The 72,089-nt window shown below is 33.1% G+C and overlaps 4 protein-coding genes and 2 long non-coding RNA genes across 6 annotated transcripts in view; 2 read left to right on the forward strand and 4 right to left on the reverse strand.

Annotated features, from left to right (window-relative positions):
• Positions 1 to 6,852: 6,852 nt before the first annotated feature.
• On the forward strand, positions 6,853 to 8,233 carry LOC127705402 (uncharacterized). The gene has a single exon (XM_052209710.1). It carries the CDS (start codon positions 6,958 to 6,960, stop codon positions 8,173 to 8,175), a length of 1,218 nt encoding a protein of 405 aa, XP_052065670.1. The 5' UTR covers positions 6,853 to 6,957; the 3' UTR covers positions 8,176 to 8,233.
• Positions 8,234 to 11,827: 3,594 nt separating this feature from the next.
• Positions 11,828 to 16,489, reverse strand: LOC127705408 (uncharacterized). Its single transcript, XR_007983867.1, has 2 exons — positions 13,540 to 16,489; positions 11,828 to 13,079 (listed from the first exon to the last, which is right to left on the reverse strand). It is a non-coding gene; the product is annotated as an uncharacterized LOC127705408 (long non-coding RNA).
• Positions 16,490 to 17,655: 1,166 nt separating this feature from the next.
• On the reverse strand, positions 17,656 to 34,466 carry LOC127705404 (oxidoreductase HTATIP2-like). Its single transcript, XM_052209712.1, has 6 exons — positions 34,312 to 34,466; positions 32,001 to 32,190; positions 28,664 to 28,771; positions 23,847 to 23,984; positions 21,842 to 21,903; positions 17,656 to 20,778 (listed from the first exon to the last, which is right to left on the reverse strand). The coding sequence occupies exons 1-6, from the start codon at positions 34,446 to 34,448 to the stop codon at positions 20,517 to 20,519; spliced, it is 897 nt and encodes a 298-aa protein (XP_052065672.1). The 5' UTR covers positions 34,449 to 34,466; the 3' UTR covers positions 17,656 to 20,516.
• Positions 34,467 to 36,914: 2,448 nt separating this feature from the next.
• LOC127705406 (oxidoreductase HTATIP2-like) lies at positions 36,915 to 44,047 on the reverse strand. Its single transcript, XM_052209715.1, has 6 exons — positions 43,889 to 44,047; positions 41,860 to 42,030; positions 40,338 to 40,445; positions 39,573 to 39,710; positions 38,386 to 38,447; positions 36,915 to 37,334 (listed from the first exon to the last, which is right to left on the reverse strand). The coding sequence occupies exons 2-6, from the start codon at positions 41,995 to 41,997 to the stop codon at positions 37,133 to 37,135; spliced, it is 648 nt and encodes a 215-aa protein (XP_052065675.1). The 5' UTR covers positions 41,998 to 42,030; positions 43,889 to 44,047; the 3' UTR covers positions 36,915 to 37,132.
• Positions 44,048 to 46,673: 2,626 nt separating this feature from the next.
• LOC127705405 (oxidoreductase HTATIP2-like) lies at positions 46,674 to 53,909 on the reverse strand. Its single transcript, XM_052209713.1, has 6 exons — positions 53,793 to 53,909; positions 52,662 to 52,839; positions 51,884 to 51,991; positions 51,177 to 51,314; positions 50,203 to 50,264; positions 46,674 to 47,510 (listed from the first exon to the last, which is right to left on the reverse strand). Exons 2-6 carry the CDS (start codon positions 52,830 to 52,832, stop codon positions 47,312 to 47,314), a joined length of 678 nt encoding a protein of 225 aa, XP_052065673.1. The 5' UTR covers positions 52,833 to 52,839; positions 53,793 to 53,909; the 3' UTR covers positions 46,674 to 47,311.
• Positions 53,910 to 70,860: 16,951 nt separating this feature from the next.
• Positions 70,861 to 72,089, forward strand: part of LOC127705407 (uncharacterized) — a 6,341-nt gene continuing 5,112 nt past the window's right edge. Inside the window, exons 1-2 of the long non-coding RNA XR_007983866.1 lie at positions 70,861 to 71,012; positions 71,863 to 72,089. The exon at positions 71,863 to 72,089 is cut by the window's right edge and continues 16 nt beyond it. This is a non-coding gene — a long non-coding RNA (uncharacterized LOC127705407). The remainder of the gene's footprint in view (positions 71,013 to 71,862) is intronic.

The following is a 72,089-nucleotide window of genomic DNA, read 5'->3' on the forward strand; positions in this document are numbered from 1 at the left end:
GGCGGCAATATTACTAGCATCTGAGTATATAACAGCAGACGATTTACTGTAGTGACTTAATTTACGACAGTTAATCAGAGTGACATTTTCTAACCAGAACTTTAACTCTGATAAAACTTCGACGGGTTTATACCCTGAAATGGAATTATTCCACCCGATTCTACTTTCAATTTCCATGTAACAGAACTTTGACATGATTCTAGCCACATTTCCGATTACGGGAGTCATAGAAATAATTCTGCCTACGACCTGAGCTAAAGATCTAGCTGTAATATAAGGAAAATTAGCCGAAATGACATTCAATGGGGAAATTAAATCGCCAACTCGACGTTGAGTAATAAACAATTTGTATTCTTTCGAGTTCCATACTATTCCCAACCATTCTAACTCAGTAACAGGTTTAAATACAGACATTTCCTCGTTTATAAGGAAACCAGCATCAACCAAAGACCTTTTCACGACGGACGACTGCTCATTACATGTATTTTCATCTGGACTCATGCCAAATCCATCATCTAATGAAATACAAAACAACTTTTATACCGTTTTCACGCCAAATTTTACTAGTGGCCTTAAACATTTGGTAAAAATGTACGGACCAGTAGTACATGTAGTAATTCCGAACAGTGTAACAATAAAATTGACCTTCCCACTGAAAACCTTAGAAAGTCTGTTGCTGTGGGCAGATGTCGATGTGAAAATAACCAGATTTAAGGTCAAATTTAAACAGATACATATTTTTGTCAAAATATTGTATAGCTATCTTCCAATCCTCGAATTTTATTTTTTCGCGCTTTATGTGTTTATTCAGTTGACTCATATCTAAAATAAAGTCGTTTCTTACCGGACTTTTGAGTAGCAACACTCAATGGATTTACCACATATGGTTGGAAAGGCACTTTTATTACGCAACCTATTTGAACTAAATCTTCAATTGACTTTGTGACAAATTCAGTATTCTGCGTTGCTGATCTATTATTTGTGTGATACATATTAAAAGGTGTATCTATAAATGGGATAACATAACCATTCTTGATTGTATCATGCACAAAAGGACAAGCGCCTATATTTTCACAATACTTTACATGACTAGCTAATCTACCTTTCACCCCTTTAAAGTTGTCGTATACTATAGTAATTGACAATTTTCAAAATATTGAACTTGTTCTAGAAAAGATTCTATATGACCGTTATCGTGAAAACATATTGAAAATTGGTCATTATCTCAATACTTATCATTCACGATGGCTGAAGAGTGAAGTGCAGGCCGTCTCGTCTACTTTACGACTTTTGGTAGGCAGGCGCGTAGCTGCCTTTACGCAAAAAAAAATATTCTGAAATTGACTTTACGGATAGTCTTTAGTCTACAGATTATCGTGTCGGGCGGTGTTTAAAGCCCAAATCTTTCGTATTACAATGCCAGTAACTAAATCAACTACTGAACGGTCATTTAGTGCATTAAGGCGACCGAAAACTTATCTCCGTTCAACCATGGTACAGGACAGACTATCTTCGTTGGCGCTCATACATGTTCACAAAGAAATGGATATTAATAACACCGAGAGAGTTCTGCGATCATTTGCCTTGGCAAAAAATAGATATATGGACTTTCGATATTAACTATACTTTAAGTCTTACATGCAGTATTAACATTTAATGATACATGCTCAATACAATCACCTTGAAAACATCTTAGATTTATATCCCTTACTTATAAGTCAAGACTTAAAAGTGGCCGTTAGATTTCGTATTCCCATTGTCCGTTCGTCCAAAAGACTGTTGATTCACCTGGGGTATCTGTGTCCCAAATGACCTTCTACCGTTGTCGTAGAAACCTCTCCTTTGATTTGAGAATGACCTTCGTGAGACACACTACGGGTGTCTTGCAAGAAGCAGGAACTGCTTACCCTTTTGGCCGGAGCACCGGAGGTCGCCACATTGTTTTCTGGGTCCGTGTTTTTCATCTGTATTTAGTTTTCAATGTTGAATGTTTTTGTTTCTCCTTTTGTGTCTTATCTGTTCACAGGTTTGTCAATTGTCCATTGATTAACGCTTCGGTTGTCGACTCTTCCTGATCTTCCCGTTTTATAATTTTTTTTTATATTTGAAAATAACCATGTTAATAATATAAGCAGCAAATTACGGAACTCACTAGACTTTTACTATCGTTTCATGAAAATATGGTATAGTAAGAAACAGATAGGGTATTTTTCATGTTCAAAGCAGTCACTGTAATTACTCATATGCCCGGAGCTTCATGGGGATTCGCTTCCCTAGACCACCGTCTACGGTGCTGCCCTGAATCCCCGACTAGGGTGCTATCCTTGACAAGCTGGGGACTTTGGGCGGTCCAAAGCCTCCTCCCTTGCCGAATCACTATAAAGTCCACAAGTATTCACAAAATAGGAGTTTGGGCGTGAATGTGATGTAAATTTCATAAGCATGGCATACCGGGAAAATGCCCGAAAAAAGTTATCATTTTCTGCATAAAATGGTCCAAAAAAAATTATGATTGCACTTTATTTAAGTCCAGCTACGCCCGTGGTAGGTTGTGGAGTTGCTGTTGTATGACCTGAAGCTGGCGAGAAGAGGACAGTTCTTTCTCCAGTGGCCTTGCTGCTTGCAGTAGTGGCACATGTCGAGTGAGCAATGCTCACGCCTTTCGAAGCTCCCACGAAAGGGCGGCTGTTGTGTACGTTGATAATGCTGAGCATAAGCAGGGTTACCATAAGATTCTGCAGGTTGTTGACGAGGCGGAATTTTAGGGTAAGGTTACTGGCGAGATTTAGACTTCTCCTTAGAGGTACGGATAGCTCTGGTCTCAGCTTGGCGTATCTTTCTCTCATCTTCAGAATCTGAAGCCACGGCATTGGCTTCATATTCCTTTACGGTTCCCCACCAAGCAGGGGAAGAATCAGCTATGCAAATTTTCTTCTTACGCCTCTAAGCTTATCTGTAAGATCAAGAACTAATCTATAGGCTTGCGTATTAGAGGAAGGGATGAATTTGGACAGTTTGTTTACAGTTTCTAATAATTCCTCGTTAAAAGTGTATTGGATTCTGTTACCTTCACCCTTGAACTTTAAAGTGACGTCTTCCTTAATCTTTCTCTTAAGGCTGACTTGCTCTTGGATGAGTTCTGACTTCAACTCATCTAATTTGCTGTCTAAGATAGTCTTGAAAAGCTCTACGGTATCAACCAAATCAGACGACTTATCAGCTGCTGTAGGAATCTTAGGTTGCGGTATATCTCCTGCAAGTAGTAGCTAGGTCTTCGTTCAATTCTAGACGGAGACGATTCGGACATTTTACCAGTTGACAATTTACGAAAACGATACTGTACTGTCGGATAGGAGAACCTCGAATGACAATTCTAGACTATAATACTATAATTTAGCGCTTAAATTCTAGCATGAAGTTATCATGATTAATGTTACCTAAACCGGTAATAACTTACTGTTTGTCCAATCAAATTAAACATAAACATGTTTTGATTTGAACACACGTGCTTAAAGTAAACAAATACACGTGTCCCCGAGTAACCTTTATAAATACATCTGCTTACTCCAATCGTAATATAGCACATGGGTGTTTATTTGTGCTAGAAGGATAGCTGCCTCATTCTTTATTTTGAAAGGGGGAGATTATTCCAAAGGGGTGGAATCAAAAACCAATTAAAGAGGATTGATCAAAGAAAAAAAATGAAAAGACATAAAATTGAGAATGGAAATGGGGAATGTGTAAAGAGACAATAACCCGACCAAAGTGCAGAAAACAGCCCAAGGCCACCAATGGGTCTTTAACACAGCGAGAAAATCCCGCAACCGGAGGCGGGCTTCAGCTGGCTGCTATACATGTATAGAACCGTAAACAGAAAATATAAAATTGAAAGAACGAACCCTACCAAAAAATGGGTTGAAATCAAGTACTCCAGAGGACTTTTGGTATGCAGTTCCTGTTTCGTGTGTGAAAGACGACAGAGGGAAACAAAAAAAAAAAAAAACGATAAGGAGTTTAAGCACACGAGTATGCACAATATATATTATCAGACAAATTTGAAAATGGTGTCTATATGCATACTGTAACTCGCAATCAAATTACCTTAATCCTGAAACATAATCAAATACTGCGTTCGTGGCAAATATTACCGAACCATGAACCAACCTAATGGCGGATTTAGGAGGCGTAGATGGTGTACGCCCTCGTCCCCTTTTGATTCAAACGTATATCATTTTTTCTCAAAAAAATCGTTCACAATTTTTTTGTCGACTCGCTACTCTCGTCTGTATATATTTCAGTTTTCTAAATTACGACCCTGATAAAAAAATCCTGGGTCCGCCCCTGAAAGCAATCATTTGAGCCTATATTTTGTGTAGTGCACATTTTGATGATTACTGTAAAGAAGTCACCTTGTGAGCACGAACTGTTCTTTTTGCTGTATAGTCATACGTGTCACTGCATGCTAAGGTGTCCTGACTAAGTTGAAACTTTATTCTTCGTTAAAGACTATTACCAAATGAGACTTATTGTCGGATCGTCGGATGTGTTCTGAGCACCAAAACGTGTTCCACAAGTGGTACCATTACGTTTATCAGGTGCAGATCCAGGATTTTTTTTAAAAAGGTGGCTGAAAAGACAACATTTGGAGTGGGACTTGTAAAAAATCAATGCATTAACCATGCATGGAGCTATGTAATAGGGCGAGCCCCAGCCTCCACCTAAATCCGCCTCTATTTACCCTTCGTGAACATTATTTAGATTTACTCCCTCCTTAATTTCCCACCAGGTTTTTTTGGGGTTGCCTAATTATGATATTATATGTCAGTCGTCTTTCCTTTTCGTCAGTCTAATTAAAATATAGAACTCTGATTTCGTTATACTCATATGGAGTATCAGAGTTCTATATTTTAATTAGACTGTCCTTTTCGTCTGACAAAGGTTTTGTGCACCCTTATCAATGTGTTATCCTCGAAGCTCCTTGTTGTCTTCTTACTTTTTTCTCATTAAGCCTGATATTTCTTGAAGTTAATATTTCGCTTAAAAAATAAACGATCTGAAAGTTACTACCATAACTAACACAGAGAGTGGGTAAGACCTCCGGAGATTCACTCTTGTCAAACATGTGTCAAATATAATAATATATGGTTTAGTGATGGGTATCTCTACTATTTTCAACATGTTTGAATGTACTCAAAATGGCAGGGGTGGGGACTCAAACTATGTGTTATTTAATTCATCTTGATATGACAGACAAGAACATGTATGGCTAAGAGGTTGGGATCTCAACCATTTGCAATGGCATTCTCGAAATGCAGAAAGTGTGGGTGACTCCTGGGAACTCATACTATAAATCTGTCGATGTGTCTAGACATGTCAAACAAGAATATATATGGTTGAGGATGGGGATCTCAACCATTTTCAAAATATTTGAACAATTGTCAAGTTGTAAGGAATGAGATTGACCCCTGGGGACTCACAATACATTGTATTTGATTTTGGTTGTCATGCAGGACATTCTCTAATCAGTATTAGATTCTCCATATTTTAAGTTTTTGTTTAATTTGAAAAAAAATAATTTTCAAATTTTAAGGTGAAGGTCATATTGACATCGACGTATGACCCCCAAGTAGGTCATATGGTCCCAAGCTCATTACGGAAGACCCCATGTCTCTATCACTTACTGTTCTCGTGTTATAACCATTAAAACATAATAATAAAAAAAGAATCCCAAAGGGTTCTATAATAACCATCGCCTTTTTTTAAACCTCAAAGTATCCATAGAAGACATGCACAAACGAAACTATGTACTAGTATTCACACCTATACATGTTACTCAATAGTCTTAACACATTGTATAATCTTTCGTGTACATCTGATTAGCGGGTTCTGGGAACTGCCACGTACAAGTTTCGGTTGTGAATAAAGAAGCAGCACGTCTTTTGATATACATATTTTATAACAAGAGAGCAACCAAACGATACTTACAACTATTTCCATCCAGAAGGCAACATACAGTCACATCAATGTTGAAAGGTGTCTATGCAACATGTCATCTCTTACTAAATCGATCAGAGTAGAATAATTGTGCGAAATAAGCTATATAGACAGAAATTATAAGAAGATAAAGATATTATATGTTATTCGGGATCTTCACGGGGAATATTGGCTCATATTCCCTGTCAGTGTTTTATATCCCCTGTGCCGTTAAGCTAGAAATCCGAGTACCAATTATATTATACTGGCCGGAGTATCCTGATTTCAACACTAATTACCATTCCGATCTTCGTTTTTGTTCACATGGTATTTAGGCTCATATACATTGGTATGGTAGCCAATTAATTTGCAGGTTCAGCCGGGATATTTCACTCTAGTATACTATATATAGATATGTCCCGACCGTATCACCAAATTTTCCCATTAATTAATTAATTAACAAAAACCAAAAAAAACCAAACAAACAAACTTTAATACATCAGACAACGTGATGTCCATGTCGCTATTTATACTTTGCTGCTTTTTAATCTTACCTTTTTTGCAGAATTGCTTGAATATCTACTTTAATAATCAGACATATGTATATAATAAAATGTCTCTGACAAAAATGTAGAGTGCATTTTAGTTTATATTTGATTTTTCATTAAATTTAGTGAATATCTGTCTATTCTGAGATTGAATTGTTGGTCTTTTATGTATTATGGTTTGCAGTTTATTGCATATTTTTTTTAAATTTCTAACATTGTATATATTTTTAATGTTGCTGTTTATCACGCGAACGTCTAAGAAACACCCTTGGAAAATTTTCGGATATACAAAGGTGTTGGTTTTTATATTAGTTATACCGGAAGTAGATGTCTTAGCGATAATATAAACAAATATTTTTTTCGCAAGTTGGCAATACCTTGATACAACAAAAATATGCATCATGTTTCGGTGAAATATCATTAGTTAAAGCTATATATGAATTTTAACACTGACAGAATGGGTGCGGCAAGTCAGAGACATTTGAATTCAAGTGGAATAATAAATGAAAAACAAAATTATGCATGCGTCCCAATTTTTGGTGGATCAAATAACAATTGCTCAGAAAAATGCTGTCTCTCTTATCGGCTTCAGTCACATTGCATTGATAATAGACATTTCCATGCATGGATTCAAAAATATGGACGTGCATCCTGTTTGCATATCGTAGATTTAACCCATAAAAAGACGACTAAAACCTGGATACAAGATGATTCAGAACTAGACTTTTTGCCAAGTAAAATAGTCGGTAATTCAGAATTGCAAATGTGCAATGTAGTTGGATTTCACAAAGACTTAGTAGTAACTCAAATCTTTTGCCAAGGGGCTGTAAAGTTCATTATAACTGGCCTGAAAGATAGTGAATGCAAAATAATTTACAATAAGCGATACCTTCAACAACAAAAACTCCAACTATATTCATGCTACATTAGCCCCGATGAAAATTATATGGTTCTCCATCAGAATGCTATATATGCAACAATGTATGCACATGAAACAGAGAATATTGAGGGTGTTATTTTAGTAAAACTTGACTGGAAAAATATGAATGCTGAGACAATTTCTTGTGATAATTTGAATTTGCATGTTTTGCCTTCAAATCATAAATTTGCAATTACTTTTGATCCCAGAACGGATAGTGACTTGACAGTGTTTACCTTCATTGCAGGTGCTGACAGGTGCAATATAAGTTTGTACAAAATAAAAAAGGATAATGTACTTTTTCAAATAGCATTGTTTAAAAATGAGTTATCCGATTTACCAGGAAACTTCCAGAACCTTCAGTTTTTTCGAGATGGCTCAGCTTTACTTTTGACAGTCTTGGGCAGTAACTGCTGCATGCCTACTATAATCAGAAACCATTTTGTTACTGCTCATTTTCTTGATCCAGTTTGTTACGACTTTTTAGGAGATTTTAAATACATGTCTCTTACAAGTGTTGAACACTTTACGCCTATGATTTCTGCCAGTGGTCGACACTGCTTCTGTGGAGGAAAACTTTATAATGTGCAAAAAATTAAACCAAAATCATATTCTCTCAGAACACTAAAACAATCATGTTTAGACGTAATTGCTGACTCAGTATTGATAGAAGATTTATGCCAATTACCTCTTCCAAAGTCATTAATTGCATGCCTTGAACAAGGCAAGATTTAGTATCATACAAACCTATGTTGTCATATGCAGACAACCTGATATAAAATATTGAAAAAGTTTTCTTTCCTTATTTATTTATTGATCCATACTTTTATTTTTCTTTTCTGAAAACAAGAATGTCTATCCTACATCATGTACAATTGTCCAGAACAAACCCATTGCCAGTAACTGTTGAAGAATCTAAACTGCCAATGAGGGTTGTATTCTGTTAGTCATTTATTGTTAAAAATTCATTCTCTAGAGCTACTTGTAGATGCTAATTTGCACTATCAGTACATATCTTGTTGCAGTATGTCCAGTGGAAAATTTTTCATGCTTATATATAAGAACATATACAGGATAAGAAAAAATTTCATGATTGAAAATTAATAATTTATCTGCTACTGCAAAATTCATCCTCTTTGATAAGTACATGTAGCCCTTGCTTCGTACATATATAAACATGCACAATTGGTGTCAAGTACAGATATTTTTTACAATGATCATATAAGTTAAGCATTCAGAGGATTGGCTGTTAGTTGGTGTTTTTTTTAATTAAAATTAAATACTGTAGCTATCGTCAAGAATTCAAAATCTAAAAGTTCTCTTGGTCAGTGGAAATTTTACCTAAAGAACTAGGAAAAATATCCATTAATGGTTCATTATAACCTAGTAACCTTTTTTTTTGAGAATAACAGAAAGATAGATACCATTTTTTTATGCCCCCACCGTAGCGGTGGGGGCATTAAGTTTTACCCTTGTCCCTCTGTACGTACGTCCGTCGGTACGTCCCAAAATTGGTTTCCGTTCTCTAACTTGAGTTTGCCTCAACCAAATGTTATGAAACTTAAACACAATGCTTATTACCACAAAACACAGATCAAGTTAGAATTTTGGTTGCGTCACTTAAACCGTTCTAGAGTTATGCCCCTTTATAAATGGAAAAATTGCAACATTTTAAGTTTCCGTTCTCCTACTTAAGTTTGCCTCAACCAAATGTTATGAAAGTTATACACAATGCTTATTACCATAAAATACAGATCAAGTTTGAATTTTGGTGGCGTCACTTTAACCGTTCTAGAGTTATGCCCCTTTATAAATGGAAAAATTGCAACATTTTTATTTTCTTCTAAATATCAAGTAATTTTTAAAATTGGAGTTATCTTCCTTTGTCCATGATTATATTTTTTGTTTTTTGTGTGTTTTAACGCCACTTTTAAGCTTCGCTTTTAGGCTATTTCGTGGCGGCCAGTTTTTATTGGTGGAGGAAGCCAGAGTGCCCGGAGAAAACCACAGACCTTCGATAGGAAAACTGACAATCCTAGTCAATTAAGATTGGAGTCGAGTGTACCCGCACGAGCGGGGTTCGAACTCACAACCTCAGTGTTGACTGGCTAGTGATTACAGTAGCAACTACTTAGACCACTCGGCCACCGAGGCCCCGTCCATGATTATAGTTGAATCAACTACAATCAATGCTTTATACAATGCAATGTTTAATTTTGACTTCCACTGATAAAACACAGATCAAGTTGAATTTGGGTAGTGTCACTTTAACTATTATTGAGTTATGCCCCTTTATAAATCGAAAGACTGCATAATTTTTAGTTTTTCCATTCTGTAACTTAAGTTTGCCCCAACCAAACATTATGAAACCTATACACAATATTCATTACCACAAAACTAAGATGAAGTACAAATTTTTTGTTTGTTTTCTAACTTTAGTTTGCCTCAACCAAATGTTATGAAACTTATACACAATGCTTATTACTACATAATACAGATTAAGTACAAAATTTGGTGTAGACACTTTTACATTTCTTGAGTTGTGTCCCTTTATAAACATAAAAATTGCTGAATTTTTCGTTTCCATTATCTAACTTTAGTTTGTCTCAACCAAATGTTATAAAACTTATACACAACCGTACTAGAGTTATGCTTGTTTACAAATAGAAAAATTGCTGAATTTTTAGTTTCTGTTCTCTACTTAAGTTAGCCTCAACCAAATGTTGAGACTTACACACAATGCTTATTACCACAAAACTCAGATCAAGTTCAAATTTGGGTAGCGTCACTTTTACCGTTCTTCAGTTATGTCCCTTTATAACTATATGATATGCAAGCGGGGGCATCATCTGTGTCCACATGTGGACACTATCCACATTTATTTTTATATACATCAGATGCTTTTCCTGATTGATCCTGTTTTCTGTTGTGAAGACCAGCACAACAGGTTTAAATGCTGAAGGCACATAGAGCTCAGATAATAAATGGACCAAATGATGCAGTTGTCTTGTTGAATGAAAAATGACCATTCCGTGTTTCCTCAACATTCAATTGAAACCTCTATATTAATATGATAATTTTTAGAACAACAACCATTCTTTCGGATTATATATATTCCCTAAAAAACAGATAATGATCTTGCATGCATGTTTTGTAAAAATTTAATTTTTGTGTCAACCAATGAAATTCCCCAAAATGTAAATCAGAATGTTGGCAAATCCTTGTAGGCAAAATATAGATCCTAATCAAACTGATATATACAAAATATCCTTGGGAAATCATGTTATATAAATAAAGATAGGTGCACAGACTTGCCAGGCCCTTAGAATGTACAGAAGAAACAAGTTATTACTTTACATCATGAAGTTATCAATGCTTATGCAGACTATACAATGTACCTTTAAAATTATTGCTAAATCCCATATGAAATTGATCTCTCTAGACATCCTCTAGATGGGTTGTAAGGATCCGTGTTTGTCACTCAAATATCACAGCATTTGGTATTACTTACTTACTGATCCTCAGTGGGACATAAGGCCACAACAAATTTGGTATTACAGGTAGTTACAATCCAAGATATTTGAAATACTGTGGATTCATTTATTTTCGTGGATACCAATTTTCGTGGATTGAAGAAAATTTGTATTTTCGTGGATATTTGATTTCGTGGTTTAGCAAAAGTCTGCATACAAGCCTGTAGATAGTTTGTGATTCGTTGATCATTTAAATTAGTGGTTTACCTATACCCACGAAATCCATGAAAATTGGTATCCAACGAATAATAATGAATCCACAGTATGCAAAATCAACAAAATTATTGTTATCTTATCATGCTACTTTTTACAGGAACCTTCCTGTACAAATGAGATTATTCTTGATGCAAGTTTAACATGTCCGTACCAAAACCTAGCAACATTGATCCTTCAGCTACTAAATGACAGAGAATTGGCAACTAACTGATTTTAACTGTCTGAACCAAACAAAAGGAAACACTCAAATTCTGACTCACACTTATTTTACAGAAGCCTGTCAAAATATCCAATGCGAATAATAGCTATTAAGTAATAGTACATGTATAAGCTTACATTTATTCAGGACTAAGTGACCCAGTAGTCTTAGTTGTTCATCTACAGTGCTAACTAGCCTATCAACTTTAAGGTTGTGAGTTTAAACCCTACACATGGCAAGGGGTGTTCGACTCCGATCTTAATTGACTAGGATTGCCAGTCTACCTGCCAAAAGGTTGGTGTTTCTCTCATGGTACTCTAGCTTCCTAAATCAATAAAAAGTAGCCTCAATTAAATTACCATGTAGCCAAAAGTCCAATAAGCCCTAGCAAACAAACTACTTATTAGACAGCACACGTTACAATTAAAAAACAACAATGCATGGTTACAGGTTTAATAATTATTTTCAAACAGTTTGTGTACAACAACAAATATCTGTTGATAAAAACATAAACAAAATACATTAAATGAGTGCTCAACAAAATACCCTATTGCATAGAAATGAATTTTGGCGTGCTAAGTTAAAATCATAGTTTAACCTTAAAATACTGGTTAAAGTTATATTTGATTATCTCCCCTGTGAAACAGCATAAAACATTTTATTTTCAAACTTCCAATCTTGCTTTGAATTAAATATTACATATATAACAAAAATGTTGAACTTCTTCATAATAACCTCAACCAAAAAGCAAAACATATTGTTTTGTTTGACAAACCTTGACTGTAATAAGTTACAAATTCTTTGATATATAAAGGGAGATAATCAGATTTGGTGTTACCCTATTTTTACTGTAACTAATTATAACACCATGGCCAACGTTTGTGAATGAAAAAGGGGAAGAAAATCAAACATAAAAGTGGTAGCTATTCAAATAAAAGTGTATATTGTTTGATTGATGGTAAATATATTATTTGTATCTTTATCCATTTCATACGATTTGGAATAAAATACTCCGCTGGGCGCAGCTTGATACGACCGCAGAGGTTGAACCCTGAACAGTTGGGGCAAGAATGTACACAACATTCAAGCTTGATACACACTGAATTTGGATTGTGATTAAATATTTGACACAGCATAGGTTTCTGACACAGAATGAATGTGGTCTAAGAACTTATAAATTATTAATTGACCTATTCAAACCATATCATTATTATTTTTCTTTTACATATAAATCAGAAATAACCCATTTGAAATGGAAAATTTAAAGAAAATAAAAGGGAAAAAAAAATCCCTCCCCCCAAACTTTTTGAACCCCCTTATGATTCATCAGCCCCAAACCCAATCTAAGCCTTCCCTTTATGGTATGGTACCTTGCAGTACAATTTCAGAGAGATCATACACTTGAACACAAGTTATTGTCTGGAAACTAGAAAAATGCTTGTTTTTTGCCCCTTTTTGGCCCCAAATTCCTAATTGTTTAGGGCAATTACCCCCAAACTCAAACCCAGCTTTCCCTTTGTGATATGGAACCTTGTAGTACAATTTCATTAAGATCCATACACTCACACACAAGTTATTGTCCTGAAACTAGAAAAATGCTTGTTTTTTGCCTCTTTTTGGCCCCTAATTCCTAAAGTTTTGAGGCAATTACCCCCAAAATCAATCCCAGCCTTCCCTTTGTGGTATGGTACCTTGTAATACAATTTCAGAGAGATCCATACACTTGAAGACACGTTATTGTCTGGAAACTAAAAAATGCTTATTTTTGGCCCCTTATTCTGAAATGTTTTGTGCAATTACCCCCAAACTCAATTCCAGCTTTCCTTTTGTGATAGTGAACCTTGTAGTACAATTTCAGAAAGATCCATACACTTACACACAAGTTATTGTCATGAAACTAGAAAAATGCTTGTTTTTTGCCCCTTTTTTGGCCCCTAATTCCTAAAATTTTGAGGCAATTACCCCCAAATCAATCCCAGCATTCCCTTTGTGATATGGAACCTTGTAGTACAATTTCATAAAGATCCATACACTTGAACACACGTTATTGTCTGGAAACTAGAAAAATGCTTATTTTTGGCCCCTTATTCCTAAACGTTTTAGGCAATTACCCCAAAACTCAATTCCAGCTTTCCTTTTGTGATATGGAACCTTGTAGTACAATTTTAGAAAGATCCATACACTTACACACAAGTTATTGTCATGAAACTAGAAAAATGCTTGTTTTTTGCCCCTTTTTTGGCCCCTAATTCCTAAAATTTTGAGGCAATTACTCCCAAAATCAATCCCAGCATTCCCTTTGTGATATGGAACCTTGTAGTACAATTTCATAAAGATCCATACACTTACACACAAGTTATTGTCCTGAAACTAGAAAAATGCTTGATTTTTGCCCCTTTTTTGGCCCCTAATTCCTAAAATTTTGAGGCAATTACCCCCAAAATCAATCTCAGCCTTCCCTTTGTAGTATGGTACCTTGCAGTACAATTTCAGAGAGATCCATACACTTGAACACAAGTTATTTTCTGGAAACTAGAAACATGCTTATTTTTGGCCCCTTTTTGGCCCCTTATTCCTAAACGTTTTGGGCAATTACCCCCAAACTCAATTCAAGCTTTTCCTTTGTGATATGGAACCTTGTAGTACAATTTCAGAAAGATCTATACACTTACACACAAGTTATTGTCATGAAACTAGAAAAATGCTTGTTTTTCCCCCCCTTTTTTGGCCCCTAATTCCCAAAATTTTGAGGCAATTACCCCCAAAATCAATCCCAGCATTCCCTTTGTGATATGGAACCCTGTGGTACAATGTCAGAGAGATCTATAAACTAACACAAGTTATGTCTGGAAGTTACAAAAATGCTTATTTTTGGCCCCTTTTTGGCCCCTTATTCCTTAACTGTTGGTACCATAACCCCCAAACTCAATCCCAACCTTCCTTTTGTGGTATTGAACCTTATGGTAAAATTTTATAAAGATCAATTCACTTAAACTAAAGTTAGAGTGCGAAAACCAATGTGTTTTCGGACAACGCCGACGTCATACCAATATATGACCACAAAATTTTTTTGCTGTCGTATAAAAATGACCCTTGAACCTGACAAATATCACGAAAACTGTACTTGCTTTATGCTCAAACAATTAAAGAATGTATATTCAAATGATGTTTTTTAAGCTTTTTTTTTAAGACAGACATATCACATTTTTATCTCTAAATAAAACCAAAATACTATTTTCTTTTATCTATGGTAAATACCTGTCATTACACAAATAGATAAAAGATTCATAAAATAATTGTAAATAACTAATAATTTGTGACCCAATTGAATGTTCATTCTCTCTTAAATTTTTAATATTTACAAAATAACAATTTGAAAATGCAAAAAAATAAATAACAAAGAGTGACAGAAAACCATTGTAACAAGATTACACATAGAGCATGAAATGAATTTGATCAAACTCAATATCTAACTCGAAATAAATTTATTCAATACAATGATTCAGAGGAAATATGACTGAAATACCTGGATTCAATTGACAAAATTGAGAATGGAAATGGGGAACATGTCAAAGAGACAACAACCCAGCCAAAAGCAGACTACAGCCGAAGGCCACCAATGGGTCTTCAATGCAGCGAGAAAATCCAGCAACCGGAGGTGAGACTTTATACTACTTTGAATTGTGACATGGATATAAAGACGGCAATTGTAATTGACATCATAGTAAATGATTTCTTCAATACTCTATAAAAATACAGAAATCGTGAAATTTTGCAAAATGAAATATTTAATAATTTTGGTCATGATGTGCTGGGTTTTGTCCTGGTGAAAGCTCCTCCATGATTAAATTCTAATCCATAGAGATACCTGTCCAATGACAATGTAATATAAACGAATATATATATTGCATGGTAACAATCAAAGTGCAAATAAATAGTAAATAAATGTATGATAAGCCTAGTGAACATTAAGAGTTAAATTAAAAAATTATTCATTGTTTGTTATCTTTATTTCTCTCTTTAATTTCAACACCAGTTACAAATTCTTAATTTCCCTCTGCCTAAATAACGACATTGTTTCCATTAACACGAAGGTATTATTGAAGATTATACAACTACATAGAATCTATCATTTACTTACCAAAACCAATTCCTATTTAACTAATCTAATAACACATCTTACAAACTCTTCAGGCCTTAATCAAACTGGTATATTCAAAGTACCTTTGGGGAAATCATGTTTTACTGAAATAGGTGCAATGGTACAAATACCATCAATCATTGACTTACTAATTATATATATAAACCGATTCCTATTTAACTAATCTAATCACAACCTTATAAACTTTTGACCTAAAAGAAGATGAAAAACTATACCTGTAAATCTTCCACTGTAACTTATGTCATAGGTTAAAACATAACTACATCCTCCCTAACAAATAATAAAATATTCCCACATTTAATTATTCATATAAGACACACAGATTAAGTAAAATTACATTAATTTTTTAGTCTTGATATTCATGCTTCACTTGTCATGCTAATTGCTAAAAGAAGTTGTTTAAATTATGATTGTTGTGATAATGCTAAAAAGCATACTAATGTTTTGCCATCAAATTTTAAGACATTGTATATCAGATGCTTGAATACACTAAGGAATCAATATTGAAACTAACAAGATTTCTTTATTTCATGATTTGCAATAAAAAAAATCTTGAATTGGAATTAAAAAAGAGGACTAGTGAAGAATCCAGCCATGTATAAATGATTTCTTTGCAATGATACCTAAAAATAAAATGCTACTCTGAGCGCAGCCTGATACGACCGCAGAGGTCGAACCCTGAACAGTTGGGGCAAATTTGGACACAATATTCAAGCTTGATACTGTCTGAATTTGGATTGTGATCAAATTTTTGACAAAATATAGGTTTCTGACACAAAATAAATGTGGTCAAAGACCTTACAAATCTATTGCGCAATACTGTGCAATTGAAGATTTCTTCTTGAAACTTTTCAAAAATTCAAAATTTGAAAAATTTTGAAAAAAAAATATGAATCCTTTAAAAAAAATGTAAACAAAAAATCCCCCCCCCCCCCAAACTTATTGAAACCCCCCTTGGAGCAATAACCCCAAAACTCAATCCCAGCCTTTCCTTTGTAGTATGGAATCTTGTAGTATAATTTCAGAGAGATCCATACACTTAAACACAAGTGATTGTCTCGAAACTAGAAAAATGCTTCTTTTTGGCCCCTAATTCCTACATGTTTGGGGCAATTAACCCCAAACTCAATCCCAGCCTTCCCTTTGTTATATGGAACCTTGTGGTACAATGTCTGAGAGATCCATACACTTACACACAAGTTATTGTCCGGAAACTAGAAACATGCTTGTTTTTGGCCCCTTTTTGGCCCTTATTTCCTAAACTGTTTGCCCCATAACCCTTAAAATAAATCCTAACCTTCTACTTGTGGTATTAAACATTGTGGTACAATTTCAGAGCAATTGAAATATTTATACACAAGTTATTGTCCTGAAACTAGATAAATGCTTGTTTTGGGCCCCTAATTCCTAAACGGTTTGGACCATCATCCTTAAAATCAATCCAAACCTTCCTTTTGTGGTATTGAACCTTTTAAAAAAATTTCATAGAGATCCATTCACTTAAACTAAAGTTATTGTCCGGAAACAAATGTGTCTTCAGACAAAGACGCAGACGTCGACGACATCATACCATTATAGGATCCCAAAAAATTTTTTGCGGTCGTATAAAAACATTGTCTTACTGTTTTAAACACAGATAGTAATTTCTTCAAAATTCTTGAATGAAGAAAATTTACAAATATTCAATCTAGTTTACAAGCCTGTAAAGCATACTAGTTTTTACAATATTATAAGAATGATTAAGTAGATAACAAAAATTCCGATTATAATTGGATGAAATATAAAAACAAAAGTTAGAACAAAAAGTGTAAAAATTTGGTAAATCCTCTAAAAAATTTTGATTATGTCCCTTTGACCTGATATATATTAAAATGACAGTGATTTGTTTACGAACTGTTCCATTTAATTTCTGTGGAGATCATTTCACTTTAATATAATGGAACTGTTTTTAATTATGATAATTCAAATTAGCTAGATTTAGAGGATTTACTATAAAGGTTACAATTTATTATGAGGGGGTAACACTGGGGTGCTCATCTCCCAAATCATGCTTTTTTTTGTAAATTTTGTTCCCACTTTCCTTTTTTTCTTCTTCTTTTTCCTAATTTCTCTTTTCTTCACCCCCTTTATCCCCAATTTTATTATCCCAAAATTCCACATCACAAAAATGTGCAATCCCCCTCTACTTTCGTACAAAGTTGAACATACATTCAAGCAAATGGTGTACTAGTCTGAGTTCGATAAATCTTCACAAGTTTTTATGTAAATTTCATCTGCCATACCTAATTTTATTAATGTAATACAAATTTGAACAATTTTGCTAGAAATGTTTGTCATTTAGTAAAAAAGTTACAATCAAGGTTTCAATAGCAAAAATGTATTTTACAATAAATCTTACACAGATGAAGGTCATTGTTTTTTATTAAACCAACCATCCAGTTGTCGTTACCAGTACAACTAAAATTCAATGAATTCAATGAAATAAAAATGAAAAACACTTGACAAGGATCAACACTTTTTAAAACATTTTTATAGAAATGTGAGCTTTATGTTGAACAGTTGCTGTCACCTTCAGTTCATTCACTCCATTACCTGCTATTAACTTAAATTCATTAAATTCTTTAGTAACAAGAAAAAAATCCAAACTAAAACATCTTTATATATAATATCCATTATTAAAGAAAAACTACAAAATCAGCAATAAAATTAAATAATCAATAATTTAATTTAAATTTGAAGATTTAAAGAACTCAAATGGACTTAAACTATTTAAAAAAAATAATACATGATAATTGGTGATATAATAATATGGATCAAAATTTAAACTAGAGGCTCTAAAGAGCCTGTGTCGCTCACCTTGGTCTATGTGCATATTAAACAAAGGACACAGATGGATTCATGACAAAATTGTGTTTTGGTGATGGTGATGTGTTTGTAGATCTTACTTTACTGAACATTCTTGCTGCTTACAATTATCTCTATCTATAATGAACTTGGCCCAGTAGTTACAGTGGAAAAATATTTTGTAAAAATTTACAAAAATTTACAAATTTATGAAAATTGTAAAAAATTGACTATAAAGGGCAATAACTCCTTAAGAGGTCAATTGACAATTTTGGTCATGTTGACTTATTTGTAGATCTTACTTTGCTGTACATTATTGCTGTTTACACTTTATCTCTATCTATAATAATATTCAAGATAATAACCAAAAGCTGCAAAATTTCCTTAAAATTACCAATTCAGGGGCAGCAACCCAACAACGGGTTGTCCGATTCATCTGAAAATTTCAGGGCAGATAGATCTTGACCTGATAAACAATTTTACCCCCATGTCAGATTTGCTCTAAATGCTTTGGTTTCAGAGATATAAGCAAAATCTACATTTTACCCCTATGTTCTATTTTTAGCCATGGTGGCCATCTTGGTTTGTTGGCCGGGTCATCGGATACATTTTTTAAACTAGATACCCCAATGATGATTGTGGCCAAGTTTGGTTAAATTTGGCCAAGTAGTTTCAGAGGAGAAGATTTTTGTAAAAGTTAACGGACGACGGATGACGGACGATAGACGACGGACGACGAACGCCAAGTGATGAGAAAAGCTCACTTGGCCCTTTGGGCCAGGTGAGCTAAAAATAAAAGACAATTAATTTGAGTAAAATACATGAACAGCTACAGTTATAATGCCAAACTAAATAAGAATGATGTAAATAAAAAAAAAAAGATAACAAGACGAACATCAAAAAATCTTAAATTCACATTTCAATGCTTATATCAATATTCCACTCATCCCATTTGCAAATAAAAATGTACAACTCAAAAATCTGAATTTACAGCAATTCGATTTTTATTTCAACCACACAACTCTTGTTCATCTCTATATCTCCAGAAAAATACAATAAAGAATGTAATAATAAAATTTGCAATAACTTAAAGGCACATAGTATTTTTTAAGCAGTATTATTATACTATATTACAACTTAACACAATAATGAGTTTACTATATTTTTTTATATTCTATAGTATTTTCCCCACTCAATAAGAGAGTAGAGTCTATAAATACACACAAAACAAATAACACAACACAACACACATTTTGTTCCTTAGAAATAATTGCAACAAACCCTTTCCAAAAAAAAATTGAACAAAATAAACTATTTTGAAGGCCAAATAAAATAAAATTGTAAATTATCATTTAAATCCCAAACAGAGACTGAAAATCTAGATTTTAGATATGGTCTTTATTAAAGGGGTCAATATAAAATTGAACGAAATACCATCTAACATGTTAAAGAAGAAGATTTTACAAGGAGTACATTTGTACTTGGTTTTCTACTGTAGGATTAAACACCCTTTTCACTGAGTTTAATGACTTAATGGCCAAATTCACTAAATAAGGAAAATGATTACTTCCTCGTTAACCATAATTGACCTTTTGGGGGGGGGGGGGGATCTAGTTATATAATTCCATCTAATCACAGAACAATTTTAAAATTATTCCATAAGCATTATCCCAATCTTTCTAAATTATCCAAAAAATCAGTTTTTTACATGCTTAAGCCTTAAAAATGTATCCAAACCATTTAACAAGATTTTTAATACTCTTTTCTAACCTGATACTTTTTTTTCGGCAATACTGATTTAAAACAAAAACATCATGTTAGGATGTTCATTTTACAGTAACAAGTCTAAGAACAATAACAGTACACATATGGTGAATAAAGTAAATAATCACTCTTGCTGAAGATTCATAGTGAAAATAGGGTGATTGCTGGTGATTGACCCACATTCACTATATATATATAGCTAGCATTCACTGAAAAATCACCGCAATTCTTTTTTATTGAATCATTATTATGCTTGCATGATAATCATAGGCATCTAGGAAAGTAAACATCAGTTTGTAGATGGTTTTCTGTGACTGTACGTAAAAGTTTGTCTGTCGAATGTTTTTTCTAATAGGATTTATAAATCTTGATCAGCATCTGTGTTAGAAGATTTCTTTTTCACTTTACATTTGACATTTCCAGCTAAAGCATGTATGGCTTTGTTTTCAAAGAGTTCTGTGGTGTTCTCTGTTTTACTGACAGCAACCCTGACCATTGCCTTGGCAACTACATCTGTTGGTGTTGTTATAGCAGTAGGGAAGAAATAGGAAAAAGGTTTAAGTACTGTTCTAAAGAAGGCTTCTCCAGGTCGACTTTCTTCTCGGTCACACATTAATACCCTAAAAGTTGAAATAAGAAAAATAAATGTAATTTTTTTATGTATAACAAATATTCATTCTGTAAACCAACTAATTTGTGAGACTTTCACGAGAAGAAAATTAAACAAATATAAATCATTGTGAATAGGTAAAACTTTCAGGTCTTTCCTGATATAAATAAAACAAGTGAAACTGCGAGCTACTGCTCACTGATGATTTCCCCGCCCATATATGCATTTGGAATATTCAAACAATGTGTAAAATGATGTAAGTGTTCGGTAAACAGGAAGTTGTTGAGTCATGAAACTGAAAATGCATCACACGGTATAGCTGACTTATATAAACCCTGAAACCAAATTTTAGAAATCCTGAAGTAGTTCCCGAGAAAGATGCAATGAAAAATATTCATGGGACGGATGGACAGACAGACAGACAGAGGTAAAAGAAAATATCGAAAATACACAGTTTTCGAGACCAATGTCCATAAAATATCTTAATTGAGCATTAATACATTTTTCTTTTTATAAGTCACTGTACACTGGTTAAATTATATATGTTAGATTTTTACATATAATATATGATAATCAGCAAATTGCTGAAAATTTTCTAATAATTGTTAGAATTGATAAATTTAAATAATTAAATTCATCAATAAGGGTAAATAAATTTGCAGTTCATGAAATACTGCAGAATATGTCAAACTACACAAGTTTAATTCTAGTAAACAATGCAAAAGAGAAATTTGACTAAAGGGAAGTTATTCACAATTTATATCTGCACATTTTTGAAGTACAAATGTAAAACTTAAGTTGGAGTTATTTCCCTTTAATCTGAATCAAATGAATGGCTACATTTACCAATGATGACAATTGAATGGATTCACATATGAATAAAAACATTATAAACAGACTTCAGAGTGAAATCTTCAAATTCAAGAACCAGCTTATACCTGATTGGTCTAGATCTTACACAACCAAATTATCAAAACAAATCACCATTCCATACTGAAACTTTTTATCACTAGAGAAATTGTCTGTAAAGTAGAAACTTAATTTATAGTAGTTTACTAATGCTTTGAACATACCCTGGTCTGAAAACTGAAAGTCTGTCAAAATGCATTACTTTTAATTCCTCTTCAACTTGTCCCTGAAAAAAAAATGCTACTTTAAAAGCACAAGTTTTCGTAAGGAACTTATTATTTTTTATTTCAAAAATAGATCTTATCCATCTTATTTCAACCCCAAAGAAATTATACCTTTACAGAAACCATGAAAAGTAAACCCCCAATTTTTTTTTTAGCAAAACCATGAATCTTTATTCGTATGAAAATCCTTCTCAAAATTTTTATGACAGCACGGCCTGATCTTGTTGTGTGTTTTGTACAAACCTTGTATTTATACTGGATGCTTTGTGAAGATGATCTTATTTTGTCTTATATTGTTCTTGTGTGTTTACATGGTGAACTTGATTGATCATGCAATGATTTGCTGACTCACTTTAACTTGGTACATTGCCTTGTCCCAATGACAAGAGTGAACTTGATCTTACTTCAAATTGTTGAAATGTGTTTAATTATGTTCTGACCTTCAGATTTTTTATTTTTCCCCAAGAGTTTGAATATAATCTTATATGTCTACAAATTTCAGTGGTAAAAGTTGCAAAAAAAAAGCATGTTCAGGACAAGAACATGATAATGTAATGAACTGCTTCGCTGAGCACAGCTGGATACGCCCGTAGAGGTCCTACCCTGAACAGTTGGGGCAAAAATAGACACAATATTCAAGCTTGATACAGGTTTGAATTTGGATTGTAATTAAATATTTGACATATTATAGGTTTCTGAATAAATGTAGTCAAAGAACTTGAAATTGGTTATATGAATTGAATTTATTAAAGATTTCTTGCTGTTGTGCAATACACTGTGCTGTTGCGCAATACTTAGTAAATCTGTTGTCAGACTATAAAAAAATAAAGTTCAATTAATTCTCAATGTCATATTAGAAATTTATGAAAATCAAAAGGGAGCTTACATCAATAGATATAAACAGTTCACCAAAGTTTCATGAGAATTGCTGACAGCATTTATGAGTTATTGTCCGAAAAATGGAAAATCCACCCTTTTTTAATGCATAAAACCCCATAACTCAGAAATATAAAATGTAAAATTTATAATATTCTAAAGGGAGCTTACATCAATAGATATAAACAGTTCACCAAAGTTTCATGAGAATTGCTGACAGCATTTATGAGTTATTGTCCGAAAAATGGAAAATCCACCCTTTTTTAATGCATAAAACCCCATATCTCAGAAATATAAAATGTAAAATTTATAAGATTCTAAAGGGAGCTTACATCAATAGATATAAACAATTCACCAAAGTTTCATAAGAACTGCTGAAAGCATTTTTGTGTTTTGTCCGAAAACTGGAAAACCCCCCTTTTTTTATGAATAAAACCCTTTAACTCGGAAACGTAAAATCTAAAATTTATAAAAATCAAAAGGGAGCTCATGTCAATAGATATAAACAGTTCACCACAATTTCTTGCAAGCTGGTGAAAGCATTCTTGAGTAATTGTCCGAAAACTGGATAATCCCCCTTTTTTTAATGAATAAAACCCCATAACTCGGAAACGAAAAATCGAAATTTACAAAAAACGAAGGGAGCTCACGTCAATAGATATAAATAATTCAACAAAGTTTTATGCAAATTGGTTAAAGCGTTTTTGAGTTAATGTCCGACATGTTGATGACGGACGGACAACGGTATACCATAATACGTCCCGTAAACGGGCGTATAATAATATATAAACCCTGCTTTGTACAAGACTGACTCACTGAGCCAGATTTTTAACGTGCTAGTTCAAAACATAACAGTCTGCAGGAAGACATGTCACCTTACTCTTACACATTTGTTTTTACTCAGAGCTGACAAGTTGTTACTCTTACTAATAAATGCTGCATACTATAGGGAAAAGCAGCAACTACCAATTTTCAAGTCTTTACTTAGACCTGACTTATGTTCAAACCCATAACCTCCTGCACTCACAGGGGTTACATTCTACCGAGCATACCTTTTTACTATACATACCTTTATTCTTGTATAGAGTAAATTAGCATTTTTATCTGCTCCCTGGGAGGATACTAGTGTGAAGTGTTTGCATCCCTTTTCTTTTGCTACCTCAGCAGAGTTCAATATATAGTCATGGTCAACTTTCACAAATCCTTCCTACAAATATTTATATAGAATGCATTTCAAATTTTTATATCGTAACCTTATCAAAAAAATATATAGTCATGGTCAACTTTCACAAATCCTTCCCACAAATATTTATATAGAATAGAATGCATTTCAAATTTTTATATCGTAACCTTATCAAAAAAATATATAGTCATAGTCAACTTTCACAAATCCTTTCTACAAATATTTATATAGAATGCATTTTGCATTTTTATATCATAACCTTATCAACACGAAGGAATAGGTTAGATTTTTATGTATTTTGTGATCATATATATAGTAGTAATGGACCTTTATAGTGTGTCTTTCTATGTTGTGATGTTACACTATTGTTTCAGAAAAAGGGTGAAAGTTTGGTACCATTAAAACGTTTAAACCCGCTGCATTTGTTTGCACCTGTCCTAAGTCAGGAATCTGATGTTCAGTAGTTGTCGTTTGTTGATGTGGTTCATAAGTGTTTCTCGTTTCTCATTTTTATATAGATTAGACCGTTGGTTTTCCCGTTTGAATGGTTTTACACTAGTAATTTTTGGGGCCCTTTATAGCTTACTGTTCGGTGTGAGCCAAGGCTCCGTGTTGAAGACTGTACTGTGACCTATAATGGTTTACTTTTATAAATTTTGACTTGGATGGAGAGTTGTCTCATTGGCACTCATACCACATCTTCTTATATCTATCTACTGATTGGATTAAAGCTTAAGAGACCATATGAGTAGTTATGTAAATGCCATGATGATATTGTTCATATTGTAATTTGTATGTTTTTATGTCTTTGACTCTCTTATGGGTGTAATTTGAGCTTAATAAAGTTATCATGATAGTAAAACATATTTTGAAGTATATAACATATGGGCTGCATCAGATAGAAATCGAAATCGACTTTATGTAAATGCACGTAAACATGTACATGTATAAGACTTTGATTGATTTTGGATCATTCAAATACAAAATAAAAGATGAAATTTGTTCAATTTTGTAGGGTTCTTATAACAACTCTTTTTTTAAAAGTTACAGACTTTCCGTAGAGATTTTTCAACAAAACATAGGTTAGGGCTGTTCCATAAAAACATACATGGGACCCAGGGAAGGCACTTCCAAATCTCAACTACATTGTATGGGTGCATATGTTTGTTTATGCATAGTGGAAATATAAAAGAAATTCTAGTTTACCTCTATAGGTGGTTACCCAATTTATGAAGTGCCTTGGCTTCCCTGGGTACCATGTATGTTTTAATGGAACAGCCCTTAACATATGTGTTGATATTTATTTGCATAAGGTCGATTTCTATCCGACACAGCTCATATTACTAAAATCAAAGCACTGTAAGCACTGTAGGCAGTTAACCAAAAACCAAGGCAAACCTAATTATGAAAACTGTGGCAGTGTTGCTTCAATTTTTTTTTAAGATTTGAAAGAACAAACATTAAACATTCATATATATTGTACATTTATGTTCATTAAATGAATTGATTATTAAGGCAAATTAATTAATATTTCATCAAGGTTTTCAAAAGCAACTCATATATCAATGTAAATGACCCCTATCTTCACCCCCAAGTGCATGATGTTACTGCATACTAAGTTTGGAATAAAATGACAGGTGATTATAAAACAGTTGGTCAAACATTCTCGGGCTTTACACTGCTTAAAAGATTTATATGTTTTCTTTAAAATGAGCCATAAATGAAAATTGTTATAGGCCCAGAAATAATTTAATAAATAATCAAAGTAAATTCAATTAACTTAGACTCATTTTTTGCATCAATAAAATTTTTATAATAAACAAGAAATAATTGTAACAGGATGCCATTACGAAGTCTCCCAAACAAAGCCCCCATAATTTGTCATTCGCATGGTCTCCTGACATTTGGCAAAGTCCAGTTCATATTGGTTTGGTCTAGTAAAGTGATATGCATATGTGAAACCTAGGAGATTGACCCTGTATGTCATTCAAATCTTTTTGAAATGATGAACAGGAATAAATATGGTTTATATATTTAATTAGGTGTGGGTATCTCGACCGTTTACAAGTTCTCAAACAGGAGGGGGTGGGGTGACCCCAGGGACTCCCCCTATATTTCATTTGATTTGTTATATTGTCCCATACATGAATACATATGGTTTAGGGGTAAGGATCTCGACCATTTCTAAGTTCTCAAACAGGAGGGGGTGGGGTGACCCCAGGGACTCCCCAAATATTTCATTTGATTTGTTATATTGTCCCATACATGAATATACAAGGTTTAGAGGTGGGGATCTTGACTGTTAACAAGTTCTCAAACAAGAGGGGGTGGGGTGTCCCCATGGACTCCCCCTATATTTTATTTGATTTGTTTTATTGTTCCATACATGAATATATATGGTTTAGAGGTGGGGATCTTGACCATTTCCAAGTTCTCAAACAGGAGGGGTGGGGTGACCCGAGGAATTCCCAATATATATTTCATTTGATTGGTTATATTGTCCCATACATGAATATATATGGTTTAGGGGTGGGGATCTTGACTGTTTACAAGTTCTCAAACAAGAGGGGGTGGGGTGTCCCCATGGACTCCCCCTATATTTCATTTGATTTGTTTTATTGTCCCATACATGAATATATATGGTTTAGGGGAGGGGATCTCGACCATTTCCAAGTTCTCAAACAGGAGGGGGTGTGGTGACCCGAGGAACTCCCCATATATTTTATTTGATTTGTTAAATTGTCCCATACATGAATATACATGTATGGTTTAGGGGTGGGGATCTTGACTGTTTACAAGTTCTCAAACAGGAGGGGGTGGGGTGTCCCCAGGGACTCCCCCTGTATTTCATTTGATTTGTTTTATTGTCCCATACATGAATGTATATGGTTTAGGGGTAGGGATCTCAACCATTTCCAAGTTCTCAAACAGGAGGGGTTGGGGTGACCCCAGGGACTCCCCATATATTTCATTTGATTTGTTATATTGTCCCATACATGAATATATATGGTTTAGGGGTGGGGATCTCGACCGTTTACAAGTTCTCAAACAGGAGGGGGTGGGGTGACCCCAGGGACTCCCCCTATATTTCATTTGATTTGTTTTATCATCTTATACATGAATATATATGGTTTAGGGGTGAGGATCTCGACCATTTCCAAGTTCTCAAACAGAAGGGGTTGGGACGACACCGGGGACTCCCCCAAATTATTTTTATTTGATTTCCTTTATTGTCCCATACAAGTATATATATTGTTTAGGGGTGGGGATCGCGACAGTTTACAAAATAAAAGTACATTTTCAAATTGAAGGGGGTTGGGATGACCCCCAGGGACTCACCCTATATTTTGGTTGATTTTTTTTATTGTTCTGTTCTCATTACTGAAGACTGCATGTGTCTATCACTTACTATTTTCGAGAAATAGTTATTTGAAAATTACAAAAAAAAAATCCCACAGGGTTCTATAGTAAACCCCTCCCTTCTTCAGGCCCCTCCAAATACCCCTAAATAGACCCCAATGCACAAACTAAAGATTAATGGCTCCGCTAGACATGTTAGTCTAATATTTTATGAAACCCTAAGTAAATCTGACAAACGGTCAAAGTTGTCTTCCTAGACGGTTTGAGTGGATTCGGTCCGACTTGTCTCTGGGACGAGTTGTCCACATTACTTAAAACATCCCATCAATGTCGATTTCTGCATCTGTTTCATGACCTCGTTTCATTCATAAAATAACAACAACCTTATTTGGCAAGATAAGTTAAAAATTACCGCCCACTTATATAACTTTATTTCCTCTATCATAGAGATTTGTTGTACATGAACAATGTTCCTGCCCATTTTGCCATTTGGGAAATATAAACGACTTGTAATTACCAATTTTCGGCGATGAAATATTTCATACAATTGTTCTTTGACATCGTAGCCAAAAGCACAGGGAATAATAAACTACGTACGGATTTCTATTGAGCACTACTTCCTATGTGCAACTTCAAAAGTTTTGGGTAGTTCGACGATCATTTAAGGTTTTTCTGGTCATATTTTTTGTATTCCAGAAATAAAAGTATTAAAAAAATGTTCAATTAGTTATAAATAACGTAATAGCCAGCTAGATAATAACAATGGCACATATTTCAGCATTTATTGGGTAGAACACAAATCTAGGGTGCTCACATAAGGCAGCTTAACTGCCTAAAAAGCATCTTTTGATTAAGCATGTGTGACAGACTACCAAAAAAGTTGAATTCCCTGTGAACATGGTGAAAGAGTAGAATCCATACGATAAATCCCCACACAACCGTAATTCAAGTATTTATGTTCCTTCCCGTATTCAAAATATGAGACATTGGAGTTCTCAGTTCATAGTTTAACGTCATAGACTCATTGTTGGCATACACGGTAACGCGAAAGGTTTAGTTTAGAATGTATGTAGTAAAATATTTTAGTTTCAAGTCGTTCTGCTTAAAGTGCTTAGACTATAATATGGCATGGCCTGAATGTCTTAACATAATTAATAATACTGAGCAAGTAAAATAAAATATGGATGTAATTGGCCTAAATCTTTCTAAATAAATCACAATGACTAATCTCAGAAAAAAATGCTGAAGAAATAATTTACCTCCCCCTATCTCCTTTTACATGTTTTAATCATATTCATTTCATTCATAACATTTCAGTACCGGTACTTGGATAAAATACATACTGAACCTGATTTTCCTCTAGTGGTTCCCAAGCAACAGAATCCCGTATCTATACCATCAAACACTTCTTTGTAGTCAGTTATGTTATCAAAATCTACCTTCTTTTGTTCCTGAAATTAACCAGAATACATACATTATATATATATATTACATGTAGTTCATATAATACATATTATCCTTAGCTTTAGTTTTTTGTGTTTGAGTTTGTATAATACATAAAAATACGACTGTTGACAGGGGCAGATTCAGGCGGGGGCGTGGAGGGCATGTGCCCCCTCTTAAATTTGCAAAGCATGGGTTGTCCTCAGCTTAATAAAGAATATTTCTATAATTTTACCTGAAAACTTAAGGGATTTTATGTTTTTTGACAACAACATAAGTTATAATATAATGCTCTTCAACTTCAACTTTATTTGGTCTTTTTAACTTTTTTTGGATTCGAGCGTCACTGATGAGTCTTTTGTAGACGAAACGCGCGTCTGGCGTAAACACAAAATTTAATCCTGGTATTTATGATGAGTTTATTTACATGTTTTAGACAAGAAAATGATATTAGAGCAGGAAAAAAATTGAAATGATTTGTGTCATAAAATTTTTCAGGTAGGCTACTTGTTAGGTGGGTATGGTAGGCAACAAAAAACAATTTGAATTTTATTTGTGGCCTCATTGAAAATCATACCACATCTTCTTCTCTTTGTATGTGTACAAAGTTTCAAGTTGATGTGATCAAAACTTCATGGTAAACTACAATGCTTTGACCCAAATTCTTACCTGTTATGGCACAGAGGAACAGATGCACAGACAGAGCATAAAAAACACAGTTCTAAATACTGAATAGAATAGAGAATGGAAATGGGGAATGGGTCTAAGAGACAACAACCAGACCAAAGAGCAGAAAACAACATTTGACACAAATTTCATGTATCAAGAACAGGCTCATAAAGCAGTATAAACCCATGACCGCTTTAGATAGTAGATATGCAGCCTGTCTGTAGCCAGAAATCTGATGTTCAGTAGTTCAAGTTGTATATTGTAAAAAAACTGATTAATGAGAGCATTTTATTTGAAGTAGAAATAAAATGCTCCGCAGGGCGCAGCTTGATACGACCGCAGAGGTCGAACCCTGAACAGTTGGGGCAAGTATGGACTCAACATTCAAGCTTGATACAGCTCTGAATTTGGATTGTGATTAAATATTTGACACAGCATAGGTTTCTGACACAGAATGAATGTGGTCTAAGAACTTAAAAATTGTAAATTGGACATTCAACTATTATGGTCCAATATCCAAAATCTAAATACATGGTTAGATTCAGCATATCAAAGAACCCCAAGAATTCAATTTTTGATGAAATCAAACAAAGTTTAATTTTGGACCCTTTTGACCTCAATGTGGACAAAGTTGATAATGGGGCCCAAAAATCAAAAATCTAAATACATGGTTAGATTCAGCATATCAAAGAACCCCATATATTCAATTTTTGTTGAAATCAAACAAAGTTTAATTTTGGACCCCGATTTGGACCAACTTGAAAACTGGGCCCATAATCAAAAATCTAAATACATGTTTAGATTCAGCATATCAAAGAATCCTAAGAATTCAATTTTTGTTAAAATCAAACTAAGTTTAATTTTGGACCCTTTGGACCTTAATGTAGACCAATTTGAAAACAGAACCAAAAATTAAGAATCTAAATACACGGTTAGATTCGGCATATCAAGAAACCCCAATAATTCAATTTTTGATGAAATCAAACAAAGTTTAATTTTGGACCCTTTGGACCTCAATGTGGACCAATTTAAAAACAGGGCCCAAAATCCAAAAACTTAATACACGGTTAAAATCAGCATATTAAAGAACCCCAAGAATTCAAGAATAAAACCCCATTGAAATTGGTCAAGAAATAAGCAATTTATACGAAGTATCTTCTTTTGCACAATACTGTGCAATTGAATATTTCTTGCTATTGCGCAATACTGTACAATTGACAATTTCTTGCTATTGCGCAATATTGTGCTATTGGATATTTCTTGCTATTGCACAATACTGTGCAATTGAGGATTTCTTGCTATTGCGCAATACTGTGCAATTGAAGATTTCTTGCTATTGTGCAATACTGTGCAATTGAAAATTTCTTGCTATTGCACAATACTTATTTTATAATAATTTACACATCCTGTTTGGTGTGTATCTCCTACCATATCGTTATTATTTGCTTTTAAATATAAAACAGAAATAACCAACTTAAAATGGAAAATTTTAAAAGAAAAAAAAAAGGAAAAAAAAAACAACCCCCCCCCCAAATTTTTTGAACCCCCTTATGATTCATCACCCCCAAACTCAATCCCAGCCTTCCCTTTGTGGTATGGTACCTTGCAGTACAATTTCAGAGAGATCCATACACTTGAACACAAGTTATTGTCTGGAAACTAGAAAAATGCTTATTTTTGGCCCCTTTTTGGCCCCTTATTCCAAAACCTTTTGGGCAATTACCCCCAAACTCAATTCCAGCTTTCCCTTCGTGATATGGAACCTTGTAGTACAATTTCAGAAAGATCCATACACTTACACACAAGTTATTGTCATGAAACTAAAAAAATGCTTGTTTTTTGCCCCTTTTTTGGCCCCTAATTCCTAATATTTTGAGGCAATTACCCCCAAAATTAATCCCAGCATTCCCTGTGTGATATGGAACCTTGTGGTACAATGTCAGAGAGATCCATACACTAACACACAAGTTATGTCTGGTAGTTACAAAAATGCTTATTTTTGGCCCCTTTTTGGCCCCTAATTCCTTAACTGTTGGTACCATAACCCCAACCTTCCTTTTGTGGTATTGAACCTTATGGTAAAATTTCATAGAGATCCATTCACTTAAACTAAAGTTAGAGTGCGAAAACCAATGTGTCTTCGGACGACGCCAACGTCATACCAATATACGACCACAAAAATTTTTTGCGGTCGTATAAAAACAGTTGCATATATGTAACTTTAATTTTCTCTTTATTTCTGTTTTCTTAAATTGTTTAGGCCCTTTTTCTCTACATGGAGTTGTCAAATATTCTTTATTCTGTATATTTAAGCAATTCATTATTCTATATTGTGTATCATTTTGTTTAATTTTTCTTTTTGGACCCATTATTCTATATTCCTTAAACATGAACACATACAGTTTTACTCAAAATGTTTCACTTCTATACAATATTTTACATTATCTTTCATTTTTACATTGATGCTTACGTACTATCTTCTTTCAATTTTACATCCACTCTGCTGCAGTGTAGCTTTGTAAATGTACACATGTGCAGTACATGTAGATGTACATGTATTCAACTTACAAATTCAGGCCCAAAATCTGGATCCAAATCAATTATTCTACGTCCAATGAGAACAATCTTCTTAAAAGGTCTTGTTCTCTTCAGTTCTTTTAAAAGTTCTTTTCCAACTTCACCAGTAAAACCAAGAACAAAAGCTGTATGATCCTCTTGCTTAAATTCTTCTAATTTGGTTTCAGAATTCGATGCCATGCTACAAAAAATTGTAAAATTGCATTCTATGTTAAATTTTCATTGTTGCCATTTTCGAACTACATTTTGTAGTCAGATTTACACGGCAGAAAATTCATAGATTTATTATGATTATGTTTGTTTTAATACTGTAGTATAAAATAATACAGATCCTATCAATGCATAAAGTTTGAGTTGGAATATTTCTACACTCTGAAAAATTAATTATTAAATTTAATATGTTAGGCTTGTTGAGCATGTTGAGAGTTTTAAATACATGTACATTTAAATTTATATTCCCTTTTCAATGATCTGCAATTAGATGTGTTCAAGATGAAGATTTCTATGAGATGTCATCAGACATGGTTGCTTTTTTTTGAGACGTTAGAAAAAAAATTCAGAGGAAAGCAAGAAAATTTTACTTCATAATTGAATTGTGACCAACATGAAAAACTGACAGTCACATGACTGAGATAGAATAAAACTTATCATGCTTCAGGGTTTTCAATAAGTTTGAAGTGAACAGGCTGTTTGCTAATTTGGAGAGGCTGATAGAAGATGGGGGGAATCCAGGGGGCTTGCACCCAGACATTTTTTTTTCTGTCAGACATTGAAAATGGTGCACTCTGAGGCATTTTCAGACTGTTTACAAGTTCATAAAAAATGAGGTTTCATGGGAATATTTTTTTTTAGCTTTTGTTTGAGTAAGTTTAATATTATTAGTAAGTTGTCATATTGCTTATCAAAAAAACAAATTTTGATATCGATAATAATCTTAATTGTAATCAATTAATCATATTGGCAGATATTTTCAGAAGGTAAGAAAGCAGCTGATGGGTCATAATCAACCATTACCAACAATTCAATGCAATCAAGTTGAGTAAACAAGAAACAACATCAAAACCTGGATAATAAAAGTTACCAGTCAAAACACACAAAAATAATCGATTCTAACCATAAAGAAAATAAGGCAGTATTTTTCCTAGCCTAGCCAAACATACATTTAAATTTGTGAAGAAATGGAAACTTGAAAAAAATAACATGCATCAAAACAAAAATTGCAGGCCAACCTAAATGAATTTTTTTGTGATTTACTTTTTACAATAGAAATTTTCAGCGTAGGTTAGACTATAAAACTAGAACAGAAACTGGAAACAGGATAAACAATACATGTACATTGACCTGTTGTTACACTGACATATTGTGTGTTCTTGTTGAGCTCTGCGTCAATAATTACATGTATACTTGACAACCATATCAGCGTTGAATGAATCCGAACATTATAATAATCTTTAATAAAGAATTGTCAGTCACAACAACCATCGATGTTCATGTGCAAATTGCATAATATGTGATTCTGTTTTCACCTGCTTCTTTTTTTTTTCTTTATGGGGGATGTAAAGAAATCAAGCAATGTCGATTTTTTTTTTTTGCTTGTTTGTTTCAATGCTTGTTTACTAAGATGTAGAATTTTCTTTTTTCAAAGCGCACAAATGATCGCATTTAAAATCATTTCAGATGTCTAGTTCCTTATCCATCTTCATAACATGGTCAAGAATCTATAAATATAACACTGACCTCGATGAGAACACATAAATGAAGCGCAGCAGAAGACAAAAGCCAATTTCAATCGATAACAACTTGTTTTACACCCCGATAGCAGTTTTATTAATTTTTTTTTATTTGGAAACACAATTTAAACTGGCAGTATCCTTGATTTGAAACAGGGGAAATTCCCCGGGTGTCTGTGCTTATTGAAAACCCTGATGCTTATGAATTATGTCACATGTATACATGACAGTGATAGCTCCAGACACAGAATTCCAAAAGGGGATTAAAATTATTGCACAGAAACTATTTGCAATCTGAGTCGCTCGATTGCTTTATTTTTTTCTCAATTACAATAGACAATAACTTAGATTGCCAATGAGACAACTCTCAAACAGATTCCAACTGATGTGGAATATCCAAAGCTTAGCTATAAACTGTTTCAATGAACACCAGCAAAGATGATTTTAAACTGAGCACATTGGGTGTGAACTTTTTATTTGCAAAAAATAGACATCTGCAGTTGATCACTGCGAAATATTGATTTTTTTTTTGGTAGGCCACTACTGGTATCGACTGGGCGGTTAAGCCTTACTTGCAAAGATATTCTGTGTCATTTAATGGCTGTAATTCACGGGATACCAGGAATCCACTTAACGCAAGTATTATTGCGATAAGTGCAATTAGAACTCCTGGGATAATTTCGTTACACTTGAACCACAGAATTTGCATTTGTGTATTTTGTGCAAAATGTCATTTCCGGTTAAAGCATTTTGCAAATGCTGATTAGACAATGTACACTCAACTTCCGAAGCGAGATGGTCTACTCTCCGAGTTTTCACTAATATTACATGCCAAAATCGGAAATACATTATACATCCTCAAATTTTGTATAAATCTTGGTGTAAATCATGTAAACATAAACAATAGGACAATTACGTTCACACCATCATAGGATATATCATAATGACGTCTTCAGTATGTTTTCTGGTTCTTAAGTACAATAATTTTGCTAAATCGACCTTGATTTCCACTAGTAAATATTTTATATTTTAGTAAATGGCTATTTATCCAGAATACATATATTGTTCCATTGATTGTTATAATATAGTTTTAATCAAATAAACGGCACCAATTGTATTGCACCAAATGTGCATTTCGACAATTAATACAATGTCTCTCAGTCAGTGATGCTCAAGACCAACTTGAATATATATATTTAAAAATCCCAAACCTAACCGTGATAAACGTTGAAAAGCTGATCAAACCAAAAAGGATCTTAAGAAGAGAGAAATCCGGATAAGGAATCAGAGCTTTGTATGAGGGATCTATATTTAAAACTTCATGTTACCTGCTGTTCATTACAATGTTAATTAAACTGTGACAAACGTATATCCGAACATCACGATGATCATTGATGACAACATGTTTCGCCCTATCAAACGAAAGAGATCAGCAACAATACTCACGCTGTCACCATAGTTTTGCATCATTTATATCAAAGGTTAACAATTAACTTTAACGACTGCGTCGGGGGGGGGGGGGGGGGGGGGGGGGGGGGGAAATCAGAAAATGATTTGTAGTAGTATGAAACATATAGACGTTATGAGGAACATAATAGTCAGATTGTATATGCAATTAGCCAAACCAGTCCTCGTAAATTGTGAAATCAAAATGGAGTCTACCAAATTCAGACCAAGCTGTAAATACCACTTCTATTAGCACATATAATAACTAGTTATTTACAGCAACACGACGGATAGAATCCTCATGAAAAGCTCTGATTTCAAAAGATCTGCATACCCTTCCGGAGCACCTGAGATCACCCATGTTTTTGTTGGGGTTCGTGTTGCTTAGTCTTTAGTTTTTCTATGTTGTGTTTTGTGTACTGTTGTTTGTCTTTTCGTCGTTTTTTGCCATGGCATTGTCAGCTTGTTTCCGACTTATGAATTAGAATATCCTTTTGATATCTTTCACCTCTCTTTTACAGAAGTTAATATAGGGTTTTACCTACTCACAATCTTAGATTTATTATATATTTCAAAGTCTGTTTTGTGATGTGTTACAACCGTAAATGTGTTTTATATTTTAACTCCATGTGACATTATGGGCATAAAGGTTGAGCGGTAAGAGTTTAATCTCCAAAAATTTCAGATCGCATATATTAAATCAGTTGATAAGTAAGCTTTACATGCCATACTTATCGTAATTTTACATTAAATATGGTATAATGTCCTATGATGTTGTTAACAAAGCGAACAAGTAAATTAAACTGTTGACTCAGAGATACATCGATATCGCCTTTTTGTAATTTTGTTAGTATTGTATAATAGTTCTCATGTTGAATCTAAATGCTTAGTATCTTGATTTTTTTGTTTGTGCGTGGGTTTTAAACCTTTCTAATGTGCCAAGCCCTTTCAAACGGATTTTTTACAGTTTATTCTTGTGTTGTGTTGTTATACCGCTGTTGTAGATTAAGGGAAGTGTCGACTATAACAGTTACTACAACTGGTGATTTTTTTTAAAGTATAACCTAATAAATTGTTAGATGAGGAAGGATTGGCTCGCTTGACTCACTGTGGGACTACATATGCATGAATTAATGTTAACATGTAAAAAAAGCCAATTATTATTCTATCCATCTTGTATGGGAAAGTGTTTTTATATAGAATTAGCCTTTAACCAATGCTTTGTTTGAACATGATTGATTTAAACAATAAAATCTTTGAATTAAATTGAATTGAGAGGGTTGGGCGCTCATGGTCCCATGTCTGTCCTAAGTCAAGAGCCTATAATTTATTGGTTGTCATTGGTTCCTGTCTGTCATGTATTTTTATGCCTGTGTTTTCTATTCGATCAGTCCAGTGGTTTTCTCGTTTGATTTGTTTCACATTTTTCATGTCGGGACCTCTTACATAGCTGTATGTACAGTATGGGCGACATAAAATTGTTTACTTCTACGTCATTTGGACTCTAAGGGATATATATATATATATATAGTTGCCTCTTAGGCAATAATACCACATCTCCTTATATATTCGTGTATATCATTGAATAAGTTGGTTAATGGATATATGTGACAAATATCAAAACCGTATTTACGACGAGGAAGAGATCAAGTACAGCAATTCGTTATATAATAATACATGAATGGACCGAGGGAAAGGATAAGAAATATAAAATGAGTTGAACTACACAGAAATTGTCATGTTTTGTCAAAATAACAAAAATAACATATCAATATAAAATACAAAAAAAGTCATTATAAATAGACTTTTGCACCGATTGTAAGATTGATTTTACTTCTTTTAGTTGCTCTGATAAAGTTCTTGACCCGAGTACTAAATTTGGTAATATGAAAATAGTCTATCGAACACCAGTTAAGGATAATTAAGATTCAGCTCGTAAATTGCTTTTCATAAAAAATCATATAGCTGTTTATTTTCAATGATTTCAATTTTTTCAGATGACTGTTCAGAAACTCTGTTCACCATAGCTTTAGCTAAATTGTCCGTACTAATAGCCGTCGCCTTTATCACAAAATTCGGCATCGCTTTAAAACAGAATCGTAAGACAGATTCACCGGGTCTACTCTCTTGTCTGTCACATAACAACATCCTGGAATAAATACAATATATTGATAAATAAGGGGCACTGTGCAATAATTTGTGGGAAGTTTCAAAATTGTGTGCTCATGGATTACTACTTTGAGATTAAAGTTGGGAAAAACGTGAGAGAGCTATCTTTTCGTATTTTTTTTTCTTCAACAATTTAGATAAATCTGCGTTTTTAAAATGAATCCATTTCAAATTATATCTGCAACCTACAGTTTCTCAGTTGTAAAATATCAACGTCATATCGTACGTATGTCTGAACATGACAAAATTATAAAAGCTAACAGACTGAAAACTACAGTTTAAAATTTTCTTCACCTCATTAGAATTTTTTTAACAATCATTTCTTTCGGTGGTTTTTATTTGTGCATATATAACATATACAAATGTACGGTACGATTCAGTGTATAATAGGCTACATGTAGAATATAATATCTCTTTGAATTTACACAAGTTGCTTAATTTTAAAAGTGTTTATGCCACTTCATACAAATGAATCGATTTGGTTTTAATATATAATTTTTGTTTTCTTAAAACTTCTCGGTGATAAACTATTTCTGTTATGTTTCTGAGAAATATAATACATGTACATCCAGCAGAAAATACAGTTAGATTGGTACGTTAAGAACTGTTCGCATAGCAACATTACCAACATAATTAACTAATTTTACATTAAACGCCTATTTATAAGTCGATGTTTCCTTACCTTTTTTTAAATATATTTTATAGAATCAGGTCAATTTACAGCTTGGCAAATAATATAACAAATTGTGTAAACACTAGACTGTCCTGTCTATTGTTGAAGACTGTTTGTTGTACTATAGATGTCTTTTTTTGGTTATTTTAGTCGTTGGGTTGCTGTGTACCAAATATCTTCTTTTATTTATATCATTAATGAGACATGTACTAATTTTTTTTTCATCATAATTTTTTCCTAAAAACAGAACCTTTTCTCTTAGAGAGAACACGTTAATTTTTCGAAGAGCTATAATGCTTAATCATCGGTTTCCCATCGGTCGTAAATGTTGAAAGATAAAAACACAATATATACATACCCTGGTCTAAAAATTGACAATCTGTCAAATTCCAAGGCTTTTAATTCTTCTTCTACTTTCCCCTGAAAAAAATCATTATTTTACAATATATTGTTCTTATGCATACATATGGTAGTTATTTTTTAATATGCGGACCTACATTTATTTTTGAAACAGAGCTCAGTCTTAATATGAAGGTAAGAAAGTACAACACATTCACTTCGAATCTATCAAGTCTAGCGACTCATTTCACCAAAAAATATATCCCCAAAAAATTGTCATGAACAGATCATGAACATTTCAGAATAACTTACGACCATTTTTATGGTAAGATTTTATGTGAAAAGAGCCTAATTTAGATCACAACTCGCAAGTCAGGATACAGGGTTTGCAAGTCCATGTACAAAGCTCATCGATAAGTCCGGGTACAATCTACTACATGCGGTATTCCAGATACAGAGTCCTAAATTCAAGATAAAGGGTCTGTTATTCAAAGAAGTTCAACAGAGCTGACTATTAATTGTATTTTGTTAATCTGAAAGCTGATAGAAAATGTAGAACTGACACGAACTATAATTCATAACATTTTGTAACACAAATTCAAGTGAAGAAACAAAAATTGAATTAAACTCTGCAGAAAACATCTGGTACATCATTTTTTTTTCACATACGTTAATTATGCGTGATTAATGATAGTATATCACAACAAAAGAGAAACACAAATTTTAACATCATACAATAAATTGAGATAATTTTTTTGTTTCGCCTTGACGGAGTCAAAAAGCGAGACTTAGGTATGCTGTTTCCGACGGCGTTGGCGGCGGCGACGTCAACAATGTATTAGTTTGTGATTAGGTCAGCTTATGGGGAACCACTAGTGGTAGGTCAATGATATTTGGTAAGCAGTTGTATTAGTACTGCCACATCTCATTTCCATGGAGATTATTCAACCCCGCCCCCTTTTTACTTCCAAGTTGATATTTCTCAGTATCAAGTTTCCATTTCTGAATTCCAAGTCGATATTTATCACTTCGAAGTTGACATTTTTCACTTCCAACATGACATATCTCACTTCCAAGCTTTTCCAGACCGAAAGGGACATTCCGTTGGAAGTGAGAAATGTCAACTTAGATGTGAGAAATGTCAAGTTGAAACTGAAAAATTCTAACAACGGAATGTCCCTAACGGTCTTTCGTAGAAAGGAATACCTTTGTTTTAGGATACAAGAATGAACTGTCCTTATTCGCTCCATAAGCAGTCACCAATAAGAAGTGTTTGCATCCTACAGATTTCGCTACCTCTGCTGAATTAACTACGTAATCATGGTCAACTTTTATATATCCATCCTGTAATTGAAATCAAGGTAATAAATAAATAAATCAATAAATAAACAATTAAAAGGAATACAGTTTATTTAAGACAGAAAAACCTTTAGTATCTTAACTATCTTTGCAATTTTGCGTTTGTTCCCTAACGTTTTATAATTTTGGCATTCCTAACTTTTGGTCACGAACGTACCTCATGAAAGTTATCCAAGATTCATGTGTTGTAAACAATGGCATCGAACAATTATGTCGTATGCTTTTATATCATTTTTTGTAGAAAACCACGACAAATTATGAATTCTAGTACTATATGGTTAAAGTTCATCTACTTGAGCTGTATTTTTCTGTCATTAAATATTTCAATAAAGGTTCTTTTTTTCAATTTGAGTTCCTATGTATTTCAGCTCATTTTTCTGAATAATCTTTATTGAAAAAAATGCAACATAAAAGTTAATAAAAAGTGCACGGTTCCTGGACACAACCACCTGTGATAGGGACGCGATGTTTTTCATTAATAAAATTGATTGCGCTATAAATCACATAATAAGGTAAAATGTGACGTCAATTCTTAATAAGTAAACCAACAAATTATCAGAGAAATATACAATCTTGAATTCAAAAAAATACAAATATGAAAATAAAACTTACTTTTCCTGCCTTTCCTCTGGTTGTTCCAATACAACAAAATCCTGTATCTAGACCTTCAAATGTATCTTTGTGGTCGTTCAATCGTTCAAAATCAACAACCCTTTGTTCCTGGTGAAAATAAGAGTTTTATTGATTAAAGCCCGTATTCACAATCGAGATTCTACAACGTGAACATTTTTTTAGAAAGAGAATATTCACGAACAGAGCGTACAGCAGATTTAAACGCAGCAGTAAAGTTTTATTTTCAGAAAAATATACTTTTAAACATACTCACTTTTAACTTTAATTACACCTTGTATAAGAAAGCCAGATTTTGATTGGTTGATAGCCAGTGTATTTTTCGCATATTCTAATATTTTTTCCTCATTTCAAACGAATTTACCTGTTTTTCACCACTGCAGGTGAATTTGCCTCAAATACCATGGTATTTGCCATTTTGGATATTTCTTTTTTACCCTCTCGAGCATTTTCCCGCCAAAATTTTTCGGATATGACGTTACATAAAAAAGCGAGCTAACGCGTACTAGTACATGTATAATTCCCGCGGTTATGAAGTGGTATTTGCGAAAAATACCAGTCTTGGGACCGAATTTCCCTCGCCTAGCGGCTCGGGAAATTTTACAGCCCCTTGACTAGTATTTTCGCAAAAACCCCTCCATAACATGATATATCTGTTCAAAATCAGTTTTCGTCATTTATGGTTTGTTGCTGTAGAGTTAAATTCCACTATACTGTTTTCGTCATGCCATTCATGTTTACTGACGCATAATGATATATAATAGATTCATTTTCACTGTAACGGTGATTCATTTCTATTGTATATGCGGTTCATTTTCACAGTAGGAGTCTTAATCATTTTCACTGTAGGGGTGATTCATTTCTATTGTACATGCGGTTCATTATCACAGTAAGAGTTTTAATCATTTTCATCAAATCTGTCTGTAATTCCTACTCTGCAGATTATTGGTTTGAAAAGAAAATTTCCAGTTTTCATTGTAACGCCACACAATACTTTTGTTTACTTTAATTCTAATTTAGTTTTTGACTACTTTGATTTTTTCTTGTTTCCTTAGGTAAAATGCAAACATTGCCTTTTTCTAAATTGACGTGACATACACCATCTAATAAATGAATGGTAATAAAACCTTCAAAGAATTTTTAGTAGCAATTAACATTGACCACTCTTGTGATTTTTCTAAATGTTATAGGATTTCCATAGCTTAACAAGATAGAATTGGAGAAAAAAGAGTTTATGCATCCAAGTACACAATGCCCTTGCGTGCCTCTATTTTTTCTTCTTCAAAACAGACTTATTTTAAGAGGTTGATGTTACAAGATTATTCAAACCGACATGTATGCTTTTGATATTTTATATAATGGAAGCAATACCGTCCATATTTCAGACTTATGCACAGTTAGACATTAAACATTATGCCCGTCTGTGTTGGTACTACCTTACCTTAAAACTTCATTATACATTTCTAAACATTGATTACGTCATCAATCTATTTGAATTGCTTACAAATTCCGGACCCAAATCCTTGTCTAGCTGAACTTCTCTTCTTCCAATAAGAACTATTTTTTTAAACAGTGTTCTCTTGCTGAGCTCTTTAACTAATGCCTTCCCTGTCTCTCCCGTATATCCTAATACAAAAGCCATTTTATTTGACTTATTAGCCTTTCAATCTCTTCTCTATAAAAGAAGTAAGTACATACAGTTCCTTATGCATGTATTTTTAAAGTATTAGATGTATCATAATTGTAACAAAAATTAACATCCTAAATTGATATCCAGATATTTTCAGTGCACGAAAACTCAAGACAAGGATAATGTACACAACAGCTGCTTTTTTCTGTTCTTTTTTTTTTGGGTGGGGGGATATAACGCTTGTATAATGATGTTCAATTCTCTTGATCTTGATCGTTGTATAATAACAAGAAACACATCAAAGGTATCAGGCTTATAACTTAGTAGGAACACCTTAGTGTTTGAAATAATTTTAACATGATTTAAGGAACAGTACATTTCAGAAAATGAACGTATTTATGATATGATTTGTTTGTGCAACTGTCCTTTGTTTTCAGTGATCTTTATATTTATCTTGCATTGTTCCTCTGGTTTTTTTTCCTGACCATGTTTGAATTTGTCTCGGTGATTATCTTAAATAGACCCAAAACTAAAGGTTTAAGATGTGTTCAAAGTAAGTTTGAAACAAATAAATAAAACAGTAAATTAATACATATGGCACTGAAAAATTATTCAATTAGATCTTGGGAAATTAGTAAAATCGGCTCATATGTCCAACTCTCCAACGAGCATTTCCATATATCTTTTTTTTCGGGGTTTTCTTTCTTTCTTTCGTTTTTTTTTTTGTGTTCCCCAAAAGTATTGTATTACATATATACACAACAGCCCGTGTGGATTTGTGATCTGTAAATGAATATTAAAATTGTGCATCCGGATCGCTTTTCTGGATTTACCTTCACCAGTAATGCTCTAACCCAAAACTTTGAAAGATAATGATGTACATAGACACGAATACTTGCGAAGCTATATGACAAAAAAAGGACTTACAACAAACAGCCAAATCAACATAAGGTCAACTTTGCCCGAGAGAGTTGGAACCTCAGTTTCTAAATAATTTCAAAATTCAACATCGGAGAATTTTAGAAAGGTATACTATAAAGCATGTCAGTACCGAATCGCTGAATACTGCGCTTATGATACCCCGCGGAATAGCAGTCCATAAGTAACGGTATTAACTCAGTACTGGAAAATTAAATTAACAAGTCAGTACGATACGCTCGCGGAATAGCGATCCTTCGGTATCGGTATCAACCCAGTGCCAGAAAATGAAATTCAAATTTTGTGAGTCAGTAAAATCTAATACTTATAGCTCAGGAGGTATATATATTCGAAATGCTTATATTCAATTTTACATTATTCTTTTCAAAAGCAGATCAGGAGATGCTTAGGCATTTAGTATGGTCTATCGCAGTTTGGAGTTCGTGCGATATCGATATCGCTTGCTTTTTCTACCATGCTCTCAGTTTCCCGTTTGAATGGTTTTACACTAGTAATTTTTGGGGCCCTTTATAGCTTACTGTTCGGTGTGAGCCAAGGCTCAGTGTTGAAGACCGTACTTTGACCTATAATGGTTGAAATTTTGACTTGGATGGAGAGTTGTCTCATTGGCACTCATACCACATCTTCTTATATCTATCTCAGTGCATATTTGCTAGTCTTTAACTTACGATATTTCAGTTGAAACCGGTACACTATATTCATATTGAACACTCTTATCTGATTTATTTTATTATTCAAAATCAATCAACGGTTTCTTAAAAGAATAGTATCATATATATATATATACAACTGCATAATTAATCCTATAAGATATACAATCAATTTAAAATCTGTATATGGACACGCCTATTATCGTAAACATAAAGTACATTTATACCATTCAGCATTTTATGTCAGTAAATTTTTTCCGTTTAGAAATAAATGCAGGAATTCTTTTTTGGGAATCTTAACATTTATCTCTTACCTCATTTGGCTTCAATGTTAACGTTAATCCTACATTCTATAATACACCATTTTAATTGTAGTATACGACTAAAACCAACAAAATATTTATATCATCCGGGTCAAAGATTAGAACATTTTGATAGTGATCGTTATACTTTGTCGTTCTACTTAATTTTACACCTACTAAACCTTTAAATAATCAATTGATCTTTAAATAGAGTGTTTTCGAAAATTCAATGTTAGTGAGTAATATACTGTTGGCTTAATTTCAATCTATTATTTGTTTTCTGTATAATATTGACCAAAATAATCAAAAATAAAAACAAACAAAACAAAAAAAAGCAAAAAACAAAAACAAAACAAATTAAATGTTTTGTTTTTTCTTTATTATACGTATTTAACTAGTTTGAATATATTAATCAAAACAATAAACTTTTGGGACAAATCGGATTTAACCACTGCGATTATGAGGGTCTGGATGCGGTGGTCTTCATTTATTCTTTAAATTAATAGGCCATTTTCTCTTTTCTTTCTCTATTCTGCCAATTTTACTCCCTTCTTTATTTTTTTTGACCTATTATTCTGTCTGTTACCCATTATTTTTGTAAACCCCTTCCATACAGCAGATCAATTTTCTAACAGTCTAATTTTAAAACATCTTCGATACATTGTCTGACGTTAATAATTGTTATGAAGGTGCGATTTTGAAATCATGCTAATTGCATGACTTTAATAAAAATGCGCCACTAAAATTAAACATACTGGCATACAATATTTATTGTATTTGTTAAAGCTTAGACAATGACAATAATACATTTAATTTAGTTTTTGCAAAAACCGTAGGAATTATTTTGTCGCTTTTTTACAAACAATTCTAGGAAAATGTAGTTTGATTACGTCGTATATGTTTTATAAGATACTAGAAGTCTAAGTCATATTTTCAAATCCATCTAGATTACAAAACAATCACGGCTACCAATTTTTGACATGTCTGGATCTGTCAGAGTTAAGTCTTTAAACTGACCAAATTTATATTTTCTTACTTCGACCTTAAATTGGATATCAGTATGTTCTTTTGTTGTAGTAAATTACGAATATCAGCAATTGTATGTCCTTTTTTAAAATGTGTTGTGTTGTGTTCAACTTGTCAACTATAACATATCAATACTTGGACTCTTTGCTATTGTTGAAAAACGCAAACCAGAATTTTACAAGCTTACATGCTTACATATTTTTTATTTGTTCTATGTCCGTGCCATACTAGGTTTAACTTTACAGAGTTCTATATCAAAGGGTTTGAGACATCTTACTTGTTTGTCTTGGCCTTAAATGTATGAACTGAATATATCATCGACGTCTGTATGTGCTGCACGTTAGGGTCCACATTACAAATCTGTTTTCATTGAGAACACTTAAAATCAAACGTGAGGCTAGATTATTACTTAGGCCATTTAGGCAGTAACCTAGTATTCGGAGTTAATTGAAATAGACTTGATATATGTTTTGAACCATTAAATTTTCGTGCTTTCAAAACAGATTTGTGCTTAAAAATATAATATCATAAATATTTCCGCAATTTTTCTCGGTAAACATTGTCCCCCGAAATTTGCAATCTTCCCTTCGAACGTTTTTACGGACTCCATCACAAGTTCGTTGACCCTTATGAAATATCAAAGGTAAAAATGACCACAGATATCATTGAATGATACATTTATACCACTGAATTTGTACTTACCATGATCAACATGCTGGTACCACTAGTGGAGCAGAATCTGCTTATCCTACCATAGCACATGAGATTACCCCCAGTTTTGGTGAAGTTGTGTTGCTCAGATTTTAGTTTTATACGTAGAATTTTGTGAAATTTGTTCGTCTTTTCGATGTCTTTTGTTTTTGCAATGACGTTGTCATTTTTACTTCGACTTCGAGTTTTGCATGTCCCTTTAGCATTTTCCGCCTCTTTTTAGGTTTATTTTTTTCTATTAGGGTATGGGTATATAAGTGGGATACCTAGGTTCTGTTAAACTTTCTTCAATCGCAACTCACTTGTGATTTGGTTTAAATCTATAATATTATGGGACAAGTAGCTTTCCAAAACTACTAAATTGGTCATTTTTCACTCAACCTTATCACGCAATTGACATATTTCTACACTTACAAATGTTTTTACATCAGCTTGGTCGATATTACAGCTGGTGGACGTAACGCCAGCAAGGCAAGCACCAGCCCATGAATGACATGAAATATCATCGGTGCCGTCGTTTCTGTAAATTTACTATTTAGGAATTGTTAAAATCATTCGAAACACGAAGGTTTTCAATCCTCCAGGAACATATGGTCCTAGTTTGTACAAAGTTTTACAATTTTAAAGCTCCTCAATTTAGTGATTGATTTGTTCTTCGCACTATTTGATTCGATGAGTATTTTGTAGACGAAAGGCGCCAGGCAGACAAAATTTTAAAGCCTGGTATATGAGAATTGTATTTCAACTCTAACAAGTACTTCACAAAACACAAAAATAAAGTCTCATAAGGAATAATAGAAGTGACAAAAAGCAAATAACGTATTAAAAAAAATACTAACTAAAGTTAAATTTAACTGGTTGACAACGAATACTTAAGGGCAGTTATCGTTATGGCATTGGAAGAAATGGGTATTTGTACTCGGTGTGAATCAAGGCTCCGTGTTGAAGGCTGTTCTTTGACCTATACTTGTTGACTTTTTATACATTGTGAATTGGATGGAGAGTTGTTTCATTGGATCTCATACCACACCTTCTTGTTTATATTAAACACTGAAAACTGTTGCGTAGGATACGGTTTAATTTCAATCCATTACAAGAGTATTTCAGCTACCATGGAAACACCATACTACCACATGTCGGTACAACAGCTACAAAAGGTAACACAGATCAACCTCTTTTGTTCACGATTGCAGAAATCCAATGTATTCCAATGGCAATTTTAATTACAGACAACAATCTGCTGATCATGATAGCGTTTTTTTTTTTTTATAGTAATCGGGTACACAAATTCTTTTGTTTCTGCGTACCGATAGCTGGTAAAAGTGTGAGCACAGAGGCTAAAAATGATACATTATGAACCCAGCATTTACTGGAAAGAAGTTATTCGTTACTTCTGCCCCTCTGAATATTCAAATACTGCATTATTCTAATGACTATCTCAACAGTTTTGACGTTTGACAGATACAAAGTTTTAAACAATTTTAAATAATTGAATGCACGACAAAGATATGCTGGTTTTTATGGTGTATGCTCAGATCCACGTAACATTCCTTAATAAGCAAACAAAATATTCATCTGGTATTTATAATCCTCTTCTTATAAGATCAGAGTAAACGTTTCTATATATAATTCCTGCCTTGTGTGTCCTGAATTTTTTTGCTAGTTAATTTATATGTGAAATGTTTTATCAGATCTCATTTAGATAAAGTCATATAATTGTTTATTTTCAATGATTTCAACTTTTTCAGATGGATAAGTAGCTTTGTACACCATTGCTTTAGCCAAATTGTCTGTGCTAATTGCACTTGCTTTCACAATACACTGTGGCATCGGTTTCCAGCAACATCTAAAACAGGACTCGCCTGGTCTACTTTCTTCCCTATCACACAACAACAATCTAAAATAAAAGAAAGTAGGTTTTGTTACAAAAGATCTGAATTAATGGAAATTTTTGTTTTCCATAAATATTGTACCTATAAAGAATAACTTTGTCTTAGTCATTATCTCTGCTTATCGTCATATTACATAGTTCCTTAACCCCGTGTAAATGATTAGGAAAGACAATATTTTCTTCATCATAATGTGTCTCTGCCGATATTCTTTCATTTTTTTTTATGTCTGTTTTCATTGATTTTTATATTTTTGTCTCAGATTATATCAATATCAAGATGAATTTATAAAAAAACAAAGCAAATAATTTTCTCTCAAGGATAAATCCCGTTTGATGTTTGATGTATTCAATTGTTTGAAGAAATTGCATTGCGACTGACAAATTCATTTATTTTTCAATACCTGTTCAATCCGAATTGGAGATACAGAGTTAGTTTTCCAAAAAAAATTTAAAAAAAGGAGGCGGAAGATACCAAGGGGATATTCAATACTCATAAGTCTCGAATTAAAACTGACAACACCATGGCATAAAAACGAAAAGAAGCATATGTCTACAAAACACTATATAGAACATTAAAGACTGAGCATCCCATCCCACCAAAAATAGGTGATAAACACAAGGTTACGGAAGGGTAAGCAGTTCTTGCTCCACATGTGGCATCCATCGTGTTGCTCGTGCAAGTACAAATTCGGTGACAAGTCTCATTCGGTAATTGCACAATAGAGGAAAAGCGGACGTGTATGTGGTTACGATAATTGGAACATATCAGTGGTCATCTGTGAAACATATTCCATAACGGTCAACCAACTCGTGGTGGCGTCCGTAAAATTTTCGAATAATTTTTTTCAACTTTGCCACTTAGAACTCTCGGTTCAATAGCTTCCTTGTAAGCATCAAGGAAATCATGCTAGGAAACGTAAGCCCTGGAATATCGTATCATCTTGGGGGTTTATATAAAAGATGTGGCACTGATTTTAAAAAACAAAAAGCGGCGGAAAACACCAAAGGAACATACAAACTCATAGTCGAAGACACACTGACAACGCCATGGCAAAAAAATTAAAAAATTATAAAAAAACTGGAATAAATGCGTAATACAATGCTGATGTACAGTCAGCTCACTATTTAATGAATCTGAAATATCGGATATTACCAATTATCATGCATCTTTATCGGCTTTATATCTGGAGTGTTTTTTTTTTTGTTTTTTTTTTGTGTCGTTGAGGTTTTGTCTTATTGACGTTTATCTCATATCTCCTCTTACCTATAATAACACTTTAAAATTGACAATTTAACCCTTAAACCCTTGTAACACGTCCGGTGTTACTAGTGAGGCGGAAAAGCCCAATTTCCGGAGCTACTGAGTTCACTCCTAGTATTATATTGGGTTCAATATCAAGTGTTCTGTGTAGCGTTTGTGAACTTTTTTTTACGACTATATGTTTTTTTGCCAGATTTTTATTCTTTTTTCCTCATTAATATCTCATTGTTTTGATTCGAAAGGTTTTGTGATTTCCTTTAGGCTAAGATGATTTGTTTATTCGTTACCACTTTTGATTATAGGTTCGCATAAACATGATGCGTTCAACTCTATCTAACGTTTGAATGTCATATAACACGGTATCGCCTCGGTGGTTTCGTGGTAGCATGTTCGCCTTGAGTGCAGGATGTCGTGGGTTCGGCCAGGTCATACCAAAGACTTTAAAATTCATATTTGCTGCTTCTCCGCTAAGCACGTGGCATTAAGGAGTAAGAGCACTGGTCAGCTCGGAGTCAGAATAATGTGTCCGGGTAAGGTGACTATAGTCTTGCTTCAGACTGTTACCTTGTGAACTAGCATGTCAGTAACTGCTAGTAGTCTGTTGTTATTTATGTATTATTGTCATTTTGTTTATTTTCTTTTGTTTCCTATTCTGACATCGGACTCGTACTTCTCTTAAACTGAGTTTTACTGTGCGTACTGTTGTGCGTTTGTTTTTTCTACATTGGCTAGAGGTATAGGGGGAGGTTGAGATCTTAAAAAAAAACATGTTTAACCCCGCCGCATGTTTGCGCCTGTCCCAAGTCAGGAGCCTCTGGCCATTGTTAGTCTTGTATCATTTTTAATTTTAGTTTCTTGTGTATAATTTGGAGTTTAGTATGACGTCCATTACCACTGAACTAGTATACATATTTGTTTAGGGGCCAGCTGAAAGACGCCTCCGGGTGCGGGAGTTTCTCGCTGCATTGAAGACCCATTGGTGGCCTTCGGCTGTTGTCTGCTCTATGGTCGGGTTGTTGTCTCTTTGACACATTCCCCATTTCAATTCTCAATTTTAGCACGTTAAATATCCGGCTCAGCGTGTCGGTCTAGTACAAAGCAGGGCTCAATTTCATATTACATTAACATGTTTTCGTCCTAAATATGCACATTAATTTGCCGCTTGATGTTAAGCAGCCATTCATCATCATCATCATCATCATCATCATATAACACGTTGAACGTTAATTAATGCATGAGGTAGCATCAAACTTCATAAAATCTGTTATTCAAAGTTATAATCGTCTAACATTTGATGATGATGCCATTTTTTAATCGTGTGAGAATCGTTTCTTTCTATGTTCCGCATATGATGGGAAAGTAATCTGAATTGGGAACCAGTTTCGCTATAAAAGTTAAAAATACATTCACTTAAACAAAATGATAAACTATACATACCCTGGTCTAAATATTGATAAATTGTCGAAATTAATTGCCTTCAGTTCATCTTCAACTTCACCCTGTAAACAGGTTTTATCAAATGGAAAATTATTAAAATCATACATATATATATATTACATTTGGATCGGATTTCAAAAATTCTTTCAAAATATGTCATAGAACGCGGAACAGATTCCAAAAGCGGAGCGTTGTGCGTGTACTTGTGTAATGTTGGTGATCCATATGCGACAGGAGACCCTTACCCCTGTCGATAAACTCGGTCTCCCCCCTTTTGGAGCCCATCACGTAATTCCATTAGTTTTGCTTGTTACCTTAATGTGTCTTCTTAATCGAGTTATGAGATTTAAAACATCGGTAAACAACTGTTGTCAATATTCAATAACTGTATTTATTGATATTAATAACTTCTATAGACATATTTTCCAAACTATCATTGGAATAATTTAAAAAAGGTTCTGCTACATCATTCCTGTTGCAGCTATTCCTATGTCAATATGACACATGTTAGTTGTAACTAGTTCAGTGTAAAATTCTTACCCTCCCGAAACACTGCTGCTTTTTTTTTTTTTTTTTTTTTTTTTTTATCTTTAATGAAGTTCATGTTATTCAATCTTTTTTGATAAATATAGTTTTGTTGACTGTTATTTATATTTACATATATTTTTTTTTTATCTGTCCTTCGATTTAATGCTCTTATTGCTGTTCATATAACATAACACGACGGTATTATGGTTAATTTGAAGAACACACAGATAACGGCAAGATCAGGATCAAGCAAAAGTATGCTTTATCAGTTTATCAGTGAGCGAATTATTCATATTATTCCAGTTTAAACATGTTTCACAGATACGAAACAAAATTCCAACATGACTTTGTAACACGTAAGAAAACATATATTCATGTACCCTTAAAGAATGACGTCACTGTGTACACCACTAAATCATTATATTTTGCATGTAATACAATATTACCTTTGTTTTAGGATACAGGAAAAAACTGTCCTTTTTTGCACCATATGAAGATACTAACAAAAAATGTTTGCATCCTACAGATTTTGCCACCTCTGCAGAATTAACTACATAATCATGATCTACTTTTATAAATCCAGCCTGTTATAAAGGAGAATGAATTTGATACTATTAAAGATCTGTTCAGAAATGCAATTGACTCTTTCAAATACATTGGTTAAAATATTTATTTAGACTGAACAATCGTTGAGCTCATCCATTTTCTCTTGTTTGTATGTAGACATAAGTCTATACGACTAGGGCATATACTTGGAAATATCATATTACAATTTAAACCTTTTTGAGTGTTTTGTGTAGTTGGGTTGCTGTATCATTGATGTATACCTCACGGTCCTTTTATTTGTCTATATTTAATGCAAACCATCGCTAAAATGTCAAAAAAAAATTTTTTTCTGAAAATATTTATCAACAAATTTGGTCAGCAGAACTTGTCTTTATGTTTGATATATGTAGAGTCAAATATTAGGCCTCAAATCTATGTTATTTTATCAAATCCATGTCCTACCCTATATTTTCCAAAAAAGTTAAAAGGCAAAAAAAAAAAGTAAGAAGTCGAAGAGTATTGAGGACCCAAATTCTGACAGGTAAGGTAATATATTCCCGGAGTAGAATACTGAATTAATGCATGTACATATTGAAAAGAGACATACTTTTCCTGCCTTTCCTTTTGTTGTTCCTAGGCAACAAAACCCTGTATCAAGGCCTTGAAAAGTATCTTTATGTTCAGTTAGTCTTTCAAAATCAACAACTCTTTGTTCCTGTTAAATAAATAAGTTAGTATTAGACATTTCCAATAGTTCTCAGAACCGACTAAAGACACTTGCAACTACACCTAAATGTGATGTTTAGATCACAAATAAATATAGACATATGCATATAATTAGCAAATGCATTTGTATAATGACCATTGTGTTAACTCTGTTTAATTTCAAAATAAAATAATCAAGTATATCATCGTTGTATAAGAAAGTGTTGCACGCCGAATCAGTCAACTGGATTGGATCTTTAGTTTTGCCTTTTTGTCTTACGTTCTTTTCAAAGCCAATGATGTCGAATTATTGTCTTGCAAGTAAATAATAGAATCTATCAGCGATAGTTTATATAATTTTTCAAAATTGAACCAACTGACTGAATACTGCCTATTTTCGGATTTATCGATGGAATTATTTGGAATTCAATACACGTTTGCTTATTTTGCAGTTTTTATGCTGCAGATAATATGTTCATTGATACTCCTTTTGAATCTTATATTTTAGCATCTAAATTGATATAGCAAAACGGAAGTTCACTCTTTTACGTCTATGATTCTATACTAGGTGCAATGAAGTCAGATTTGTGAGTCTATAGTATACACATAAAATTTTTGTCTGTTCTTTTTTAACCTAGCTGATAAATGTCGTACTTTTCATTATCATCTGTAGTACTTACGAATTCTGGACCTAAATCCTTGTCCAACTGAACTTCCCTCCTTCCTATTAGAACTATTTTTTTAAACAGTTTTCTCCTATTGAGTTCTTGGATCAATGATTTACCCGTCTCTCCTGTATATCCTATCACAAAGGCCATTTTGTTTGATTTATCCAACGAATTAGTCTCCATTGAAAATCTGAAACAATGTTTTTATTTTGTCAGAATAAGGTACGTACATTTGATTTGAATAAAATTAAGGGCACCCTTTTTATATCGAAATACCAATTTTTTCGTTGACGTACATATTCCGAATCTTCTAGTTGTATCATGAATAGCACTAAAAAATTTTGGCACGCTTACCTCTACTTTTCATTTCATGAGGTTATGACACATGGTTTGAAATGCAATTTTTGAAATCTTGTAAAATCTTTGTTATCTTATCATAGTTTTTAAAAGAAAAAATGTGTCAATGTAATTTGTATGAAAAATCTAGAGAGAATCACGCGATAACACTAACGCTAGTAGCATTTTTGGTTCAAGAATATGGTATTGCACAATGTAGATTTAGTTTTTAAAATATGGGTTGAACTCAAGTGCTCTGGATTTAAAATGGTTATAAAAGTTAAGTTTCGCAAGTTAAATGAACAAATGAACATAGAATGATTTTTTTTTTGCTTGTTTGTTTGTTTATTTGGGGTTTTTTTGGGGGGAGGGGTGTGATTATTCGGGCGATTCCAATTATTGTTTTACAATTCAAATGAAAGAGGCACTTTCTGTATTAAGATCGTTGAATTGGACAACCATCTCATTGGATCAAAATATATATATTTTTTAAAACTTGAACTGCCATGAACTTATAGATCTATACTGTTCAAATATTACTAAACATTTGTTAAAATATTGATATACTATTAATAAAATAAATGTATGCCACAGAATGAAACGATCACAAATAACTAAGCACAATTATTAATATATATAACAACTTGCCTTAAATGAACTTTTTTTGTAAATATAGAATAGTGGTTGGTGTGGTCTTAACTTATACTGATAAGTTTCTAATTGTTTTTTTTTCCTTCCTCTTAGTGTATATCAGTATCAGTTTGAAAAAAAAATATTGAGAAAAAATTCAAAAAATCGTGTTCTTACCTTTAGAGGCTGTGTATGCATTGATTCATTAGATTACGAAAGCAGTCATACACAATTCCTACATACTACTATAAGCATGTTAAGTTTACACCATTTTACTGTTATATTTAAACACTCGGAACAAAAGAAATGTGATTCGGGTCAAATTTAAGGTTGGAATATTCAAATTTTAATCGTTCTACCTAATCATTCTACCTAGTCATTCTACCTAATTTACCATTTAAAAATTAATCGATTGTAGGATGAAATGTTATTTTTACGTCATTTACGAGTGTGTTTACCTATGTCAAACATTTTTTTCCGCTTCTGAATTATGATGAAATGTTATTTGGTTGAACTTAACAGATAATTAAAACGAACAAGACATATACAAGAATATAAGTATGATTTGTAATACACAATTGCTTTGATTTCAGATATTTTGTTTCAATCTATTCTAAAATCTAGTATACTATTGATTTATCGCCTTTATTGAAACATCACCAAAGACTTAAAAAGATTAGAATTTCTATTTAGTAATTTTTACTCTCGTTTGATGTCGTAAGATTTACTTCATGTAGATATTGTATATATATATGATGTGTACAAGTTGCGATTTTGTACATATTATAACATGTACAGAAATATTGTATATGTTATGACTTGTATGATGCAAAAATTTAAGTTATAACATGTACAACAGTACCTCGTACATGTTATAACATGTACAAAATATTGCTTAACAATGGTTTTAACTTGTACAAAATTTGAAAATAAAGATATGTACTATTATTGCAACACATGTCATTAACATCAATAATCTTTCCATCTTTTTTTTTATTCATTGCTCATCCATGTTGATGGGTTTTGTCCTTTTTTATACAGTTAATGACCAAATGAATAGTTTATATAATATCTTTTACACCTTTTCAAACACACATGTTGTTATCAAACATTATTTAGTATTTTCACCTAATGAATTATGTATTGGAGAATTTATAAGAAGTAGTGGATTCGTGAACGATAATCAACGAGTAACTTCCAAATTCACTACGTCTTATAGTGTGATCCAATGAATAGAGTATGCATAGGAGACCTTGCTTTAACTTTTGCCTTTTTAATAAAAGAGGGAGGAGGGGTATAATTAAAATTTTAAAGCATTGTTCTTAATTTTTTAGATGAAACATTTGTCTACTTTGTTGCAATTGAGGACATTTATGCTATTATTAAACAGAGTCACATTGTTGTATGCCATGGTGGACTGCATTAAACTAACAATGACCCGAAAACGCATAATACCAACATAAGCCGTGAAGTAATAAAAACATTTCTGAAACTTTGTGATCACTACATACTCTAAATAAAAAAACATTCTGAGCTTTGATTATTGTTCTTTATTATTCAATAAATTTCAAATGAATATGCTGCATTATTTAAATTTATTTTCAAATTTTGTACAAGTTAAAACCATGTTTAAGCAATATTTTGTACACGTTATAACATGTACGAGGTACTTTTGTACATGGCTTTGTTATAACTTGTATTTTTGCATTGTACAAGTTATAACATGTACAATATTTCTGTACATGTTAAAACATGTACAAAATCGCAACTTGTACACGACATATACACAGCCGACGTTTTGCATATTGGATTTGCATTGCAATATATTTTTATTTTTTTCTTCATTTGCGTCAACAACAAATAATAATTTACGTCAGTTTTAGTACAGGTACATGTAAGCATATGTGAAATTAACATAATTGTCGTGATATTTATATGGGTTATACAGCTTATACCACTTCAATCTGTAATTTGCCCTACCCCTTTCTTCTTGAGTGAACGTAGGCTTTCGAGCGATATAAATCTTAAACTGCATTTATTTACATCATAGCATGAGATAATCAGAAACCACTTTGACGTCATATATGACCATCAAATGAAATACAAGTCTGTCATATCTGGGTATTAGTAGGTAGCATGTCTAACGCTATATGACTCCGTTGTTTAACATGTATACTGTAATTTGATTCTTTCAAGAAGAAATTAAAAATTTTGTTCTCACCGACATGAATGTCCATTATACATTATTCGATTTATTACCTCGTTTTGTTTCGGTCTAAAAGATTCATTTTATCGCATGCAAAAGTGTTTAAAAAAATGAACTGTGCCAGTATGTCAATGCAATTTCATGTAGCGAACATGAAAGCTCATTGAAGTCCATGTACCTATAGTTTTTTATTAATATTTGTAACGGTAAATCATCTTAGTATATAAAACTGAATTGGCTATAAAATGGCGCAAATAAATAAACTACCTGTATTAATGCAAATGAAAATAATGTAGATTTCTTTTTTAAAATTGGCAAAAATACACCAACCACAGATTATGTTAAAAATCAGAAATTGAGTTTAAAAATTAAAAGAATCTCATTTTTTTTTCGGAACTATGAGATTTTTTGTTTAAGAAAAACAAAATGAATGCTTCCTGATAATGAGTTACTAGTACTTTTGACTTTTGTTTAAGTACGAATGAAATACATCATATACCTTCGAATTCGAAAACTAATCCTCATGTAGAGTTTGGAAAATTTTTAAGTCAGTCATCATTCGAAAATTTAACGGACGCCATCACGAGTTGGTTGACCGTCAGATGACGATGGATATGTTCCAATTGTCGAAACCACAATCTGTCCTCTTTATTACCGAATGAGACTTATCACCGAATTTTACTTCAGTGAGCGTAACAACGCGGGTGCCACATGTAAAAAAAGGATCTACTTACTCTCATAGAGCACCTGAACCCATCCCCGGTTTTTGATGGGGTTCATATTGATCAAGGTAGAACTGTCAGAACATGATTAAGGGTAGAGTTGTAAGAATGTGTTATAGGGTTGAAATATAAGAATGTTTGCTAAGGTAGAACCGTCAAAATGTTTTATAGGATATAACTGTCCACAACAGTACTAAGGTAAACATGTCCGTGATAAAGTATGTCCCGTTCCAGTGTAGAACTGATGTCAGATTATGTTTTAATTGAGAACTTTCACAATGTGTTCTATGGTAGAACTGTAAGAATTTGTTCCAGGGAGCAACTGTCAGCGTACCAAGGAAGAACTTCTTTGGTAGAATCTGTTCTTGAATTGAACGGTCAGAAATTGTTCTCAGGTAGATCTGTCTTAATGTGTCATAGAGTAGGACTGTACAATTCTGTTCTCGGGTAGAACAGTATAAAATGACGTTAATTAGAGCAGCTCACGAGGAAGTCAGGTGCAAATAGCTAAATTTTTCTGTAAGATTTTTTTTTAATTAAAGGATAAACTTGGTATTTGCGTTTCTCTTTGAAATAATAATTTTATAACTGATAGCATTTGTATGAAAGAAAAGAGATAAACTCACCAGTGAAACAGCTAACAAACCAACCAGAAAAATAAAAAAAACGACGTTAAGTGGGAAGAATGTCTCTTTACAAAATTTTAATCTCTAAACTGCCTCTGACAATCTTGGTGGTCTCGTGGTAAAATGCTCACTTCGAGTCCGGGCAGTTCAATCCCCGGTCAGTTAAAACCAAAGACTTGGATTTTTATTTGCTGCGCTTTTCTTTTAAGCACACGCACTAGGGAGTAAGAAAAAAAACTGGTCGGATCGACGTCAGAATTATGTGTCTGGGTAAGGTGACATGTATTCCTGTGTAAAAGAGGGACGAAAGATACCAGAAGGACAGTCAAACTCATAGATCGAAAACAAACTGACAACTGTGTAAGATTACCTTAAAATCATTCTCAGCGTGTCGTTTTTTTATAAAGCAAAGTTTATAGTCAAATCGCATTACCATGTTCTCATCCTGAATATGCATTCAATTTGCCGTTGGACGTTTAACAGCCAACCATCACCAAAACGTCCCAGAATCAATATATGTAACGGGGGCTATCAAAAATCTGCTATCATCGTGTATCTTATATGTGCACTATAAAACTTTTTATCAAGACGACAACGTCCAAGGATCAATCTTTAGAAATGAATGTTAAAGATATAGAGCACTAATATTATTTATCTTAGCGCGTTTATCACTTGTGTAATAGGGTCTATAGTCAGGACAAATAATTGTTCATTAAGGATTATTTCTGTTAGATTGACCATATACAATGATTGCACTTTTCACCATCCTTGTATGTTTTGCTGTAAATTCTGTATCAATCGAAGGTATTTATAACAATATCTAGTTATGTAATAGTGTTTATATAAATAGCCTTTTTTTAATATATGTATTGTACCTTTAGATCTGTTATTTATGTTACCTGTTATTGTACAAAAAAGAGGAAAACAATACCTATAAGGGAACATTAAAACAATACAATAATTTAACTGTTTATATATAATTGATATTTTCAATAAGTTGGTAAAAATTTTCCTCTCATCATTTGTTAATATTTAATGTATAATTTTCAGGATTTCGAAGACAAATTGGCAGCGATCATGATAAAAATGCTTATCTTTATTAAATCGTACATTATACAATGAGTTTCTTTTAGAAAGGCTGACGTTTATCGAATTCTTGGAACTGCAATTTTAAAAAACTTTCCAGTACATCAAAATATCATACAACCGTGTAGCTACAGATTGATTACACGATGCTCATTCCTAGTTGCGTCGAAAATGCCCCCCAAAAAAGTAAAATACCAAAAAACCGAACTCTAAGGAAAATTCAAATCAGAAAGTCTCCTATCAAATGGCAATATCAAAAGCTCAAACACATCAAACGAATGGAAATCAACTGTTATGTTCCTGACTTGGTACAGGCGTTTCCTTATGTAGAAAATGGTGGATTAAAAGTGGCAGTATAAATATGATTTTTTTTTAAAAGTCTTCAAAAACTATTATGCAATTGCCGTTTGATAAGGTAGATACGTGGTTAAAATGACTTCCGAAAAAAAAAAAAAAAACATTTATTCGCTTATGCAAATTGTCGAGCGAATATCATTTTTTTCAAAAGTCAAGGAACTACATATTTGCCGAAACAAACGATAATAATTGCTTTATTCCGTATTCTAAAAAAATGTATTTAATGACAAATGTATACCAAAATAACGTTAAGCGCGATGAATATCAATTGCTAACATTTTCTTTGGGTTGTACGTGGCGTAAAGCGCCGTGAGTATCAATCTTAGCCTTTTGAATGATTTGCGCGGTGAATATCAGGCAACAATATTTTTTTCGAGTTGAATACGTTGTTTTATTCTAAATCTAATCAAATTATGGCTCATCAAAAAAGGTTTTCTCGATTAACGCAATGATTCACAGAGTAGGACAAGCTTTACATGTGAGAGCAATTGGTTTTCCCTTGGTTTTAAGGTGATTAACTGTTGTATTAAAATGATGTTTCGGGTGAACGTCAATTGGCCAGCAACCCAAAAACTTTACATTCTAGAAGACATTAAAAGGCAAATCTCTGATCTAGTCTCCAATGATATGCAGATGTGAATACACTATCTCAAGTTCTACATCGTCCAGCTCAGAATACAACGTTGCAATACAACATATCTTTGTATCAGAAACATCCAAAGACCCCCATTCGACATCAAACGCCCTAAATGACAAAAAGCATATTAAGATATAGGTAATTTAATCAATGACGAAATTCCTAACATGGGACAGACATGGGAACACATGTTGGGGTAAAACTAGTTTTTTTAATATCTCGATCCTCCCCCCTTTGATCATGTTGATCACGATCGGTGGAATAATCAGGAAACGCTATAAAGTATAGAATCTCTTATTCGGGCTCGATCAAAAAGAACATACACACAAGTAGACAATGAACATATTTTAAATAACATAGTTGCTATGCATAGCTGTGACTCTGTCAATAAGTACATCATTTTGTAATTTTGATGTAAAACGAAATATTAAGGACTTACATGTGTTTTTAAAGAAACCCTTGTTGAAAGTTTCTTTTGAATAATAAAAAAGATAAATGAAATTAAAAAAGAAGGGCATAATAACCCTTTCGTTTATATCAGAAATACATTTTTATTGTATGACCAAACGTCCGGTACCAGTGCGCCTTGACATACAACTAGAAATATGTTGAATTTTTCAGCACAAGACAGAATAAGGTATATTTTTCACATGAAATGACTTAATGTCGCTTTATTTGAACTTAAGACAAATAGCTATGAACACTTGAAGTTGCATAATTTTCACACATAAAGAATTGGAGTTATGAATAAGTGGGTTTATTCCAAAACAAATTTTCATTGTTGAAAACAGGGGCGAAACAGTATATATCTGATGTTTTTTTTAAATTTTGAAATACTCGATTCAGGATATTCTAAAACAAGACCTGAGGATGACTACAGAAACCGTGTAAGTGATATGAGTTTATTCGAAAGTGAAGCTGATGTAAAGCAGGCAAATTGCAGCACACATTGCGTTCTATGCGATAGAAATGGTGAATGCAGAGCATGTGTAATAGGTTTCTACGGACCAGCATGCAATTTGAAATGTTCTTCGGACTGTCAATCTAGAGGCTGCAAACAGACTACTGGAAAATGTGAATGTATGAATAACTTGGCGAATTAGTGGGGCCAGGGGGGGGGGGGGGGAGAGGGGGCGATTTTGTATTCTATTTTATTTCTAAGACAAAAGGCAATGACACTATAACAGTGATAAAACTTTGATGACCTATTTATTAACCGTGAATCATTTTTTAACTTGAACATTCAAAAAATATTCATTTACTGAATATGTTAATATTACTTTTTTTTTCCATTTCACCTTTTTCGTTTTAGTTAAATCATGGAAGTATTATATTGACAGGAACAAACAAACCGACTTCAAACGTTTATAGTGCGATGCCGCAAATTCGTTAAGTATCTGTTAATTGACTCGACATGTCATATCGCGATGCATGGGTTCAATAAAATTTTTGGAACTTCGTCATTGATCGTAATTACGGAATATACCGAATAACCGGGTGTGTACTTAATTGTCAAGGAAATATGTCAGTTTCTACGGGTTTTGCTGCGTTAAAACAAATACGGAAAAAGAAAAGAAAACCCTGTGACTGTTTTCACAAAAAATCTAAAGGGTTAAAATACTCGCAAGTCATGAATGAACATTTCAGTTTTAGTTACAATCAATTTTAATCGTAAGATTTTTATTCATGAGAGGTCCGCTAGCCGAACATGCTTATATACATGAACGGAACTGGCGAAGGCGGCATCACAGATACCCCACAAAGGAGTTAGCACGTGCTTGACAAACTGAGTCGGAACCTTTTATTTTCTCAAAGAAATCAGTGGGATGGGAATGTGATAATTTTTCGTTTGAGTTCCTGTCAATATAATACTTCCATGATTCATTCCCATCCCAATGATTTCTTTGAGAAAATAAAAGGTTCCGACTCAGTTTGTCAAGCACTTGCTAACTCCTTTGTGGGGTATCTGTGATGCCGCCTTCGCCTGTTCCGTTTACTGAAGCTGATCTTATCACGTGATTTGTTATCGAATGTCTTATCTACCTAACAATGTAAATAAACACGGATACTCCCGTGGTTATTTGTGGATCGCCACATGAATGATGACACCTGTTCCCGTTCAATTAATGAAGGTGAAAGCTAAAAAGATCTAAAAAATCGGTCCATATTTAACAGAATGACATAAGAAAATTAATTGCTTTCGGAAAGAAGTCAAGATTATTTTTCGTTTTGTTTAATATGTTTTAATCATTGGAACTTGGAAATTGGGAAATATCCGTTTATAAAAATTACATGTACCTGAAGTAGGGTGTTTGCATAAAATAATGTGATGCGCGTGTAGTGTGGAGGATGGCGAAGGATGACTCAACTTTCAAGTTAAAGGTTGTGAATTTTTATCGAGTGTTACAAAAATATTTATAGTTTTCTCTATCGCCTCAATTAATGTAGAAGAATGTATTCTAATATAACAAATCTATATGGCTTCCATGAATTATTTCTTAAATCAAACGTATTTATCGAATATGTTTTAAAAACCAAAAGAGGTTAATAATTACACGTATACTCTACATAGCATATATCAGGTTACGAAAAAGATAACATATTACACCTTTTGTAATAATTCAAAAGATAAAAACAACGTTCAACCTAGTCCGGGATTGCTCTCACGTCTGACGATTTTTTTTTTAAATAGCTCAACTTCAAATATGTCTTGATGCATTTAAAGAACGATCATTATGATGGGTCCTAAGCAGTATAATATATTTTTGTTCTTTAAAAGATTTTATCATGGGAACCAAATTAGAATTATTTGTGTGTGAAAATGCTTAAAAGTTCTAAAACATCTTACAACGTATGTTAAACGATTTATGTTTTTGTTTCTTGTTGAAATGCATGAAATATTTGCCATTGGACTTTCAGTAAACAATTAATCAAAATATTTGTCAAAGTTAGCAGTAAACATCAATTATAGATGCAGATTGCAACATTTTTTTCCTTGCACAAGACATTTATTGTTATTTAACCCAATATCAAAATAAGGAGATATGGTATGATTGCCAATGCGCTATTTCATTATGTCAAAATATGATATTTTTTCAGGTCAAAGCCCTTAAACACACCTCCAAACCCCGAATCAAATACAGGGAACCAAATTTGAATTAAAAAATTTTGTTGAAAATTCATGAAATATTTTGGCATTTTACATTCAGTAAACACTTAATTGAATTATCTGTCAAAGTTAGCAATAATCTTCATGTATATAAGCATGTTCGGCCAGCGGACCTCTCATGAATAAAAATCTTACGATTAAAATTGATTGTAACTAAAACTGAAATGTTCATTCATGACTTGCGAGTATTTTAACCCTTTAGATTTTTTGTGAAAACAGTCACAGGGTTTTCTTTTCCTTATCCGTATTTGTTTTAACGCAGCAAAACCCGTAGAAACTGACATATTTCCTTGACAATTAAGTACATACCCGGTTATTCGGTATATATATTCCGTAATTACGATCAATGACGAAGTTCCAAAAATTTTATTGAACCCATGCATCGCGATATGACATGTCGAGTCAATTAACAGATACTTAACGAATTTGCGGCATCGCACTATAAACGTTTGAAGTCGGTTTGTTGGAGTTCCTGTCAATATAATACTTCCATGGTTAAATGAACACTTGACATCATTTAAACTAGCGCGTTGTGGTGTTCGGGTTGTAGTCTTTTAATTGACTGCTACAACTGCTACATAGGATTAAATGCAAAACATCCAATCAAACAATTTAAACGCTACATAGAATTTTTTTTCACCAACATCATGTACATATCATACATGTAGTAATGTAAAACTATGATTAAATGGAAAAAAGTACCTCATGCTATGACGAATAAAAGATTATGAGCCTTGAAGTCAAAACTACTTTTGTCTACTTTCTGTTTGTTGTTATAATTTGTCCACATTACTTCCAGTAAAATGATATCTTTCCTCTTTCCTGGTTTGATTTCTCAAAAAATGCAACATTTTTTTTACAACCAGATGAATGTTTCAATTCACCATAAACTTTTAATCAAATAGGAACCATTGAGTCTAGAAAATAATTCTGAAAAAAATGGACCATTTTATGTCATTCCATGCTTTGACAGGCACTGGAAAACTTATGTTGTCATACACTATAAAAATAAGGAGATGTGGTATGGTTGCAAATGAGACAACTATCCAGCAATGTTCAAATGAAGTGGATGTGAGAAATTATAGGCAACCGTATGGCCTTCAACAATTAGAAAAACCGATACCGTGTAGTCGGCTGTAATAAGCCCAGACATGAAAAATATGAAACAATTCAAAAAGAAAACTAACGACCTAATTTATATAACAAAACAATTTACGAAAAACAAATATTACAGACATGGACAAACAGACTTGGGACGGGCACATACAGAATGTGGTTAGGTCAAACATGTGTGTGGGTGCCAAACCCTCCACTAACCTGGGAAAGTTACCTATGAGGGATTAACGCCATTTTGCCACGGATTATCACTGTTAGTTCAAGATAATGAAAGTTTTTGTTTTATTTTCTTTCAAAATTAAATCCGTCTTCAACATTAAAACAGTTAATTGCTGTTCATATTACACATATATCCTACTTTAATGGTATAAAACGACAACAGCATGACAAAGGGAAATATCATTAAATAGAAACGTTGATCGTGACACATGAAGCCATGGACTACAATTTGATATATCCGTGTTGAAATAAGTTGTAACAGTTATGAAACAAATTCAAGCTTTTGATCTTGTCATTTGATTAGGGACTTTCCGTTTTGAATTTTTCTCGGAGTTTGGTATTTTTGTTATTCTATTTTTGTTCTCAACATAAATTGCTGTCTATACGGTGTGGGTTTTTCTTATTGTGGAAGGCTGGTCGATGATCTATACATGTAGTTTTTATCAACTTTGTCATTTGGTATCTGGTGGATAGTTGTCTCATTGGCAATTATACCTCATCTCCTTATTTTTATAACGTCTTTTTTCAAATTGTGAATTTCTTAAAACTCATATATCTAAAGTCGAATACAAATATCCTAGCTTTCGATTGTATCTTGATTTAATCCGTTTTGTTGGGGTTTCTTTCTTCTACATCAAACTATGGTGTTTATACAACTAGAGGCAAATCAGCATGATGATTGTTATAAAAAAAGCTCTATCGAAACATAAAAGTTCTATTTTGCAGGGTTCCTGTTGGTCGCCAAACTTTAGTACTTGCCTTTTCGGAACGTTTGGATGTAATGGATTTTTGACTTTACTGTTATATTCGTGTTTGTATCTGTCTTGTGTGTTTATGTGTGTGTATGTGTTTGTATATGTGTATATGTGCAACATTAAAATATGTTTTCGTACTTTTAGATACACCAACAACACCAAACACATCAGTAAGAAGTAAGTAGTAACTGTTACTTATAGGGTTAAAACATGAAATGTGTTGTACCATTGAATAAATTATCCTCATCCTACCAACGATGTAGTCATTTTATTGGCAGATAACCCCATATTGGACCGTATTATGTCATTTCAGTAGGAGAATAGGTCATGGGTTGACCCAAAATCTATCGCCATGAACGCAACATTTCATTAAAACAGTGATTAAATCGAGATTTGTTATCGATATCCAATCCTCATATTAAAAACTATTAAAGAAATTATCATTCATGCATACATTTACATTTTCGGTTGACATATTTAAGTATTAAGAAACTAAAATTCCAACTTTTCTTTTCCTTTTTAATATAAAGCTCTTCACATGGTCATGTTGTTTTTCTCCTTTGGCTTTCAAATTTGAGTTCCAGCGTTCACCCAGTGCTTACCCTTATTAATGGAAAACAAAATGTAATAAAGGTAAAATAACAGCACTTTTTGTGTCAAAATAAAGTCCTCAGGAGCGCTAATTATGAGAAATATTGGTTCATATTCATTATAAAGAAACTAAGGTTTCAACTACCTTATGCAAAGTTGACCTTAGGTAAACGTGACAATTCCTTTTATGTCCCTTGTGTTGTTTTTTGTTGATGTTGTTGTGCCTTCCATTTCTACATTGGTACACATTCATGACTCCCTAATGATTAGGTTTGAGTTTTCCAGATGAAGGTAAATCTAGAAAGGCAATAGGATGCACAAAATTTATAAAGTGTTATTTGATAAAGGAATTAGGTATTACTATTTTACTTGGAAACTCAACATGTATCACATACACCACTAAACATAGAGAAAATCATGAATAATCATAGGTTTGTTCTATGTTCCTGTGAAATTTCAAACAAAGATGCAGAACTGGATCTTCCTTCACTGTATTGGATACCCGAGTTGCAAAAGTGTCCTTATAAACAACGTTTTATTGCTGGGTCTGCCAAATGCTCCACGAAACCTCCATCCAATCTACTTAAAATAATTTTATCAGCAATCAAATCTTGACTTCAGAGTTATCGTCAAACTATTAAATCTAAGTGCGGTAGGAATCAAATGTGGAAATAGAAAAAAATAAAAAGTCACTGTACATACACTATAAATCTCTTTTATCAAGCAAAGGTATAACACACTTGACTTTTCAAACCTTTACACAAGCATTTCTATTCCAAGCTTTCAATTAAAAGAATTGGTCTAACTTTAGAATGGTCAACGTAGATACAAATGTCTTGTCTTATGAAGGATAAATCAAATTTCAAAGAACAAATTGAAGTCATTCATTTGAAAATTTTACAAAAGCCATCACGAGTTGGTTATATGGCGATTGATATGTTCCTAATGCCGTAGCGATAACTTTACCTCTCAGGTGACATCACCGAATGGGACTTATCACCGAATTGTTATCAACATGAACAATACGACAGGTGCCATGTGAAGTGCAAGATCTGCCTATTCTTCTGAAGCATAAACCACCACCCATGGTTTTTAGGTGGGGTTCCTTATAAGTTTTCATAGATAATCCGTAACTGTAAACAAAAGGATTATTAAAAGTCAATATATACTAGTAAAAAGTAGAATAACATAAATACCGAACACCAAGGAAAACCCAAAACCGAAAGTCTCTTATCAAATGGAAAAATCAAAAGCTCAAACTCATCAAACAGGCATTCCATAAGAAGAAATTGTGGATTAAACACGGTTTTGATGTTTGATGTGTTTGGACTATAGTTTTGCCATTTGATTAGAGACTTTCCTATTTGAATTTTCCTTGGACTTTATCATTTTTGGTGATTTTACTTTTTTCATAACTATCTAAAAAAGTTGCATATGACTTTATTTTATTTAGAACATTATACCATAGGGATGATTATCGGTGCAGCTTTATGGGCATTAGCAATACCAGTACTTAATTTATCAGTCAATACCATGTAGTGCAGATCTGGGGATCGAAAAGTTGGTTATGGAAAATTTTGAGAAGTAAGCATATTAAGTGTATTCTTTTAGATACATTTGATTTTACCTTTTTTTTTCTTTCTGAAGAATTCTCACACAAAAAAATGTAGATACAATTCATATTGTGAACTGTATCTAGTTAATTGACATTAACTCTGAGACAAAAGAGACACTTTCAATTGTTCTGTTTTGTTTTTTACCTTCATTTCAGTGTTCCAGCTGGGCTTTTATATTAATTGAGTATGTACCTATTAGCTTATATACTATAAAAGGCTTTCATATACCGGCAGAATCTTAAAACAGGAGTACTGATGACAAAAAGCCGTTGCATCAAAAGTTACAAGTAGTAATTTGAAGTAATTCATTCAATAGTTTTACGGGTGCCGTTATGATCGAATCGACCGTTAATTGATATATGTATCATATATAACAATAGATTTGTTCCAATTGTACTGACAACAGTTCTGTTGTCCTTTTCTCGATGTTGTAGTTGTTTTGAGTAACACAATTGGTGCCACAACTCTTCAAGTGCACTTGGATTGATCCCTGTTTTTGTAGGATTCGTGTTGCTCAATTTCTGTAAAGTGGTTGGTTATCATGGTTATTGTTCGTTGTTATTTATTGTCAGTAACTTTGTCGTGGTGTTGTCCTTTTGTCTTTGACTTGATCGCTTTTTTGCCTGCCTAATATCCAAGGTTGAAACCACGAAAGCAGTTTAAGAATATTACTTTGTTGTTACAAAAATGATTTTAGTTACGATAGACTGCAAAAATAAAATAAAAGAGGAAGAAGAGTCATAGTTATTAAATAAATATACCTTGCTTATCTCTACTAATTTCATTGTGTAATACTTTTTCTAAGGGCCATTAGAACTTGATATATTTTGTAATAGAAATTTTCGTTTTAGAAAAAGTAATAATTATGACACTTTTTTCATAGTACCAGGTGGATTAAAAAGTAAGATTACTTGAAAACTACCGTTCTCGTTTATTTGTTTTCTTGTGTTTTTGTTGTTGTTGGTTCGTTGTTAGACATGTTACATGTAAGTAATATTTTCTTGTCTTGTTTTGAATTGTATATTTGTAGGAGAAAATACATTTGACTATTGAATCTGGAAAACCATCTGCGAAATTACAAATGTATATGAAGCAGGGCAAAAATATCCACTGATCTCCAATCCTGTGTATTCCTAAAAGACAACAATGATTGCATCTGTAGTTTTGCCTTGTTATAAAAATAGCGTTACCATATTCATAATATTGATTGTAAAACTATTTTAGATTACAATATTTTAACCTTATTTAATATAGAGTGAATGAAGTTCTGTACATCTGAAACCAAGTTTTTAGTAAGCAGGATTGCAACGAAATTTTCTTTGTTAAATGGTTGGCTTTGCAGTACATGAATGTATATGTATATCATTCATCTAGAATAAATGATTTTAATATAGAGTTTCTGTAAATTATTCTTCCAATTATTCTATATGGTAGTACATGATTTGTTGTTGTAAATGAAAAAAAAAATATCAATGTTGTTCCTTTCATTGTATTGCAATACATTTATGAAAATTCATATAATAGTTATCAAAGGTACCAGGCTTATAATTTAATACGCCAGAAGCGCGTTTCGTCTACATAAGACCCACCAGTGAAGCTCAGATCAAAATAGTTATAAAGCAAAAGGAGTACAAAGTTGAAAAGCATGGAGGACCCAAAATTCCAAAAAGGAAACCCTTAGTTTTTCCAAAAATCATAATTTTGTAAACAGGAAATTTATAAAAATGACCATATAATTGACATTCATGTCAACACCGAAGTGCTGACTACTAGGCTAGCGATACCCTCGTGGACGAAACGTCCACCAGCAGTGGCATCGACCCAGTGGTGTAAATAGTTATCAAAGGTACCAAGCTTATAATTTAATACGCCAGACGCGCGTTTCGTCTACATAAGACTCATCAGTGACGCTCAGATCAAAATACTTATAAAGCAAACGAATACATATAAATGTGTCTTTTCTATTGATTATAGGTTTTATGTAGGCATTAATCAATATATCCTTGTAAATGTACAATCATCTTTTACTAAAATGCAACAATTAATAATTACATTAGATGTATGTTTCATTATAATACGTTATTCTGATTGGCAACACTGCAATCTCGCGTTATTCCTTAATCAACTTTATTACACAATACAATTTATCATTCATGATGACACGAGGTCCCACAATAAAGTGCACAGGTAAATTAAATAAAAACTTGTTAAAAATCGTGTTTTCATGATCCTAGCTAAAAATGTAATTATAAGTATTGAATGCTTCTTTTTGTAACTTCATAGGGTTGTAAAAGCGTTGACCGTGTCCACATTTTTAGTATGAATCGCTTCATACAAAATGTACTTCGGTCAACGCTTTTACACCCCAATTAAGTTACTAAAAGAAGCATTCAATTCTTAATTAAACCCCTATTGAAAGGTGCTGTAATAATTTAAAAAGAGGATTCTTAATTGACAATTTTACACGCTAAAACAACTTCTAGAGTAGATTATGGGTTCATTAGCATATGAAAAACATTGCTAATGTAAATCTGCCTGCCATGTCTTGGTAAAATACTGACATTGTAGTCGTTATTCTGTGTTGCAAATAACGTCGCGTAATTTGATTGAAATGTCATGACATTAAACTACAGGTTGACTGGGTCCATAGGTGGTCACTTACGAGTTATGACTACCTGCTCTGAAGTTTCAGAGACTTAAAAGTAATTTTATGGCTCGAAATTGTTCTCAAGAGAACGTATCCTAATTTCCGTCTGTAAATTTCTAATGAATTAATTTTTGTTTTCATTCCTTAGTCGTGCCAAAGAAAGAAAATGAACAACTTATTATTGATTAAAACTTGACAATGGATTCAAGGAAATGTTCAACAAAGAAAAAAGTCTCCAAAAAGGAATATAAGTCACGATTTGCCGGGGGAAAAAACGAAATATGTGTTGCGTTTTTAAGGTCCGTCAGGATATATTGGAAATTTTGTTTCATGTCTTATTTTCAATGTTTTCATTGGTCTGAATGTATAATATTTTGGAATGTCAGAGATTTTCTCCCTACAAGCCGGTTTGAATTAATAAGTAGTTTATAAAAAGATTCATATTGGACATTTTTGAAGCCCAGCGACAATATTTTATAGCATGTAAATACATTGTTTCGTGATGTTATCGACAAAATAGCATTTTACATAAAAATAAATCAATTTGAAAGATATGAAGTTACAGGGAGATTATCTGAACTGATATGCTATAACTTCAATCCTAATATGAATATGAACAAATGAGACTCGAGGCTTACGTCAATGTGACAGTGAAAAAGCTCTTTCGCTGTAAAGTTTTAATGCATCCTTAGGTATCAAATATTCATCTTTGAGCTTTCATGATGAAGGTAAATACAGAAAATCGCTTAGGTAGCATGAAAATTATAAAGTGTTGTTTTCATTTTTTTAATGTTGAAGCTATAATCTGAGAACCGCTCTGAACAACTTTTCGAACACGGTTTCCTAAATTACAATAGATGTGGTTTGATTGCCAGTGAGACAACTCTCCATGCCAGTCACAACTTGAAAAAGGGAGACAATTATCGGTCAAAGTACGGCCTTCAACAAGGAGCCTACGCTCACACCGAACAGCAAGCTAGGAAAAAAAACTCAAAATGACTAGTGTAAACCCATTCAAACAGGAAAATCAACGGTCTAATCTTTATAAAAATAACAAACGAGAAACATTTATTAACAACAAACTAAACAAATGACAACCACTGAACATCAGGATTGGGACTTAGGACAGGTGCAAACAAATGCAGCGGGTTTAAACGTTAAATAGGCGGAATTCTGGGTCTTCATGCTATTCAAATTCGTACTATATTTCACCTGTTAACTCTTTTTTCAAGCGTCACTGTAGAAAGCTTTGTAGACGAAACGTGTGTCCGGCGTATACAATCTTAAGCTTTGCATTCATGATGTATAATCGATTTAATATGTACAAAATGGGTATGAGTTGTATAAAATTACTAACATATACGTTAAATTTTACCTATTTAAATCAGTCTTACTAGATCTGCTATGTTCTATATGCAACATTATAATTTTATCTGCATAATAACTGTTAAAGGTCTATCTTTTGAATTTGACACAATAGAAATAGAACACCGGACTGAATGCACTTTACAACTGTGTGCATTTTATTCGTGAGAAGGCTGTATAAGTGTAGTCACATAGGTATACATAAAAGGATATAGAATTTATATAAAATGGCTGTTATTTTCATAATCATCGTATATTTGGCTGTAAATACTGCTTTAACGAAAGGTATTTATAAACATATCTGTCACAATGGATAGAAAAGTGAGGCGAGGGTGGTAACTGTTCCTTGTATCTCGATCGAAGGAAGCTAGACTGTGATATATTCTCTTACAACCTTTTAGTACAAAATATATGATTATTTTATTACTTTACCTACAAACGTGGAGTATAACGCGTAAATGTTTTAACTTGGAAATAACATATTGAACATGTTGCAAATTTTTTATTTACTTTCATGAACTAGTAAGAGCAACTGTTGATACTAATAAACTGTAGTCCTCGGTATTTTTTTTTATTTTACTTTGTGCCACAATCCAAATGTATTCTCTACATATAAAAAGGCCTTGGCATGTATGTATGGAACGCCACAGATATCTTATGTGGAATTCTGATATTACATTATGTTGTTTTATTATTACTTGATGATATTTGGTCTTTACATAATATGGTTTTGACATTACGTAATAATGTTAATATAACTCAATATGGAATAGTCATTACTTAATGCTATTTCGATATTACACGATATGATTTCGTATTGACTTGATAAGTTTTGTCATTACTAAATATTGTTTTGTCATTACTCGATGTGGTTTCTCCAATATTTAATGTGGTTGTGTCATAAATATTTAGGAACGAACCGTAGCTAGCTATCACAGATTTTTTTTATCCTAAGCATCGCCTTAGTGTAGTCTGTATTTAAGGAATACAATAGCGATTAACTAGATTACAAAAATAATTCTAAACAACAATATCAACATCGATTGCTGTACACAAGACATCGATCCTTTTGCAAAATATATGCATGTAGAAACCAGGGCAGAAATAGAATCACTTTTTCAAATCTTTGTTTCAGGAGATTCTGACAGAAGCCATCATTATGATGACATCAGCAATCGTGTTAAAGATGATTCTATTGTCAATATCGATATGTATGCTACAATAGAACAGATGAATTGCTCAAAACATTGCATTAGATGTGATATTCACGGAGAATGCATAGGATGTGAAGTTGGTTTCTACGGTTCCACTTGCGAATCGAGATGCTTATTGGACTGTGGTGTCAGAGGCTGCCAACAGAAT

This window comes from Mytilus californianus, unplaced genomic scaffold, assembly GCF_021869535.1.
Source record: "Mytilus californianus isolate M0D057914Y unplaced genomic scaffold, xbMytCali1.0.p SCAF_6, whole genome shotgun sequence".
Lineage (NCBI taxonomy): Eukaryota > Metazoa > Mollusca > Bivalvia > Mytilida > Mytilidae > Mytilus > Mytilus californianus.

Coding starts and splice junctions, on each gene's coding strand:
- LOC127705402 (XM_052209710.1), top strand. CDS start 6,958: ATGAATTTTAACACTGACAGAATGGGTGCGGCAAGTCAGAGACATTTG.
- LOC127705404 (XM_052209712.1), bottom strand. CDS start 34,448: ATGCAAATTCTGTGGTTCAAGTGTAACGAAATTATCCCAGGAGTTCTA. Junction 32,191..34,311: donor GACACAGAATATCTTTGCAA/GTAAGGCTTAAC, acceptor AATTTTTTGTAG/CATGGCATCGAATTCTGAAA. Junction 28,772..32,000: donor CAGATTTTGGGCCTGAATTT/GTAAGTTGAATA, acceptor GGTTAATTTCAG/GAACAAAAGAAGGTAGATTT.
- LOC127705406 (XM_052209715.1), bottom strand. CDS start 41,997: ATGGCTTTTGTATTAGGATATACGGGAGAGACAGGGAAGGCATTAGTT. Junction 39,711..40,337: donor CCAGAGGAAAGGCAGGAAAA/GTAAGTTTTATT, acceptor TTTCAATTACAG/GATGGATATATAAAAGTTGA. Junction 38,448..39,572: donor TCTTGTATCCTAAAACAAAG/GTATTCCTTTCT, acceptor GATTTTTTTCAG/GGGAAAGTAGAAGAAGAATT.
- LOC127705405 (XM_052209713.1), bottom strand. CDS start 52,832: ATGGAGACTAATTCGTTGGATAAATCAAACAAAATGGCCTTTGTGATA. Junction 50,265..51,176: donor TCCTGTATCCTAAAACAAAG/GTAATATTGTAT, acceptor ACCTGTTTACAG/GGTGAAGTTGAAGATGAACT. Junction 47,511..50,202: donor TTATCAATATTTAGACCAGG/GTATGTATAGTT, acceptor CTTTTATTTTAG/ATTGTTGTTGTGTGATAGGG.